At 41.4% G+C, this 59,419-nt stretch overlaps 1 long non-coding RNA gene across 1 annotated transcript; it reads right to left on the minus strand.

Annotated features, from left to right (window-relative positions):
* Positions 1 to 28,217: 28,217 nt before the first annotated feature.
* On the minus strand, positions 28,218 to 34,886 carry LOC116559974. The gene is made up of 3 exons (XR_004272713.1): positions 34,766 to 34,886; positions 34,190 to 34,283; positions 28,218 to 28,584 (listed from the first exon to the last, which is right to left on the minus strand). It is a non-coding gene; the product is annotated as an uncharacterized LOC116559974 (long non-coding RNA).
* Positions 34,887 to 59,419: the final 24,533 nt, after the last annotated feature.

Below are 59,419 nucleotides of genomic sequence, written 5' to 3' on the forward strand. Positions count from 1 at the left end.
ATAGGCCTTATTCACAGGCTCTGGGCACACAGGCCCTGGACACACAGGTTCAACACATAGGCCTTACATTCCGCCCCTTAGGCTGAGTGAGTTTTCTAGTGGGGAGATGCACCCAAAGGGTGGAACCCTGTAACCAGAGGCCACAGCAATAATACAGGGAGCAACAACTCCAGGTTATGGTGGGCAACCACCTCATAGTGACGTCACACTAATGTTGCTTTATACACTAAGCTGGGTTTTTATTTCCCTACTATATTACTCTGGATTTTCTAGAGGGACAGAATTATACACACACACACACACAGACACACACACACAGACACACACATAGACACACACACACACATATAATATAACATATATATATGTGTGTATATATATTATACATTATATACGTATATAGATACTTTATTAAGTATTAACTTATAGGCCCTAGGGTTCAGTTTTCTAATTATCGCCTCAGATTGTTCTGCTTTTCATCTATTCTTGCTCCCATTCTTTGTCTCCTCCAAATAGGAATGGAGCATGGAGAGATTCGGGCAAGGACTATGAGAGGCAGGTTACCTTATTGGGCTTCCTGGAGACAAGCCGACCTAGCTGGCAGGCAGCCTCTGCTGAATGGTCCAACAGGATTGAAAGGGTGGAGCTTTTTTGTAGGTATTTCTCTTCTGCTTTTAAATGGACTTAGTGTCCTGGGATGACTTGCAATCCGTGCACATACACGTTACTGGCATCTCTTTTGAGAGCAGATAAATTATCATTCCCATCCCACCTGACTCAAGAGGAGGAAGCAGGAAGGTCTATTCCAGCATGGATGGGACAAGGGGAAGGGGCTCCAGGTGGGAGGGCTGGCTTCTAATTTCTGAAGACATGAGACCAAAATACAATTTTAACAAAAACTTTAAAGGTTAGCTACATTTACTTTTCTGAATTCTGCTCCGTTTGATTGGGGAAAGCCTTCTATGGCACTACTTTGTCTTCAGCAAAGTGGCTGTATCTACAGTTTCAGCCTTTTTATTCCTATTGTATCTCTGGTAAGGAAGACAGAGGTTTGCAACTGGCATGTAATTGAAATGAATGACAAATTACTGCCTGGCTTCCTCTCTTCCTGGACTGTAAAACTGTGAGAACTGGGAGGACCCGTGTGCCCTCCAGGCCGCTGTCCTCATTTTACAGATGAGTGGACAGAGCTCCTCAGAGCCTAAGTGACTTGTCTAAAGTCACACTGTTCATTGGTGCTAGACCCATCTCCTCTAATCTTCTCTCATAGGTATGATTTTCTGGCCATTCAATCAGCTTGACAACTTTCCTCTGAAGCCTGTCCAAATTCAACTGCCCCTCTCAGCTGTAGCTCCTGGAATTAGACACATGAACCCAGAAGGGTCTAAAGAGAGGATTGCCTTAGTATTCCTCCATTCTAGGTATGCATTCCAATACCACGCTTGCTCCAGGGGTTTATTTTCTGACAATGACCCTGCAGTCTATTTCTGACTTGCTTGAACACATTCTTCCATCTCACATGTCTCAACTCTGGCTTTTTTCCCCAAGTATAATGATGCCTTTATTGAGTCACACCATGCAAATGATAAGACCTCAGATGTTCAAACAACTTTCTTTCTGGAAACACAAAGCACGTTTCCAAGACTATCAGCTCCTTGATGCTTCTGTAAGGGAGGATAGGCTGCCAAATTCCAACTTTGTGGACAGGCTGAAGTCCAACGTTTAACTGATTTAATCTGAATCATCTAATCAAGATGGGTGAATGTTATTCTGGAGAATGCAGAGATGACTTTATCCTAGTCAGCACAGTAGGAACCAGTTAGTCCATACTTAACACCATGTCCCAGTCCTCACCCAAAACTGCCTGCAAATGCCCCTTTCTTTAGGACTGTAGGAGTTCCACCACATTCAATGTGCACATGCTTTCAACTCCATGATGGATATGACATAAAACAAGTCAAAGAGGCTTAATCATTGCCCTTGCAGAATTCTGCAATTCAGCAACTTTTAAAGCATCAGAGGTCTACTTATTTTCTAGGTCCCACCAAGCTACATTCCTATAAATAGGAATTTTGGGTCCCTTTGGGATCAGGATAAACTGCCACCTGTGCTCTCTAAGTATTTTGCGCATTATTTTCTTACTGTACATATCCCATTGCCTTGTACTTACTCACCTGTCTCTCTTGCTGTCCTTTTCCCTACTCCAGACTCTAGACCAGGAGCTCCAGGCCCCCTGGAGATAGTCTATGCATGTTTATGTACACGGAAGACCCCCTCTGCAGGTCCGTCCCCCAACCTGTGCGGGCCATGACCCTGCTTTTCCATGTGTCCCAGGAAATCACAAAAACACTCTTTGTAGGGGAGCTTGTGGGTTCTCCTGAGCAGTCAGGGTTCTGCTTTATCCTCAAGGCCATGAATTTGGTGGTTAACTCTGTCAGGGAGTAGTCAACTCCAACATTGCAGGCTGATGCCTGTCCTCACCGTCTCATATCAAAGGGTCATGAAATGGGATATTAAGCAGTGTGACCAGAATGGAACGGGAGTAAGGGACATTAGGTTGATCCCAAGGATGGAATCATTTTGGCACCTAGCAAACTGTCCTGGAGATAGGACATGTTCAGCCAGTGCTTATTGATAATTGTGATGGTGATGGCCTCATTATCTCCCTAGAAACTTTTAAAAGAGGGCTCCTGTCTGCTGCAGTTTCTCTTGACTCACAAAGTCTGAAGCCAGACTGCTGAGGACACAGCATTCTAAACACTGAGCTCTCTTGGGACAGCGCCCAGAGCGACGTTCTGGGAACACAAAATATTTATGTGATCCCTGGGGTGAGGCTACTGATGAAACCAGCTGAGGTGAAATCTCAGCAAGAGGCTGTGATTCCCCAGGCTCCTGTCCTCGTCTCTTCCAGCAGGAATAATAAATAAAGCCAGTAGCCAGCCCTCTAGAGTTCCTCCTCCAAGGGAGGGATAGCTATAAATGTTGACTAAAGCAATGACCAGCTCAGCACTGCCACAAATTCTGATGTGGGAAGATAATGTCGCTAAAATAATCCTACAAAGAGCTCACACTCATCAGGCAATTGTTATGAGTAAGGTTCATCTTGCCTTGACTGTTTTATTGAATACAATGCTATGAAGTAGGTATTTTTATGCCTGAGCTACAGATGAGGAGGGTACAAGGATTTCCAAGTGTTACACAGTTTAGTAAACGTAGAATCAGGAATTCTGACCCAGGATAGGCTTGGTGCCCAGAGACCATCATGTCTTCATTTCATGACACTCCTTCCCTGATGATTGGCAGGGGACTTTTGGAAGGATTGCACCAGAGGACTCACCAAGGCAGGAAGATGGCAAAGTAGTCAAGAGTCAAACATTTGCATGGGGAAAAAATTCAAAGGTAAAATGAATCTTTGTCCTGTAGAGATACCAGCTCCAACACAGTGACACCATACTGATGAAGCTTCTTAAACAAAAAAATTGCCTTAGGGAGGCCCACGGATGGGGTACACGGCCCTGGCAGGCCCCCCAGGAATCTGAGATACACACATGCAGCCTACGACAGAGAGTTCACTGACATCAAAGGAACAGGGAGTTTTCTGTTTCCTTTTGTTCTGTGGATTTCCAACAGTCTGCAATGTGTCCCAGCCAGAATAATTCAACAGACATAAATTGCAAAACTGAAGTTTGTGGTAAGACCCAGAGAAGATGCTTCAAACAAGAAAGTCTTACATTTTTTCCTGGAAGGCACCTCAAGAGAAACATAAAATCTTCTTAAGCCACTCAAACTAAACTCAGACTGTGAACTAGGCAATACTAGACCTCAGGGGTGAGAAAAAGTTTCGCCAACTGCAGAGTCACACACCACGGTCCCTCCCCTCCACCTTAGAACTGATCACATTCATCCTGGCCCCCACTGCAGCTTATAGATTCTTCCAAAATTATTCCAATAATACTATATCATACATATTTGTTAATACTTTTAAGCTATAAGCTATCTAAGGGCTGAGTTTGCACCTCCAATACTTAACATGGTGTCTACAAACACAGGAGGACCTCATCACTCATTTGCTATGTTAGTTCATTATTATTTTTGTTGCCCTCCATCTATTAAACCAGATAGAACAGGTTTTTTCTTCCTATGCCTGAAACCTGTATTTTAGTTGTCATGAACTAATGGGAACCTAGAAGCTGTTCTTTCAAGGCAGTCATAAAATGAGCCCAGGCTTGGAATTCAGACAATGCTTGGTTTGGGTTTGATTCCTGGCTCTACCACTCACTCAAAGATTACTTGATTTTTCTACACCTCAGCTGCTTGTTTGTAAAATGAGAATTGTAGGAATTTCAGAAAATGATTACATTGAATGATACATGTAAGGTAGAATATTATTTCAACACAACAGCCATAGTGATATTTTTATATATTTTTAAAAAATAATTTCAACATTTATTTTAGATTGAGAAGGTACATGTGCAGGTGTGTTACATTGGGTGCCTTGTGGGATTGAGGTTTGGGGCTGGATAATCCCATCACCCAGGCAGTGGGCATAGTACCAAATGGGTAGTTTTTCAGCCCATGCCCCCTCCAGTAGTACTCGGTGTCTGCTGGCCCCATTTTTATGTCTATGTATATGCAATGCTTGGCCCCCACTTAAAAGTGAAAACATGTGTTATTTGGTTTTCTGTTCCTACATTAATTCGTTTAGGTTAATGGCCTCCAGATGCACCCAAGTTCCTGCAAAGGATATGAATTCATTCTTTTTATGGCTGCATAGTATTCTATGGTATATACGCACCATATAGTGATCTTTTAAAAATGTATATCAGACCATGTCACTTGCCTGCTCACATCTCTCTGAGGCCTTAACATTTCACTCAGAATAAAAGAGACTCCTTGCATTGTCCTGAAAGGTCCTATACGATCTGGCCCCAGTTACCTCTCTCCCTTGTCCAGCCATGCTGGCCTTCTTGTTGTTCAATGAACTCCATCCACCTCTCTGATGTAGGACCTTTGTGCTGGCTGCTGCCATTGCCCGGAGGCCTTTCTCCAAGACACTCATGTGGCCAAACTCTTTGGCTGCTTCAGGTATCACCTTCTCAGTCAGGGCTACTACCACCACTTGATTAAATAATGCATCCTGAGCCCCATGCCACAGTCCTGACCTGCTGTGGTCCGATCTATTATTTTTCCATAGGACATATCCCTTTCTAATGTATTCTCTCAGTTTCCTACTTATATGTGTATTATCTGGGAGTCTCTAGTGTCACCTTCACCCGCAGATGTAGCTTTATAGGGACAAGGATTTTGGTGTGTTTTGTACATTGATGTATCTCAACGTACCTAGAATAGTGCCTGGCACACAGTATGGGCACTCAATAAACATTTGTTGAAAGAATACAGGTTGAATGAAGATAGTATAGTGCCTAGAAATGAGGGCCTCAAAAATGGCAATCATTACCACCACCACCACCACTGTCTCTTTCCTCACGATCCCTGGGACACTAGCACCCATTCATAGGGCCTTAAGGAAGATAGATGAATTCAGGTATATAACACATCTGGCACAGGGCTTGTGTGCATTAAGTACTTGGAAAATGATATTTCTGTTCCTCTTCTCTTTTGTTTCTTTCTTTGTTGCTTCTTTTTTATGGAGGCCCCTCAGGACACAGCTATAAAGCAAAACCAATTGCTCAGTCCACATGTAAGTGTCATGTAGGGACATTTACAGAGCACTTTAAAGCTGTTGATTTATTATTACTACTATTATTAGCCAAGCATCAACATAGGACTTTTGTGACTTTGCATTCTACAGATGATTCTCTATTTAAGCACACTTTCTGCTACTTTTACTACAAGCCACTAAAAAAAAGAAGAAGGAGGAGGGGGAGCAGAAAGAGGAGGAAGAGAAAACACAAATAAAACATACATATTTGCTTTTATAATGTTTGGATTTTCATTTACACTAGGGGAAAATACATGGAAAAAGAAAATCCCATTCCCAATTTATTTATGTATTTATGTATACATGTATTTATTTTGAGACGGGGTCTCTCTCTGTTGTTCAGACTGGAGTGCAGTGGTGCAATCACAGGTCACTGCAGCCTTGATCTCCTAGGCTAGGTGATCCTCCCACCTCAACCTCCCAAATAGCTGGGACTACAGGTGGGCACCACCATGCCTGGCTAATTTTTTGCATTTTTTGTAGAGACAGGGTTTTGCCATGTTGCCCACGCTTGTCTCCAACTCCTGGACTCAAGCAATCCCTTCCATCTTGGCCTCCCAAAGTGCTGAGTTTACAGGTGTGAGCCACCGTGCTCAGCCCCACTCCCAGTTTAAAGTTAAGCTTTCTCTAGAAAATTTGGAAAATACTATAAGCATAAAAATGATACTGAAGAATAAGTAAATATTTCTATGCTGATGGCTAGAAAATCGGGCTATAAATGTTTCAAACCAGCAAAAATGTTCACTTTTTGTTTTATCTTTTCTTCTCTCTTTCCTATGTCAGCCTAAAGGGAATTATTTTGGATGCTAAGCATGCAATGGTTCACAAATTCTGCCTATTGATAGTTAACATAAAACGCATTAGTGACAGCTCATTTTCTTTGCCTCTTGGAAATGCAGAGAATGTGGCTGAGATCTTGGGTAGAACAATCATCAAGATGAGTTCTCTCTGGTTGTCAAATCCAACGTTCACCTTAGGCTGGAAATGCACCCTACTGCCCTTCCTTCCTTAAAACCTCAAGCAATCAGCATATGGCTATGTTGTCCTTACACTTCCATATAGCTTGTTTCTTATTTGCTTTTTTCCAAACCAAGCAATTCTTGAATGCTCTATGGAATAGCTCCAGCAGTTGTTGACAGAATTGTCTCTATCGCCAGCCAGTCATGCTATTCTATTTCTCTGTAAAATGTTTTTTTACAAGAAGCCATGCTTATCATGCCACATTAGAAAGTCAAATGACTCTCCTATAAATTTTATACTTCTTTGATTGGAACTCATGCCCAGATACCAACTCTTTTATCATGCCAAAAATTATATATTCTGCATAAAATATAAACTCTCTTAACTTCTTACACATCACCCATTTCCAAACTTAGGGGATAGCCAGCATTGGCACAGCCATGGTGACAGCCAAGGGGTTGCTGTCAGGGGTGGTTTCCTGGGGACAACACTAGATGGAATTCATACCTATGTTTAAGTATAATCAGGGCTCAAGTGGTAAAAAAATATAAATATTAGTCACAAAGAGTAAGGTTGAAGTTAGGATTCAAAAGCCAGGCATAAGACTTACACGGAGCGATAGTGTACCAAGGAAAAAGGGTGTGGCCAGAGGGCAATTTTCAGAAAAGCTGGAGAGGGCACATGGGTGAGTGCATCAGGCTGTCCTAATGGGCAGGAGGCAGGGCACAGATAAAGGCAAGAGCCAGTGGGCAGTGTTTAAGGCTAAAAATGGACAATTTTTAGTTTTTTTTAAAAAATAAACTTATTGAATGCCATACACAAAAATCAACTCGAAATGGATTAGGGATTTAAACTTAAGCCCTGAAACTATAAAACGCATGTTCTCACTCATAGGTGGGTGTTGAACAATGAGAACACATGGACACAGGGAGGGGAGCACTACACACTGGGGTCAGTTGGGGGGAAATAGAGGAGGGACGGTGGGGGGTGGGGAGCTGGGAGAGATAGCAAGGGGAGAAATGCCAGATGTAGGTGATGGGGAGGAAGGCAGCAAATCACACTGCCACATGTGTACCTATGCAACAATTTTGCATGTTCTTCACATGTACCTCAAAACCTAAAGTGCAATAAAATAAATAAATGGGAAAAAAAAAAAACTCCTAGAAGAAAACATTGGGGATAAGTTTCATGACACTGGTCTGAGCAACGATTTCTTGGATGCATCATTACTAAAAACAGTATGGAAGTACCTTACAAAAATAAAAATAGAACCACCATATAAGCCAGCAATTCCACTTCTGGGTATACATCTACAATAATTAAATTCAGGATTTTTAAGAGACATTTGCACTTCTATGTTCATTGCAGCATTATTCACAACAGCAAAGATATGGAAGCAACCTAAACATCAGTCAATGAATAAATGAATTGATAAGGAAAATGTAGTATGTACACAAAATGAGATATTATTCAGCTTTACAAAAGGAGAAAATATTGCCATACAAGACAACACGGATGAGCCTGGAGAACATTATGCTAAGTGAAACAAGGCAGGCATAGAAAGAAAAATACATCGTGATTCCACCTATATGAAGTATCTAAAATAGTCAAACGCATGCAAACAGAGAGTAAAATGATGGTTTTCAGGGGCTGGGGGGAAATAGAAAAGGGGAATTGCTATGTATCAAATATAAAGTTTCAGTTGTGCAAGATGATTAAGTTCTAGAGATCGGCTATACAACATTGTGACTCTGGTTAACAATACTGTATTTTTCACTTAAAATTTTGTTAAGAGGGTAGATGATTAACAATACTGTATTTTTCACTTAAAATTTTGTTAAGAAGGTAGATCTTGTGTTAAATGTTCTTACCACAATGAAGAAAAAAAAGATTTTTCTCATTGCATGCGCATGATCTTTATAAATATTTAGAAAATACTTTAAGCATAACAAAGAAAATAAAAATTACTTATAATTTACCAAGAATTTCAATCATTAGAGAAAGCCACAGAAATCATTAGAAGAATTACATGCCTTTAGAGAGCAGCAGCAGCATGATGAACCTCATGATTTATTATGTAGTTATTACATGATGAACACAGATTTAGTGGCTTTAAATGTAATTAGCTTATTTAATCCTCAAAACACTCCTCTGAGGTAGAAACTATTGTCAACCCTATTTTGCTCATGAGGAAATTCAGGCACTGAAGCGTTAGGTAATGTTACAATGTTGCACAGCTAATAAATGACAGAGTCAGGAATTAAGATGATGTGTTTAACTCTAGTGTGCCCACTTCATGTAATTTAATTTTAGAATAGATGACACATTCATATATCTCATAAGCCAAAATACAATTTAAAAAGGTACAACATAAAAGGGTGGCCTCCTACCTCCAGCTCCATGTACCCCATACCTCCAATGTTATAGGTAACCACTTCTATTAATTTTCTGAGTAACTTTCAAGGGTTTCCTATATAAATGCAACCAAATGCAAATATATTCTCTACTTTGTTTTGTTTTAAACAATCAACTTCATTTTTTTAGGAGCAGTTTTGGGTTCACAGGAAAACTGAGTGGAAAATAAAGAGGGACTCCTGTGTATCTCCTGTCCCACTCCACACACAGAGCCTCCCCCACTACCAACATCCCTGCCAGAATGACACATACATGTTATATTTGACACATCACTATCTCCCAGAGTCCACAGGTGATACTAGAGTTTATTCTCAGTGTTGAATATTCTGTGGGTTTTGACAAATGTATAATGACATGTATCCATCATTACAGTATCATATTGAACAGTTTCCCTGCCCTAAAATTTCTCTGTGTTCTGTCTGTTCATCCCTCTGTCCCCTAACCCTTGGAAACCACTGATTTTAGTTACTGTCTCTATAGTTTTACCTTTTCCAGAGTATTATAGAGCTGTTTTTATACGGTGTGTAGCCATTTCAGATTGGCTTCTTTCACTTAGTAATTTGCACTGAAGTTTCCTCCATGTCTTACATGGTGTCTTAAGACCGTTTATGTTGCTATAAATGAATGTCTGAGGCTGCATTATTTATAAAGAAAAAGAGGTTTATTTGGCTTATGGTTATGCAGGCCATACAAGAAGCATGGCCCCAGCAGCTGCTTCTGGTTAGGACTTTAGGATGCTTCCACTCACAGTAAAAGGCAAGAGGACATGCAGAGATCAAATGGCCAGAGAAAAAGCAAGAGAGAGCAAGGGGAACAGGAGACGGGAGGCTCTTTATAACAACCAGTTTTCAAGGAAACCAGTAGAGTGAGAACTCAGTCATCCTACCTTCCATCCAGGTAGGGCATTAATCTATTCATTAAGTGTCTGCCCCCATGACAGAAACTCCTCCCATTAGGTTCTACCTCCAACACTGGGAATCAAATTTCAATATGACCTTGGAGCAAGAGGCAAATACCCAGTCATAGCACATACCTTGACAGCTCATGTCTCTTTAGTGCTGAATAATATTCTGTTCTCTGAATGTACTAGACTTTATTTATCCATTAATCTACAAAAGGACATTTTGGTTGCTTCCAAGCTTTGGTAATTATTAATAAAGCTGCCATAAACATCTGTGTGCAGGGTTTTGTGTGAACATTAATTTTTAACTCATATGAGTAAATACTGAAGAGTATCGTTGCTGGATCATATGGTAAGTGTATGCTTAGTTTTGTAAAAACCTGCCAACCTTCACATCTGTAATCTCAGCACTTTGGGAGGCCGAAGTGGGTGGATCATGAGGTCAAGAGATCAAGACCATGTTGGCCAACATGGTGAAACCCCATCTCTACTAAAAATACAAAAAAATTAACTGGGCGTGGTGGTGCGCGCCTGTAGACTCAGCTACTTGGGAGGCTGAGGCAGGAGAATTGCTTGAACCCGGGAGGCAGAGGTTGCAGTGAGCCAAGGTTGTGCCACTGCACTCCAGCCTGGTGCCTGGTGACAGAGTGAGACTCTGTCTCAATTAAAAAAAAAAAAAAAAAAAACCTGCCGACCTGTCTTCTAAAGTGTTGTGTCATTTTACATTCCCACCAGAAATGAAGAGTTGAGAGTTTCTGTTGCTCACATTCTTGGCAGCATTTAGTGTCACTAGTGTTTTGGCTTTGACCATTCTCATAGGTGTGTAGTGGTATCTCATTATTGTTCGAATTTGCATTCGCTAATGACACAGGATTTCAAACATCTTTTCCTACACATATCTGCCACTTGTATATTTTCTTTGGTGAAATGTCTTTTCTGATCTTTTGCTGTTCGTTTTCCTTTTTGTTGGGTTTCAAGAGTTCTTTGTATGTTTTATTTTTTTTTAATTTTTAATTTTGTGGGTACATAGTAGGTGTATATATTTATGGGATACATGAGATATTTGGATGTAGGCATACAATGTGTAATAACCAGAGGTAAATTGGGTATCCATAACCTCAGGCATTTATCTTTTCTTCATGTTACAAAAAATCCAATTATTCTCTTAGTTCTTTTTAAATGTACAATAACTTATTATTGACTGTAGTCACTCTGTTGTGCTATCAAATACTAGATCTTATTCATTCTATCTACTTTTCTGTACTCATTAACCATCCCCATTTCCCACCCCCCAACCCCACTATCCTCCTCAGGCTCTGGCAACCATTACTCTGCTCTATCTCCATGAATTCAGTTGTTTTGATTTTTAGCTCCCACGAATAAGTGAGAACATGTGAAGTTTTTCTGTGCCTGTCACTTAGCATAATGACCTCCAGTTTTATTCATGCTGTTGCAAGTGAGAGTATCTCATTCTTTTTTATGGCTGAAGAGTACTCCATTGTATATATGTACCACATTTTCTTTATTTATTTGTCTGTTGATGAACACTTAGGTTGATTCCAAATCTCAGCTATTGTGAACAGTGCTGTAATGAACGTGGGAGTGTAGATATCTCTTCAATATACCAATTGCTTTTCTTTTGGAAATATACCTAGCAGTGGGATTGCTGGACCATATGGTAGCTCTATTTTTAGTTTTTTAAGGAACCTCAGAAGTGTTCCTTATAGTGGTTGTACTAACTTATATTCCTACCAACAGTGTACAAGGGTTCCCTTTTCTTTGCATTCTTCCCAGCATTTGTTTTTGCCTCTCTTTTGGATATAAGCCATTTTAACTGGAGTGAGATGATATCTCATTGTAGTTTTGATTTGTATTACTCTGATAGTGATATTAAGCACCTTTTAATATGCCTGTTTGTCATTTATATGTTTTCTTTTGAGAAATGTCTATTCAAATATTTTGCCCATTTTTAAATCAGATTAGATATTTTCCTGTAGAGTTATTTAAGTTCCTTATATATTCTGGTTATTAATCCCTTGTCAGGTGGCTAGTTTGCCAATATTTTCTTCCATTTTGTGGGTTGTCTCTTCACTTTTTTGACTGTTTCCTTTGCTGTGCAGAAGATTTATAACTTGATGTGATTCCATTTGTCCATTTTCTGCTCTGGTTGCCTGTGCTTTTTGGGTATGGCTCAAGACGTTTTTGCCCAGACCACTGTCCTGGCGATTTCCCCCAGTGTTTTCTCATAGTAGTTTCATAGTTTCAGGTCTTAGATTTAAGTCTGTAAACCATTTTGATTTGATTGGTATACATGGTGAGAGATAGGAGTCTTGATTCATTCTTCTGCGTATGGATATCCAGTGTTCCCAGCATTTATTGAAGAGACTGCCTTTTCCATAGTGCATGTTTTTGGCACCTTTGTAAAAAATGAGTTCACTGTAGGTATGTGGATTTGTTTCTGGGTTCTCTATCCCATTGGTCTATTTGTCTGTTTTTTTTTTTTCCCTAGTACTATGCTTTGGTTGCTATAGCTTTGATGTATAATTTGAAGTCAGATAATGTGATTCCTCCAGTTTTGTTTTTTTGCTTGGAATAGCTTTGCTATTCTGGGTTTTTTATGGTTCCATATAAAGTTTAGGATTGTTTTTTCTATATCTGTAAAGAATGTCATTGGCATTTTTATAGGGATTGCATTGAAGCTCTAGATTGCTTTAGGTAGTATGGACATTTCAATAATATTTATTCTTCCAATCCATGAACATGGAATATCTTTCCACTCTGTATATTTTAAATAACAGTCCTTCCTCTCATAAATCTTTTGCAAATATTTTTATTACACCCTGTGGATTGTCTTATGCTCTTGAATATTCTTTACTTTTACTTTTTTTATATAAGTGGTAGCACTTGTTATACATTTTTCTGGATATTATTTTTCACTTAATGTTATATGTTAGAGATCCTTTCATCTGAGTCTGTAAATAATTTTTCATTATTTTTCAGCTGCATACTAGTCCATTGTGTGACTATATTTTAATTTATCTAACCAGTTCCTTACAGAGGAACACTGAGATGCTTCCAGTTGTTTGAGAGAACACACAATGCTGCAATGAATAATGATGTATGCACAACATTTGGTATGACTGCAGGTATGTCTGGAGGAGAGAGCTATATTTCACCACCATGCTGTGCTATGGCACATTGGGAAGTGGCTGCTTATTTACTGCATGCCTAATAGCAAGTGGATTGCAAATGCTCTATAACCAAGTTTCACTCTCTGTAGCCAGAGGATTATCTGATTTTCAGACTTCTTGGGGATCCCAAGAGAAGAGCTTCAGGCTCTGCTCTGAAGATACACTGACTTCCTGGTTCCTTCTCATTTCTGAGCTTTTCCACAGGCTGTGCTACTTGTCTCTTACTCTTCCCCTGGCTAACTCCTGCTTATCTCAGCCTAAATTACCACCTTCTCAGGAAAGACTCCCCTGTATCTCCCAAGTGGCATTGCATCCCTCTGTTACTCAGTCTCATGACTCCCAAACCTTGCTTTCGTAGGACCTACATCAATCATAATTCACGTTTACTTATATAGTTCTTGTCTTCCATTGCCCCATGACAGCAGTGACAATGTGTGCCATATTCTACTTATTCCACTGTATCCCTGGCATCTAACCCAGTGGCTTACAGGTGGTAAGTCATTGATAAACATTTGTAGAAAGTCAGATTCACTGGGCAACTGTCTGTTTGTCCTTCAGATCAATTCCACCTTTCAGAAAAATGTTTTAAGCTTTTTAAGTCTTGCTTGTATTAAGCCATGTTTGAGAAAAATCAAACACTTTGATTATCTCTGGATTAGGTGATATAATACTTCCAAAGAGATAACCTAAACACTAGCATCTGGCATTGAGAGTAACAGCTTATATGTTTCCCATGTCCCTTAGATGGGCTGCTAACTGAAATGGTACTCAGGCACTAGTCAGCCTTGGTTTCCAAAGATGCTTTGCATGCCAGACTCTCGTCCAAGTCACAGCCCAATTCTAAAAATTGGCATCACCACTTTATATTCTTGGGTTATGACTGGTAATCTGAAGGGATGAAGTAAGGGAGGTGAATGTGCATGTTACAGCTTTATGGTGGTAGAAATGATTAGGAGAAAAACAAGTGGAATTTTACCTTTAAATAACTATGCTATTCCTGGGGGAGGGAGGAGAGGCACATATTCACCTCCTGAGCAAATCCTGATCCTCTGATAAACAACAGCTGAATGAAAAATTGTAACCATTCATGACAAGCAACGCCTGGTGAGCTATGCATAATGCACAAAGGAAATCTAAGAACAAAAGGGATAATCTTTGTAGTTATAAAAGTTCATATTTCTGAACATTGGAAAAAAGAAATCACAAAAGGTGTGGTCCAATCTCCTGTGCATATTTTCTACGTAAACGGATTTATTCTGATTTTGGTCCAATGACATTTTCTTTTTATAAATCCTTTACTTTCACTAAGGGTATTCCAGAAGGGGTCAATAATTTGGTTTAATTACTTCTCCAGGGGAATGGGGAGAAGCTTAGATAAATACAATTGGTTTGAGAGCAAACACACATATATTGACACCTTACCTCCTCTCCCACAGAGGCCTTAAATGACATGCTATAAGAGCAAAAATCAGAGATTTGTTATATTCTGCCTCTTAATAAGAATGTTTATTTCAAAGATAAAAAAGCACTTACTATTAGAGCTTCCCAGGGTCAGGGAACTTCGTGTAAAATAAAGGATTTAGTATTGATAAACAGCGTGCTTTCTCCTAGCAAGATAATGTTTGAGAATGTATGAGGCTTCCTTAGCCCTGAATATTCATTTGTTCCCCATCACAGATCTATAGAGCATATATTACATGACAGTAAATTAGATTTCTGTTACTTATTTGTATATAGGTAATAACAGTTGTAGCTCAACCAATGGATCAACAGCTGTTGAGTGTCCTCTGTGTGTCAGGTACAGGCGGAGGCAATATGGATGTGATAGAGAGTGTAGATTCTGGGGGAAGCCAGATGTGTGCCCCATCCTAACTGTGGGGCCTTGTGCCATTTACATGACCTCTCAGAGATTTTGTGTTTTCACATGAAACAAGAGGTACAAAGTGTTTACCACCTTACCTGGCTAGGCATATAATTAGCACATGGCTAATTATAAACAACGGCTCAACTCTCAATATTGTTATTATAGGCACTGAAGAGAAGTCACAGTCCCTGTCCTCCAAATTCCTAAAACCCAGTGGCAAAACAAGACTTGGGCAAGTGCTAGGAGAACTAAAAGTGTAAGGCATTGCATGATTCTTGGTGCAGGTGATCTGAACGAGGCAGTGGCATATCTTGCCACAAAATCTGAAAATTTTTGTATGCAGAAGCAGATGGAAGAAAATCATACTTTCCTGTAATATTGCCTTTTCTTCATCTTTTAGAATTACTACAAATGTTGCCTCCTCTGGAAAGTTGGGGGAAAGGTGCACCTAACCTCCTCCTTTACCTCTGCAATGAGCAGAGGACACCCTTTTGTCTAGTTAATTCCAGCTTTCTACCATGCAATTTGAGCCCACACGTGAAATGTCCCCTGTTAGATGTACTGGGTGTTATAAAAATAAGTAAAATAGATAGATGTAGGAAGCGAGTATGTTCATAAACCAAGATAGGATGGTATGCCAATTCTAGTCGTCTAGAAAGCAAAAGCCAAGACGAGAAGTGCAAGAGATGTACTGGGGGCAATGACTTTGGAAGATAAAGGCAAGAGGCAGCAGGAGTGGGCAGAGAAATATGCTTTCAGACTGTGATGCAGGTCTAATAGGCTATGAAAGGAGAGGGGAAGGAAAGAGGACTGGAAAGGAAGAGCTTCAGGCTGTAGTACAGCTCTAAGAAAATCTCAGCCAGCACTTTAGGGTATCTCAATTGACAGAAACCACCAGGCTCTGGAGTCTCCACCATGTTCAGTCATTGGCTGGGGCTTCCTAGGTAGCAAGGGCATGGATTCAATGTCGCAGGGATTCCAAACTTACCACATCTGGACGCTGTCAGTTAAGTGCATCCTTTCCAGCTGATTCTGCTTAAAGGGAGATCTGAGGGTGCTACTCCATAGTTGCCACAGATGTTCTACAAAATCGGACAAAGAAGAAGAAAGAGCTCTTAGAAATTAGAAGAGTGATTACTGAAATTAGACATTCAATGGAAGGATTGAAAATTAAAGTGGAGAAGTCTCTCAGAATACAGGATAATAAATCAAAGAGATAGAAATATGAAATATACAAAATATAAAAGACATTAGAGGAGTAATCCATGAAAGTCAGTATCCTATTAATAAAATTTTCAGAAAAAAAAAGACACAAGAAAAATTTCTAGAACTGAAAACCAGGTGGAGTGTTTAGTGCAATGTATAAAAAAGGGCCTACACTTAGATACATCCTCATAAAATTACAAAACACTAAAAAGAAACTTTCAGAGAGATAAGACAGTTCACTTGAATAAGAATCAGACTGTCATCAGACTTCTGAAGACTAACAGTGGGTGCTAGTAAACAAAAGATGTCTCTACTAAAAATAAAAATATGTTAGTTGGGCATGGTGGTGCATGCCTAAAGTGGCAGCTACTGGGGAGGCTGAGTTGGGAGGATCCCTCAAACCTGAGAGGTTGAGGCTGCAGTGAACCATGATCATGCCACTGCACTGAGCTTCATCAGGAGGGTAAGACCCCATCTATTAAAACAAAACAAAACAAGACAAAAAAATGGAGTGCTTTAGGCTCCCCGGAGAAAATTATTTTCATACTGAAATTTTACCTGGCCAATAATGTAAGATTAAAGCATGCAAACACTCAGAAAATGTGTTGCAAGCAACTTGTCTTAGGCACTACAGTAATCTCCATTGTCATTGAAAGAAAAAAGAAAAAGGAAGATCTGAAATTCAAGAATCCATGAATTCAAACTGGTTACACAATGATGAGAATCTTCAGGATGACATCTGCACCAGATCTAGAGAACTTCGGTTTAGACTAAAACCAGAAGCAGAGGGGACCAGCAAGGAAGTGTGAATGGAGTGAAATGTATGATCAAAACTGGCCATCATTGAGGAGAGAATAAAAACCTGGGCTGGGTGCAGTGGCTCACGCCTGTAATCCCAGCACATTGGAAGGCAGAGGCAGAAGGATTGCTTGAGGCCAGGAGTTTGAGATCAGACTGGGCAACACAGGAAGACTGCACCTCAAGAAAAAAACAAAAACGTCTGAAATGACCCTCTTCTCTCAAATAAGAGAGGGGCAAAAAGGACTTCAGAAAAAATAAAAATCCTATCATAAAAGTATGGTACAATGACAGGCAAACAAAAACGTCCTATCTATTTAGGCAAGTGAAATAGAGGGGAAAAGGAAAATCTATTTGATTTTAATGCTAGAAATCTTTTTTTTTTTTTTAAATAACGCAAGAATCCTGACCTTGAAACAATAGAAAATCAAAAGTAATCCTTATACAATGCTTGGCCAAGCAGTAAACTACTTTTACATTGTGATACTAAAGTGAAGATTATTCATGTTCAGATTTAGAGTCAATCTACAGGTAAAGCAGGAATTTTAGTGAAATTTTCAGACATAATTTAATTTTTAATAAGTATCTGACAATGTAAAATCATATAGAGCTGACAGAAGATGAAATATGAGAGAGGAGAGAAATGTGGAGGATAAATGAAGCCACTTTCCAACTTGGAAAAATACAGGGAAACAAATGATTGTAATCATATTATTTAACGTTATGAAACTAATGGAAAAGTTAAAAATAATATGAAATATTGGGAAGAGGATGAGAAGGAAGAGACTGTGAAATAAATTTCATTTCTCATGAGTTAATTGATAATAACTGTAAATGAAACATCAGGACACAGAGTTATAATTATATTAACTACGTTTATGAAAATAACTAGCCAAAAAATTAAATATGGAAACAATCAGAAGAAACGACCGTATGTCAAGGACTGAATGAGAAAATATCAGTTTTCCTGAGTTCTACTACATTATTTTATTTTCGCCAAGTATGAGTATTGTTTTGATAAAAATTAAAGTTAAAAACAACAGAAATCCTTTTAATCTTACGTTGCTTAAGGCAATAGTGGTTGCCATGGCAATTTTAGACCATGTCAACTGCCTAAGATGGTGCATGGCACATGGACTGTCAATTAACATTTGCCTAGCCCTTGATAGCAGACTATTTTATACTATATCCTAGAGAAGCTAATTTTGAACTTTTAGATTCTCTGTCCCTTTAGTGAGGTCAGAATGTCGTGTGAGTCATCTGTTTGATTATTCTCTTGTTGCACCCCTCCTTTCTTTCTCTCTCCCTCTCTCTCTCACACATACACACACACACACACTATGCCATATGCCAGAATAGATGAGAAAATTGGTCCATTTCTTAAGGAAACACGAAAGTGGTGGTCATCGTTTTAAATTGCCTGTCATTATTTCATGCTCAAAATAAAAATGTGCGGACACTGGCATATTGTGAGCATTAAGTCTGCAGTGACATAAGAATGAGGAGGCTCTTCCAAAGCTACTGATCTGAACATTGTCCAGTTTCTTGAGCTTGTTCCTTTTCCTAGCCTTCCCTTCAGGCTTTATGGGGTTCCAGAAAAAAATATTGTTTTTATCTCACTTTTGGATAAATAATCAGTTTGGTTAGGAAAATGACTGCCTTTGTTAACATTACCATCACGGCACACAAGGACAGTTTTTCTCTTATTCAGAAGCAGCTTACTTTGCTCCTGGCCTCTTTCTACAGCATAAATGGTTGCATCCAGGAAAATCTAGAGTATAACTTCCCTTTGGGGCATTCCTGTCACTTGAAGCAATAACTAACCCAGTGCCAGACATCCTTTCTGTAAACCTTGACTTAGACAAGTTTTCAGAAGCCAGAGCAAAAATCCTTTGCCACACCCTGTACCAAGATCAGAGTAGTGACCCTTTTCTTTTAGTCTGCTGTCAAGGGATCGGTACATGTTTACTGAGTGTCCATGTGCCATGAACCCTGTTAGGCAATTTGCCTCTTATTTCTACAAGAATCCTAAGAGGCAAGGACTACTACAGCCATTTTTCAAGCATGAAAACTAAGATTTGTAGAATTCATATAGGTAGTAAGCAATGAAACTAGGATGTAAACCTGTCTGCTGGTTACAAATCCTGTCCGGAGAAAGGCCCTCCAGTCTACGGTTAAGTCTTATGGTTTGGGTTTAATCACCGGTCTTCTGCTCTGTATTACTCAATATAAAAGATCTTTGCCTTGGCATACACTTTATCAAATGTACTATTCTGCTCTGCCTATATCATCTTGTTTTATCCCTATAGGCTCATACTCAAAATTTTTTTCTTTTTAGTAGAACTGACTAAAATTAACCTCACAGGTTTAGCGTCTCTACTGTTTGCACACTGGCACTAATCTCCTCTGTCTTTTTCTAGCATTTTCCTATCATTATAGCATTACAAAACCTCAGCCAGAGTCTGCTTTCACCCACAGGGAAAGCAATTCTTGGGAAGGGAAGAACTAATTTCAAACAATCATAGCTGCTAAGTAATTTAAAGTATTTTGATGCCACATGGATTATCTTAAATTTATCTATATTGGATAAAATTCCCAGCACACTTTTTATAAATAAGATGAAATTTTAGAACACATCCAAAATATCGAAGTTTTAATTTTTTAAATAATTAGGCAGGAAACAAAATGGCAAATTATAAACACAACATGTTGTTTTTATAGCACTTTCATACTCACTTTTATGAATATTTTAAGGGTAGAATCTTATTTGCAATTTTAAATAATATACATTCCAAAATATAGTGTAGTAACAGTCATATATAACGTCCAGTGAATAGATGCAGTAACTGAGGCATCCTATTAAGGGATTAAAGATTCAGTGGCAGCAGAAAATGTGTAGTTGGGTGGATTTCATGTGAGTGAATATGACTAGGCTGAAGTCTGCCATTTAATAAGGAGAAAATAGCAAGCAACATATGTTGTAGGCATACCTCGTAGATACTGCAGTTTTGGTTCCAGATCATCACAATAAAGTGAATATTGCAAGCCACACTTTTTTTTTTTTTTTTTTGGTTTCCCAGTGCATATAAAAGTTTGCCCGGGCATGGTAGCTCATGTCTGTAACCCCAGCACTTTGGGAGGCCGAGGTGGGTGGATCACCTGAGGTCTTGAGTTCGAGACCAGCTTGACCAACATGGTGAAACCCTACCTCTACTAAAAATACAAAAATTCGCTGTGTCTGGTGGCACATGCCTGCAATACCAGCTACTTGGGGGGTTGAGGCAGTAGAATCACTTGAACCGAGAAGGCGGAGGTTGCAGTTAGCTGAGATGGTGCTACTGAACTCCAACCTGAGTGACAAAGCGAGATTCCGTCTCAAAAAAAAAAAAAAGCTATGTTTTTACTATACTATAGCCTTCACTAAAAAGACAAGAGTCTATAAAGTAGGTGCTTGTCTTAGGCTACTCAACATCCAAACCGTCTTCCAATTTGAGATCTCTATTGTGTATCCCTTAGCAAGAGGCAGGATCCTGACACTCACTCTAATAATAAAGAGATCAAACATTCTTTCTCCCTACCTCTGAAAGCTGTGACTCAGTCAATCAGACTGAACCTCATCAATGTGACTCACCTCCCCACTATTTCAGATATTAAGGTTGTGACGTAAAGCTGCAAAAGTAGTGATTAAACACAAAAATGCTGGAGTGAAAAATCCAATGACAGCGGGAAATGTTCAATTATGGCACTTACAGACATATTTGAAACAAGTATCCATCTGCAGTAGCATCTTAACTAGACCATTTTTGGGGCATGAACTTGGTTGTATTCCCAGCTATGTAGAAACCTTTGGGTATTGCCTGTTTTATATTCCTACCTCTGAAGCTTTCTAATAATCCTGTAAACTACTCTATGTCCTTCTATAAATTCCTTCTTGGTTAAGTTTGTTTGGCAGACCAGTAGTTGTTATTCAAAATCTTTTCATTCCTTCTTCCCAAATATGCGGCCACACAGTTACGAACCACATTTCCTGGTCTCTTTGCAGCTATATATGAATAACTGTGTAAAAAACTTAAGATATGAGCAAAAGTAAGACGTGTAACTCCTCATTTAATTTTAACTTAAAAAGAAGTTGTGGGACTGGGCGTAGCGGCTCACACCTGTAATCCTGACACTTTGAGAGGTCTAGGTGGGCAGATTGTTTGAACCTAGAAGGTGGAGACCAGACTGGGCAACATGATGAAACTCTGTCTCTACAAAAAATACAAAAATCAGCCAGGCATGATGGCGCATGCGTGTAGTTCCAACTACGTGGGAGGCTGAGGTGGAAGGATCACTTGTACCCAGGAAGTTGAGGCTACAGTGAGTTATAATCCCACCACTGTACTCCAGCCTGGGTAACAGAGCCAGACCCTATCTCCAAAAAAAAAAAAAAAAAAAGGTAGATTTTGGCATTTCCGTCTTTACTAAAGTTTGAAATGCCCATATGGCCTCCACTATACAGGCAAGACTATTGCCTTAGGAGATGACAGCATAAACAAAACGAAATGTACATGCAAAAGCTTCCTCTGAATCATGCATAGGACAAAACACAAAGATTTAAGGGACTGGGAATGCCGGAGTAGATTCAGACTGGGAACCTATACACCTACCCTTTAGTGATATTCCCCAAGAGGGTCCATATATCACCAAACCCACCCAATACATTGGTGAGGGTTGCATTGCCGACATCTTTGAACAGCACTCTAGTGGCTGCACTCTGCAATCTAGGGGTAGCCAGTGGTGGGGTAAGGAATGCCAAAATTGTCTTGGGTTCCATAATATCAGGATCCTGGGATAGCATAAAATCAAATAACAGCATTTAACCAGCAGAGACAAGTGAATATGGCTACCATAATAGGCAGCAGGTGTACGGGGAATAACTGAAGATTTTGAACCATAGTGGTTAATTGATTACAGGGTCCCTAAACTGAAATTCATGGACAGCAACTAAATCCCAGTTTGATCTGTTTGACTAAAACCTTTCAGTTCTATTGAAAAAAGCCCTTACTTGAACAAAGATGACTCTCCCATTTCCCAGATATGAATCAATTCACAAATCCCAGAGCACTCTGAATGACAGGCAATCGAGAAATCTTTATTAAAGTGCCTCTGTGACTGTCCCCAAGCAGTCCCCAACAACATTCATGAATGTATACCAGGGCAACCGAACAATACTTCTTGGGGAGGAGGGATTTTTGGAACCTGGCTCTGAACATTTATTCCTGAGGACCCAGAATGCCGCTGCCATCCACTGGTCAGAGTGAGGCTCATCGGGGTTAAAGTAAAAAGTGAGCCTCAGACAGATGCATCTCAGCAGTAACTGCAGACAGTCATTATGGTTGTCTACCTAGTTCCGGAGTGTAGAGTTAGAATATATTTTATGACATGGATCTGGGGAGAGTGATAAGAAGTTCAGGGATTGTGAGAAGTCACACACTCTGGCAACAGCAGAGTTGAGTCCAGCGGCTATGCGCCAAGCGCCTACCAGGCGTGGATCTCGCGGCGATGGAGTCTCTTCCCATAGCTGCTCTTGCCTGTGCACCCTGCTTCTCAGTCTCCTTTACTTGCTGCTTTCTTTCCAAGACTGCTTCTCTGCCTTTCCCTTCTATTCTGTATACTACTCAGGATTCTTCTCATCAAAACCCTTTCTGTTTTGCTTAGCCAGATTTAGCTTCTGAGTTTTGCAACCACAAACCCTGATTAGTACAGACTGCATATAAAATAAAACAAAGTGGATATAAGAGAAATTGAGAAGTGGAAAGAAAAGTTTCTGAAGACATGTTTTTATCTCTTGGTTCATGTTTTACCCAAAGCATTCCTGTTAATAAGTCAATAAGTACTATTTAAATACTTGACGTACCCAGAATTAGGATTCTTTCATATGATACAGAAATAAATATGAATTACACATCCTCCTCTTTCTGGTTTCTTTAAAGAATTAGTAGATGAGGAATTATTAATGGCTAGCCTAATTCCTCTAATAAGAGTGTGGGTCAGAGGTATATCAGTAAAAATGGGTGGAGTTAAAAGACTGAGTGAACCTGAATGTTTTTGACAATCTGACTGGAGAAAATAAAACTCAGAACAAACAAGACATTACTCTATGGTCACAGAAGAAAAACATAAGAGAGAGGAAAGAAAGAAGGCAACACCCATCCTTCCTGTGGAGTCAGGCAGGATTCGTTGTCTCTGTGGCAAAAGGATTAAAGAGCTTGCCCCTGTATTATATATATTTCCAAGAATTCTGAGAAAGAAGAAAAAAGATCAGCAAAGAGAAGAGAAAATATGCCACCCTGAAAGCTATACACACAGGTGCATGCATACACACACACACCACATTCTCCCCCCTGCTGCACCCCCCCCCCACCGGCCACACACACGCTAGTCGAGATGCTCCACTTTTCATTTCTCTAATATTCCTAGATGATGGACCCACGTGTGAACTGTTCAGTGATTTGCCACTATTTTGTATGCTCTACAACATCTTGGCTTTTCTTGAACAGGTATTCTCCCTTTATTTGGCATTCACTGCTCTTTGATTAAGCACTAAAGGGTAGCCTTACCCTATCCTTAAGAATAGGCTCATGGGAAGATATTCTTTTCTACTCTCAGCCTGATATGGCCCTTCCTTTTCTCATTCAGGAAATTGACCTTTCTCTGTCAGGAATTTATTCTCAACAGCAATAAAGAGCTTTAATGCTAGACTGAACAGCACTAAATATCTAGGAATATTAGCAGAAATGAAGGGGTGCATCCGTACTGGTAAGTGTGTTTATTTGTGTGTGTGTGATATGCAGTGTGTATGTATATGTGCATGTATGTGTGTGTGTGATGTGGTGTGTGTGTATGTGTGCATGTATGGGTGTGTGATGTGGTATGTATGCGTGCATGTGTGTGTGTGTGATGTGGTGTGTATGTACATGTGCATGTGTGTGTGTGATGTGGTGTGTATGTATGTGTGCATGCGTGTGTGATGTGGTATGTATGCATGCATATGTGTGTGTGTGATCTTCATGGAATAATAACCCACTTCTGAAATTCTAGTCAAGTTAACGCTGGCTTAGAGCTGATTCCATTACATAAGGATAACCAGAATCTGTGTTGCCCAGATGTAGCCTATGGATTTTTCTTTTTTCATTACAATACAGGTATTGATCGACTTACCACCTATGCAACTTAACGACCATTCGACTTTACGACCACAATCGCTAGCCATGACTGCTCCGTGTCTGGCAGCGCAAACGTTGCCCAGCTGGGCGTACAACAGTGCAGACCAGCTTCCGGCAGCACTACCATCTCCGCGTGCACCATTTCAACTGTACATATAGCCTACTCAACTTACGACCAAATCGTGTTACGACCGGTCCACGGTCCCAACCATGGTCGTAAGTCGACCACTAACTGTAGTCTGTTAAACTAGTATCAAGATTTTATGAAACATGGTTTTTGTGTAGTGCCTATTCAATGTTCAGCATTGGAGGAGAAAGCAAGACTTAAAAAGAAACAGGCCAGGCATGGTGGCTCACGCCTGTAATCCCAGCACTTTGGGAGGCCAAGGCAGGTGGATCATCTGAGGTCAGGAATTCATGACCAGCCTAGCCAACATGGTGAAACCCTGTTTCTACTAAGAATACAAAAATTAGCCAGGCCTGGTGGCAGGTGCCTGTAATCCCAGCTACTTGGAAGGCTGAGGCAGGAGAATCGCTTGAACCTGGAAGGTGGAGGTTGCAGTGAGCTGAGACCATGCCACTGAACTCCAACCTGGGTGATAGAGTCAGACTTCACCTCAAAAAAGAAGAAAAGAGTGTTATGGGAGATTCAGTAAAGCACACAATATGTCTTAGCCCAGATTTCAATACCTGCAAGAATCTAACTTGAAGAAGGTGTGCTCTGTTACAAGCCTTGAAAAACAGGCAAGTTAATGGTGTAGAAAAGTAGTCTGAATCTAATAAAGAGCATTTAGAAAGCTCCAGAGGCCAGAGAGAGCTGTGGTCCCATGGAAGGCACTTCAACACGACTGTGGCATGAGAGGGCAATGGGGAGGGATGGGGCAGGAGAAACTGGCAGAAACCTTATATCTTGAAGGGCCTTGCAGGGCATTCCAAGGTATATGGATCTTACCCTCAAAGGACTTTGGAGGTTTGGGAGTAACGCAGACAAGTTTTACCTAAAGAAAGGTCACGTAGCTTGCACCGTGGATAATGGATGAACTGCTGGGGGTTAAACAGAAGGCAGAGCGATCCATCAGGAGATGGGAGATGACAGTGGCTTGAACTAAGGAAGTGACAGAGCAGATAGGAAAAAGTGAGAGGATTAAGTAGGAACAACCGACAAAAATTGATTACTAACTTGACATGGATGATGGGGGAGAGGTCCATGTTTCTGTTTTGGGCAAATCCTTGCATGGTGGTGGGAAGGTAGGAGATAGAGCCGGTTGAGAAAAGAAATGAGAAAGTGGAGAGTTCGGTGTGAGATATAAATTAGAGGAATCTCTGGACCATTCACATGAAAATGCCAGGAGGTCACTGGGTCTTGAGCTGGAGGGACACCATCAGGGAGAGAATACAGCGTTGGGAGTCATAGGCATACATTTGGTAACTGAAGCTACAGGAATGGACCAGCCACTTAAGGTGAGGTTTTCCAATGGAAAGAAAGCCAAATTTAGATGCCAGGCAAACACTACTTTTAAGAAAAATGTGGTGAGAAATATGTAAGTGAAAGAGAAGACAGCACGGTAAGAAGAAAATTACCATGGAGTGCCAGCCTGGCTAACAAGAGCGAAACTCTATCTCCAAAAAAAAAAAAAAAAAGACTTAAAAAGAAACAAAGAATCACATTTATTTTTCTTCTCTTGTCCTTAGACAAAGGATATTTCAATTTCTCTGTTTTCGAGTGTCTTCCTATGTTGGGGGAAAGAAACAAACAGCTGATTCCATAGCTGATGACCGAACCCTTTTCAAGGGCAGTTGCCAGAGGACCCTGACTTTGGAAGCAGCTGTTCCTCATTCTCCGGGAAATTTACCAGCACCAATGGGAGGTGGGGAATGGAGAACCTTCCAACCCCAGGGACTTAAATCACTCACATTTCTCCTTAGTAAATCAATGAGTAGTTTAGAATCGATTCTTATTCTATAGATTTTCTCCTCTTTTCAAGTCTTCACATGGCCTGGGGGAGGAGAAAGACCTCCACAAAACCAAATACACAAACCGCAGAAATGTGCGGCTTTCACTTTTGAATAATATATTCCAAAAAAGACTTTATCTCTTACCAAACTGTTGTTTCTCAAAACCACCCAAGTGATATCAATTATAAACTTCTGAAATTGTCCTGGGTAGGATTTTCCTGCACTCAGGATTGGATTGACTCCCTAGAGCACATTTGATGCTCAGGATGCCAGGAACTGGGTTTCTTTCTAAATGTTGAGCTAGGGTTGGGAATCCCAGGGTGAGCAAGACAACTAGGACTTCTCCCTGTTTCCACCCGCTCCAGAACAGACACCAATCTTGGATATTCATCTGAAATACCTCCAGATAACACAATACTTACAGCCCCTGCTCCAAAATGGTTGGAATTCCCCAGAACACCAGGAGGCTGGCCGTGCCGGGAGCCTTATTTCACAGACCCTTCTATGTGTGCTCCAGGCTCAGTCACAGAGCCTGAGTGATAGGCTTCTCAAAACAGGTGGGGCTGCTGGTCAACCTCCCACAGCCTGGGCAGTCCATTAGCAGAGTGGTTAAATAGAGAAAGCCTGGGTTTGGTGTTCAACCATATTCTTCTCCTGGGACTCCTTATCCCATCAGAGACTCCCAGGTGTTCAGAGGCACCTGCTTTTCTGACCATTGAGGCTCCCTCTCCATCCACCCTATACTCCAAATTAACCCTTCTTCCACACACCACACTAATTTCTCTTTAAAACATGCCTTCCTTGATCAGCAATTTTGAGCCAAATATTGACCAACTTAATGCATTATCCTTTTGTCAGAGAATTTTCATTTTAATGAAGGGAATGTTTTACAAATCAGAATAAAAAGACTAAGATTAAATCTAGGTTGTTCCAAATACCAATAGTATTGGGGCCAAGAGGGAAATGGCAAGAAGATAGACCAATTCTGAATATGTGAAAGGCCTTTCTAGGAACGTGAGATGTTCAGAAAATGGGAAGCAGTGCTTTGAGAAGCGATAAGATACCCATCACTCTACCACGGGTATTTTTGTTTTGGTGAACTTTTGACTGGTTGAATTCTACAATTGTGATTCACAGTATCAGAAGCACATGCCAAGCAAACTACTAGGATGCCTTTCAGAGGTCCTTAAAAATGGTACAGGTATTCACTTGATCTGAAGAAGAGGGAATGACATGGAGATTTCTAAAATTTATTCTTTTATTGAAAAAGTCTTAGTGTCAGGGACTGCCTGGTACTAGATGATACAATAATGAATAACTGAAACACATCCCTGCCCTCAAAGGGCTTACAGTCCAATGAAGGACAGAGACAGCAATAGGCAACTGCAATATAATTCAAGTAGAGGGTTTTTAGGATGTTGGTGGAACCTAGGCTGGAAACCTACCACAGCTGCAGCCACAGCCACAGACTCAGTGGTGGGGGAGTGAGTCAGGGAAACTTTTCTTTAGGAGGCAAGGTCTAAGGTCAGTCTGAGAGACTAGCTGGAGGAGTTATTCTGGGGAAAAGAATATGCCCTAAACAAAAGACAGGTTATATATGTTTACTAATAGTTACTATATTTGTGACCAGAAGGGTTTTTTCCTCATGTCTGGTGGAAAGGAAGAGAGATCTTCTATATTAAGGGATGAGAGGCAATTTATGTTAAATAAGAGACATTTATTTGTCTTCTAGAGACTACTTGAAAAATACCAAAGGCTTCAGCTTAATTCCACCACATCTTCCAGGTAGAACCTCCACGTGTGTGGATCTACCGGGACCTTCCCAGATGTAGCAAGGAATATGTTCCACTGAGTCGGGAGGACAGAGGATAGAAAAGAAGGAGAAAGAGGGAAGGAAGCTACAGGAGAAAGGGTCTCCCAGGCTTCAGCAGAAGCTGAATCCACATGACCAAATGGCAACCCAAAGGGGAAAACCTGAAGGAAAAATGTGGGTGTATTCAGGACCAGCCATTAAGAGGGCTTTTCTATTTCTGGTGATGTATTGTCCTTACATGGCCACAGGGGGCACAACAGTGTTCTCCTTATCTATTGCTGTGCCATCTGTCACCCCAAGACCTAGTGGCTCAGGACAACAATTACCGTTATGGTCTCTCACGTGTTGGGGATGGACTGCGCTCAGCCAGGCAGCTCTTGCCAAAGTCTCTTACGCAGTTGCTGTCAGATGATGGCTGGGTGAGAGTCGTCTTCACTCACTTGTTTGGCAGTTGAGGCTGGCTGTCAGCTGAGATCTTAGCACGGTCTGTTGGTTGGAACACTTACTTGTGGCCTCTTAATGTGATCTGGGTTTCCTCACATATTGGTGCCTGCATAACAGAAATGAACTTTATGAGGTCCAGGTGGAAAGTGTATCACTTTTTATGATCTACTTTGGCAGTTAGCATCACTTTCACCATAGTCACAGGCCCTCCAGATTCAGGAGGGGTGAGAAAATGAACACCTGTGTGTGTGTATTTACTTGTGTATACTTAAGTTGTACAACATGATGCTTTATACGCATATCCATGGTGAAATGATTACTGCAGCCAGCAAGGTAGCATATCCATTATCTCTCGTAGTCACTCTGAATCTGTATACTGCTTTGGGGAGAATGCACATTTTAACAATATTAATTCTTCCAATCAATGAACACGGATTTTCCCATTTATCTGTGTCATCTTCAATTCTTTTATCAACGTTTTATAGTTTTCAGTATACAGATCTTTCACTTCTTTGGTTAAATTTATTCATATGTATTTTATTCTTTTTTATTTTACTGTGAGATTGTCTCCTCGATCATTTTTTTCAGATAGGTCGTTAGTGTAAAGAAATGAAACTGATTTTTGTATGTTGATTTTGTATCCTGCAACTTGACTGGACTCATTGATTAATTTTAAAAGTTTTTTTTTTTTTTTAAGTTTTGGGATACATGTGCAGAACATGCAGGTTTGTTACACAGGTATACATGTGTCATGGTGTCTTGCTGCACCTGTCAACCCATCATCTGGTTTTAAGCCCTGCATGCATTAGGTATTTGTCCTAATGCTCTCCCTCCCCTTGCCCCATGCCTCCCCGACAGGGCCTGGTGAGTGATGTTCCCTTCCCTGTGTCCATGTGTTCTCATTGTTCAACTCCCACTTATAAGTGAGAATATGCAGTGTTTGGTTTTCTGTTCCTGTGTTACTTTGCTGAAAATGATGGTTTCCAGCTTCATCCATGTCCCTGCAAAGGACGTGAACTCATTCTTTTTTATGGCTGCATAGTTTTTTATAACAGGAGAAAAAGATGGACTATACATTTTTATGGAAGCAATTTCAATATCTTGTAGGAAGTGCATGCAGGATGAAATGTATTGTGCCAATGTCTTTGGAAAATATAATCTGCCACACAGAGGGATTATATTTGGATGGAAATTACATTACAAATTGCAGCAGAATTGCAGCACAAACCATGGTATTAACTGCTACCTGCCTGTCAGTAGGGCAGGTGTGCCTGGGATAGTATTTTTTTTTTTTTGGACTCTGACCCTCTTCTTTTGTCAACCAGGGGCTTTCCATCTTCTGTCTTCCTGTTGCTGCTTTTCAATTCTACCTTAGTCTATGGTAGAGTCACTTCTGGAAACCAGACTGATAAGAGGTAATATGGAGTAGTTTGAGGAGCACTGTATTTTTAGATAGAAAGACCTGGGTTTGTTTCCTGGGAGGACCATTTTCCAGCTCTGTGGCTTTGGGCAATCTACTAAACTCCTGAGCTTCAGTTTCTCTCTTTGAGAAGTTGGGGAAATAATAGTACCTTCCCGATAGGGCCATTGTGCATAGTAAATAAGACATAATGCAAGGAGAACAGCTGGAACAGTGCAAGCACCTTATAAATATTCCTTTTATTAGCTGACACATTAGCTGATAGATACTCTTAATGTCCTTTGAAATGTTTACATTTCAGTCTCTTACAGCAATGGTCTCCAAAATTTTAAATCATGCACTTTGGTCAGAAAAATGTTTCATCCATGCACCTTCAATATGTGAATATTTTACATACGTAATTTTTATGCATATGGTATAGTACCGTCTAATTCACATAACATACTCCCAAGTACCTATTAAACAGGATTAGTTAAAATACATAGAAATTCTCATATTGTATCCCATGCCATGGTAAATCTGGTATTCCTCTTCACTTTGATGAGCATGTCTTAAAAGCAGATCAGTTTTAGAGGAGTATCTATAACCATATTCCTGTGTCTGTAAGTAGCTGGAGACAGATATAAAGAGAGAGAATGAAAGAGAGAGATAGCCAGAGAGAGGAAAGGCAGAGGGAGGAAGAGGAGGAATAGGGAGAGAAAGAGGTGAAGGAGAAAACTTTTGGTTTTCACTTTATATGGTTCTGTAATGCTTAGATGTTTTAGTATAATAAACATGTATTACTCTTAACATTAAAAAAATTACAATGCAGGAGTTTAGTTTGACCTCAGTCACTGCATATCTTAATACGCTATTTCTTTCCCATTGAAATTGTTCCAAATATATACGCCATGTGGAAGTCTTGGGAAGGGTAATTCTTCCCTGAACTTCACCTGGACTAAGAGAGCAACTGCTCTCTGTAACATCTTACCCTTCCCGACACTTTGGAGGTAGGAATTTATAGACCTCTGTGGTTTGAGGAAGGAAAAAGAATTTCTTTTGCACAGAGTTTTCCCTGGAAGACTCTCTTGTTTACTGAAATGCTCTTTCCTCTACAGCTGTGTCTGTCTCTCCCTGGAAAATTCTCCACCGTGAAGGAAACTCCTTTCCCTGAGTGCGTACTTGGCCAAGCTGGTGGGTTTTGTTTGTTTTTTTTTTTTTTGTTATTTTTTTTAATGCACATAGAACATGACCTATACCTATACCTGCACTGTAGTTATTGGAAAATACGGTATGATGTGTCTGAGTAACGTTACTGGCAAGATGAAGAAGTGTTCATATAACCTACATACACTGCCAGACTAGCATTTTATCCTAAGTGTGATGATGACCACTATGTTTATTTATAAAGTCCTGCTCAAATAATGGAAAAATGATGGTTTCTTCATGGCTACACCCTTTGAGTCAGTGCTATCACCACTGTGATGGGATAAAATTACTTTTAGTTCATGGTCGTGAAGGAATAAATCCATGTGATTCCTCCCTTTCTTAAAAGGATAACTTACATCCTGTATTTCCATGTACATGTGGTACCTCTTTGTTTTTATTAGTTGTTGATGTACACATTCTACAGTGTAACTTAATATTAACAGATAGGACTTGCTTTAGGCTTTGCAGCTCAAAAATACCTCCCCATAACTTCTACTTATAGATTAATTTGAGTTAGGATGGCTATTTTAAAATACAAATGCCATGCTGGGTGGTAGGTCCCATTTACCTTTTAGTAGAAATTATTTAGTTAAATAATATGCAGGCTATAGTCTATCGGCTCCATAGATCTATTTTTCACCCTTCTCCACCTGCTTCATGCCCTAGGATACTGGCTTTCTTTGGCTACATCTGCCTTGTACAGGTTTGGCCAATTGGCAGCACTGGAAGGAGGTTAAAGGGTAGGAGGAGAGAGACTCGGGTATCTATTCCCCTGGTCACTTCCCTGCTGGGCTATGGCTTGGCACTGACTGTGTTCCTCTACCTAAGGCCACAGCTATCACCTGGCCCTGCTAACTGCTTCCCCCAATCCCTGATCCCTCCTGCTGTCCATGTCCTTCGGGTGCTTTATTATCCTTTGTTGATTTCCTTTCTCCTGCCCACATCTTTGCAATTGTCTCTTTGCCAAATGTTCTCCAATCATCTTTTTTGAGTGTGTCATTTGTTTCCTGATAGAACCCAGACGAATAGAATAATACCTTTACAAATGGCCTCAGGAAACAGAACCCTAAAATGGTATTGGGATCATATTATGTGGTAGGCAGAATAATGGCCTTCCGAAGATGCCTGTGTCCTAATCCCTGGAGCCTGTGAATAGATTATGTCACATGGCAAAGGGGAATAAAGTTTGCAAATAGCATTAAGGTTTCTAATCAGCTGACCTAAAGATAGCGATTATCTTGGTTAACCAGGTTTGGATTACCCAATGCAATCAAAAGAGTCCTTAAAAGTGGAAGAGGGAGGCAGGAGAGTCAGTGCCAGAGTGACATGATGTAGGAAAGACTGAATGGCCATTAGTGGCTTTGAAGATGGAAGAGCCACAGAAAGCAGGAGCCTCTAAAGATGGGAAAGGCATCAAAGCAGATTATCCCCTATGGTCTCTAGAAAGAATGCAGTCTTTTAGACACCTTGATTTTAGCACAGGGGGACCTATATCCAGACTTTTGACCTGCACAGCTGAAGGAAAATAAATGTGAGTTGTTTTAATCCAATAAATTTGTACTAATTTGTTACAGCAGCAATAGAAAACAGATACAAGTTGCTAACATATTTAATGAGAACATGGAGGCTTCTTGACATAAGGAAATGAGATATGGATAATCCATGGTATGTTATTCAAATCATTCCTAGTAACAGAGATTAGGATGCAATGCAAGAAGAGGGCAAGTTGTGGAAAGATCAATTAGTGAGGGTCCTTAGTTTCTACAGTGACAATGGTAATTATCAAGATTGTGCTGTTTCTGTGAGTCCTAGATAATGTACACAGATGAAAGGAAAATCTAACAGCTTCATAGGTCCATTCAGGGCACAAGAATAATATTAGAAAACTGGCCGGGTGCGGTGGTTCGCACCTGTAATGCCGGCTCTTTGGGAGGCCAAGGTGGGTGGATTGCCTGAAGTCAGGATTTGGAGACCAGTCTAGCCAACATGCTAAAACTCTGTCTCTACTAAAATACAAAAAAATTAGCCGGGCCTGGTAGCATGCGCCTGTAATCCCAGTTACTTGGGAGGCTGAGGCAGGGGAATTGCTTGAACAGGGAGATGGAGGTTGCAGTGAGCTGAGATCGCACCAACAGTCCAGCTTGGGTAACAGAGTGAGACTCTGTCTCAAAAAAAAAAAAAAAAAAAGAAAGAAAGAAAACCTTAATGGCATCTTTAAAAGAGCTGTTTACCAACGATCTTGAAACAAATCTGAGTGAGGACCAGTCCAGCATCTGAGAACTGCATCAATGTCTGTTTTGTTACGGAGCAAAGAGTAGAAACTTGAGACATAGGATGGGAATATTTAGGGGAACACAGGCAAGACTAAGACCTTTGAACTCCCAAATTGTCTCAAAACTTTCCTGCAAATACAGAACCTCATCCAGCAGAGGGGCTGGAGAGCATGGGCTGGAGATGACCTGTGCTGGGGACACACGTTTTTCACTCAGATAAGAGGATAGGGAAGTGTGTCTCCAGGTTGAATATCTACCTTTCTGCAACCTGCTTTTGTCCTTAGACATTGACCTGTATGGACAGCATCAGCCAGACTTCTTTGTCTTTAGCTTACGGTTAGGTTTGGCCAATTCACGGCACTGGCAGGAAAATAGAGGGTGAACTGAGAGGGCACAAACAGGGTATTTATCCACCTGGCTCCCACCTTGCTGAATCTCTGTTGACTGTGTCTGCCACAGCCACTGATTTAGAAACAGCTACAGAGGCCAGCCTTGTTGGACAGCCCGTTCCACAGCTTGCTGCTCTTTGTAGCCCTGGGGCCCTTCACCCATCCCTTGTTCATCTCCATCACCCTGCCCTTGCTTTTCTAATGAGCCTTGCATTAAACTCTCCTCAAACACCTCTTTTTTTTTTTTTTTGCCAGAACCGTGACTGATATCATCATCATCATCATCACAGCGGACATTTATTGAGCACTTATGTGCCAGACACATGCCCAAACACCATCCATAAATTAGCTTATTTTATCCTCACCATAACTCTGTGAGATAGATGACTATTTTTACTCCATTTTACAGATCAAAAAAATTAAAATTGGCACGCAGCTTACCCAAACTCATCCAGCCAGTTAGTGCCGAATTGAACCCAGTCTCTAGAGTTAGAGGAAGCCTAGTAGCATCAGGATCGTAGATAGGTTTTGAAGTCTGGAGAGACTCAGGTACAAATATCAGATGTTGACATGAGCCAAGACACTTAATTCCTCTGAGCTTAGGTTTCTTGATTCCTAAGATGGGAGCTACATTCCTTCTGTCAGTTAAAAGTTCTTTGTAACAGAGGCAATACTGCCCAATCAAAATTACAGGAATCCAGAGAGTTCTAAAGGATCCAGGTAGCAGGCACTAATGAAAACATTCTTTGAGCTCTCTAGGTTGTCAAATCCACAATTTTCTATTCATTCCCATTCATTAGAAATTCTAATTCACAATTAGAATTTCCTGAAGTGCCTAACTGACGTTGGTCACTCGGGTTATTTGTCCACACATTTTATCAGGTAGGATAGGGCACCAAGTCTGCATTCAGTATGGTGGGTGAGTCTCCCTCAGAAAACTAGTGTTATTCTAGATGGAAAAGAGGTAAGCACTGCTGTGAATGCAACAAGTAAATAAATACACAGTATAAAACTTACTTTCATGCTTCCTGCAAAAAGATAATCCAGGCAAATGCTTGGCACAGGGTTCAGATTTTCTCTTCCTTCCTGCCAGACTGTTAGGAGAATAAGATTTGGGTTGTAACGGGAGGAACAGTGATAGAAAGCATTTATGCTCCGCTGGCTGTACTGCTGATAGTTTCTCACAGGAACTATTAGGTGTCTATTCTCCTGTTACACCCAGTTAAAGCCTCCAGTCTTTACCCCGTAATGCCATGCTTATATGGACTTCTCCCTACTGTCCGTAGGCTTCTTCCAAGGCATGTCAGTGTACTGCCTCTCCCTCATCTGATCCATTTTTTTTTTCTTTAAGATTCTTTTCCTCCCCAGCATTTTATTTGGAAAATTTTCAAACAGGAAAATTTTAAGAATTAGACAGTGAACACCCATAAACATACCATCTAGATTTTACTATTAATATTTTAGTTTATTTGCTTTTTTGCATTTCCATCTGTCCATCTAGCCAGCTATGTATGCATTTAAGCTCCTGTTTGACAACATTGTTTTAATGAGTTTACAAAGATTTTTTAGAAAGAACTCAAATCTCATATATCAATGTTAGCAAAGAACCAACTGAAAGGAGTCAGCAACTCTTAGGGGATGGACAAGTTTCCTTAGTTAATGCTGTGAATAGAAGTCTTTAAAGCATTTATTTATCACAAAAAGTAACCATCTGTTCTTGATGATGGCTCCTATCATTTCTAACTATGTTTTTAAAAGAGATTTTTCTGAGAGCTGCTTTGGAATGATAGAGAAGAGTTCTTAGGAAAAATTCACTGGCTGAAGTGACCCCAAACCAGAGGAGTATCTGGATGGAGCATGTCTAGATAATAATAAAAACGGGTTTTGAAAAAAATGCCCAAAATATGTTCCAAAATCACCAGAGATTTTTACATCTGATCATCAAATCCTAAAGGAGTCTGGGATCCTAGCATGCGAAACTTCCAATCTTGAGAATCAGATAAGCATCTCGACTCCTGGAGATGATTTAAATACTAAGATAATTTTCACATCCCAAGTTGCATTAGATTCTCATGGGACTAGGTTTTACTATGAGATTTGTGGTTCTTGTTTGAGCACCTAAATTCAAGATTTAAGCATTAGAGTTCTTGCTGATTTGCTTACTTTTGAAAGAAAGTTTTGAGTAAGTGCAAAGGGGATAAAGTGGAAGAAACACACCACATCCATTTTAGAAACATAAACACAAGTCAGTTTACATTCACCTCTAAAATATGGAGCATCTATTGTTGGTGCCATCTGTTTATGCTGTGGGATGTGGACATGGGACTTCATTGCATGCATTTTATCTTGATGGATGAGTAGGAATGGAAGGGTGTGTTTGGGGAGTACCATAGGGAAGGTGGAATTAACAGGTGGCCAGGGAAAGCTTGCTAAAACAAAACAAAACAAAAACAGAAAAAGGAGATTGAGGAATATCCCACTAGTAGGGGAGAGAAGGTCTGATCTGTATTGCAAAGAGGACTGGAATGCAAACATAATCCCAGGACATGTCAAAGAAAAGGAAGTGATATGATTTGGCTATGTCCCCACCCAAATCTCATCTTTAACTGTAGCTCCCACAATTCCCTCACATCATGGGAGGGACCTAGTGGAAGGTAGTTTCACCATGGGGGCAGGTCTTTTTCATGCTGATCTCATGATAGTGAATAGGTCTCATGAAATCTGATAATTTTATACAGGGGAGTTCCCCTGCACATGCTCTGTTGTCTGCCACCATGTAAGATGTGCCTTCACTCTTCTTTTGCCTTCTGCCATGATTGTGAGGCCTCCCCAGTCATGTGGAACTGTGAGTCCATTAAACCTCTTTCCTTTATAAATTACCCAGTCTTGGGTATGTCTTTTTTAGCAGCTTGAGAACAGACTAATACAGGAAGTAAAGATGAAAAGTAGGTAACAGTATCGGAGAGAAGCATGGAAATTCCTAAATAAATGAATACAGATCAAATGGAGAAGAGATATTTGTGAATTCAGCTGGAAAATCCTCAAGTAACCAGGCATAATGTGATAAGGCCTGGCCTGGGGTCTGGGATATGATGAAATAGGGATGGGTACTAGAGATTTTTGGTCTGCTGGTTATCTACCTACACGTTTTTAACCCTTCTCCTCAGCTCTTCCAAGTAGTGCCCCACATTATTGTTCAAGTATTCACCTTGCCCTCATGCTTCATGTTATATACCTGGGAAGAAGCTGTTCTCACCCAAAGCTCTATAGATGGGTTCTGATTTGCTTCAGCTGATCAACACCCAGTGCCTAGCCATGGTCATTGATTTAGAGATGGCTATGTGACCTTTACTGAAATGATTTACAAGAAAAGTATCTCTCCTGGATGGTTTTCTCTGTGGGTGTAAAGCCTGAAACAGCTGAGCCACATTGACATGATCGGGGAGACAGCCTTAGGATGAAAGGCAGAAAAATCCGCTCATTGAGGACAATACTGAGCCACTAGATCAAACTTTTCTGAAGTTCAAACAACTCCAGAACTTATCAAATCTGACCTCATCATTAAGTAGCTAGAAACTGGTCATAATGTTGTTGTAGCCCAGAAGGTATTACTAGCATAGTTAATAGTGGAAATTTTACTCCCATATTAGAAAATAATCTCCAACCGTATTATTCAGCACACAGAAAATGCTCAATTAAAATGGGCCGGGCATGGTGGCTCACGCCTGTAATCCCAGCACTTTGGGAAGCTGAGGTGGGTAGATCATGAGGTCAGGAGTTCAAGACCAGCCTGGCCAAGATTGTGAAACCCCATCTCTACTCTACTAAAAACTACAACAAGTAGCTGGCTGCAGTGGCAGACGCCTGTAATCCCTGCTACTCAGGAGGCTGAGGCAGGAGAATTGCTTGAACCCAGGAGGCAGAGGTTACAGTGAGCTGAGATTGCACCACTGTACTCCAGCCTGGGCAACAGAGTGAGACTCTGTCTAATATATGTGTGTGTGTGTGTGCATATGTGTGTGTGTGTGTCTGCATATATATATATATATATATATACACACACATACATATATATATATTTTTTTTTTCATGATCTCTGGATATACTCCACTTCTTCCTTCTTCTATATCTTTGTTGAGGCTGCCCTTCCTGTCTGGAATGTTCTCCTTGGTGACTGTGTCTACCTGGACAACAAAGCTTATCTTTGAAGACTCAGCTCGAGTTTTCTTTGAAGTCTTTCCTGGCTGCTACTGTAAGTAAGAATCATCTTTTATTTTTTGTAAGAGATGGCATCTCACTTTGTGGCCCAGACTGGAATGTAGTAGCATGAGCATAGGCCACTGCAGTCTCAAACTCTTGGGCACAACTGATCTTCCCACCTCAGCCACCTAAGTAGCTAGGACTACAGGCATGTGCCACCAGGCCCAGCTAATTTTAATCATCTTTTTTTTGTAGATACAGGGTCTCACTTTGTTGCCTAGGTTGGTCTCAAACTCCTGGCTTCAAATGATTCTCCCACCCTGGCCTCCCAATGTGCTGGGATTACAGGTGTGAGCCACTGTACCCAACCAGAAGAATCATTTCTCATTTATCACTCCCCCCACATCTGTACAGTCTTCTGCTATGGCATATACCTATTGTGCTTTCGGGTTTAGTCTATCATTCCTTCTATGCTGAAGATGAGAGAAGATGCCACATTCACCCTGTGTTGTATTTATATTTGTATTGCCAATTGGTTCCATGTTAAGCTCTGCCAAAGGAAGTGCTAGAATGAGGCTGCAAGACTGGAGGAGAAAGAAGAGACATGCTTCTTTTTGGCTTCTGTCTACCTTCTGTTCCCAGAGCATCACTTTAGCAATGCTTCTTTGCCTTCCTGCATCAGAAGCTGAATCAGATCTGCAATTTCTCCACCCATTACAGAACCAGCATCGTTATGCATCCCCCACCCCTAGACAGACACCAGCATGGGCCAGCACCCTCTCCTCAGAGCTGCTTCCCGTCAGTGTTACCTCCATGAAATGGCAGTTTTCTTATTACATTTTTAGTTACAGAGTTAACTATATCTAGCTAACTATTCTTTATATTACATTTATTCTGTTAAAATAATATTTTTGTGGTTTCCATCTTTTGACTGAACTCTGAGACATTTGTTGAACCAAAAGGGAAATTCTTTAGCATGGGGATGTCAAATTCCGATTTCTATGAAAACACAAATGGATTTTCAAAAATCCAACAGACACAGAGCCATCAAATAAAAACTTACCTCCAAAATATTCACTGAATTTGTAACATCTTAGCAGGTAATGTTATTCAGGACAACTTTATCCTCTAGTTCTAAAATATGAAATCTTTGCTTTAGAGAACGCCTGGCTAATTTATGTCAGTCACTTTCTGCAGGGCCTAGGCTAGCTCTGTGTGACTAGTCCCACCCTGGACCGACCGCATCTTATGTTTCATTCCAGTCCTGTTGTTACTGAGTCCACTGTCCTGAGCATCAGATTATATTCTCCACAGATCTGTCCTTTCCTCCCTGAGACTGAGAGCAGCAGCATTTCCACCATTTCTGTGAATCCCCCAAAGTTCAGTAAATATTATACAAATGAACAATGAAGGAGTGAAGTGAAAAAATAGACAAGGAGAAACCCCATTTGCTTTGAGTCACCACTGTTTATTCTGTGGAAGACCTTGGACACAGTAGCACTTGATAAATATAATACAGCTGATTGAGCAACTCACCAGCATAATGTATGATCCCAGTTTCTCATGAGGACTCCTATTTTTCTACTGTTATTTGGATCTAGATCTCTTCTAAGTAACATCATTTTAATTTGCATTCATGGTGACAGAGACAGTCATAACAGAAGGAGCACGAGTATAGAGTCAGGGAAGCCTAGGTTTAAATTCTGAATCTGCCACCCACTGCCTGAATATCCTTGGGCAAATTAGCCTCTCAGAGCCTCAGTATCCCTATTTGTAAATTGGAGTTATACTGACAATAAACATGACTGAGCACTATGTGTCGGACATGTTCTAATTGTCATACATGTGCTCACTAGTTTAATCCTCACAAAAACACTGCAAGATATTTACTACTATTATTCTCAGTTTGCAGGTAAGGAGATCACTCTCAGAGGGGTTAAATGACTTGCCCAAGATCACCCAGAGAGGAATACTTAGGGTCAGGATACAGACCGAGGCGGTCAGGCCCCAGAGCCCAGCTTTGTAACCATATGCTCTATGGCGTCTTTTCTTGTGTAGTGTCCATAACAAGTCTGCTGGAGCTGCCATAACAAAATACCATAGACTGTGTGGCTTAAACAACAGAAGTTTCTTACAGTTCTGGAGGCTGGACGTCCAAAGTCAAGATGCCAGCATCATTGGGTTCTAGTGGGAGCTCTCTTCCTGGCTTGCAGATTGCTGCCTTCTTGCTGTTCTCACATGGTGGAAAGAGAGAGAGCAGGTGCACAAACTCTCTGGTATCTCTTCTTGTAAGGACACTATTCTCATCATGTGGAACACCCCTCAACCCCATCATGACTTCATCTAAACCTGATTACCGGCTAAAGGCTCCATTTCCAAATACCATCACAATGGAGGTTAGGGCTTCGACATATGAATTTGGTAGGGACACATTTCAGTCTATGGCATGTGGCTACTAGGAATCTCATTCAGTGAGCTAATAAATGCTGAGGGCATGGTCTGTATAAAACCTGCATAAGGCTGGCATGGTGGCTCATTCCTGTAATCCCCGCACTTTGGGAGGCCAAGGCGCACGGACCACTTGAGGTCAGGAGTTTGAGACCAGCTTGGCCAATATGGTGAAACCCCATCTCTACTAAAAATATAATATAATATTATACACACACACACACACACACACACACACACACACACACACACATATATATAGCTGGGCTACTACTATAGAAACTACTCAGAGGCTGAGGCAGGAGAACCACTTGAACCTAGGAGGCAGAGGTTACAGTGAGCTGAGATCATTCCACTACGCTCCTGGGCAACAGAGTGAGACCCTGCCTCAAACAAGCAAATACACTCACACACACACACCCTACAGAAATGGCAGCTATTCTAGAACCCTACAAGGGAATTCAGAAAGACCTTGGATTCAGTAGCTTAGGTTCGAATTTGATTTACCATTGAAATGACCTGGCTGAGCAGACTGTTATTTTTGTGTTGAACAATTTGGCATAAGCCTCTGGCCTCGAATAGCAGCAGAACATTTTCCTGCCATCCCTAGTGGTCAACTTGGTGAAAGGTATTTGGTTCTGTAATGTTTGTTCTGTTGCTAAGGAAAAGGTGATGTAGCCAGATAAAAAGGTGTGAGAAGAAAGTGGAGCTGTGGAAAGGAGGCTCCCTGGCACACTACCTAAAAGAGGACCGTTTACTTTGCTCTATTTTTCTTCCCAGTACCTATCACTACCTCATATATTTATTTACGTATCGCCTATTCTCCCACAAAAATATAGGCTTACAAGGGCCAGGACTTTATCTATTTGGTTCCCTGCTGTATGATCTTTTCCTGAAACTGTATTCTGCTCAGAGTGAGTCTTCAGTATTTGCTAAACAACGGACAATGTCTTCAACATCGGTTTTTCAGAAAATTCGGAAAGATTCTCCATGTGCTATTGCTCACACCCATTTCTGACTAGAACTGAGCATGTCATCTTAAACTGTAATGCAGAGAAAGCGGGTCCAGGGAAGTGTGGAATCAGGGCTCACATTTCCTTGAGCTCTTGAGAATGAGTGCTGTTGTAGAAATGGCAGCCAGGCAGGAACTCTCAGAGGAGACATTTGAGGACAGATCGGAATGAAGGGATGGGGGTAAGAGTATTGGCATTACCACCTTCGATGGGGCCCAACTTTGGAAATTCCTGTCAGAATTTAGTACCAGGAAAAAAGTTGTCTCTCTCAAAAAATAATAAGAAACTAAACAACTCTGTGTTATACATTTTTTTTGGCAGCTTGAAAGCTTAGAACCAAACTTTATGCTCTTTAACAGTAGTAATACTGGCCTAGCACATAGTTTTAGAATATTGATTTCTTTCTCTCTTTGAAAAAATCTATGTGTATTTTAACAAATTCATTATACATATTTCTTCTATTGAAAATCATCTCAAATTTAGAAAGTGGGATATAAATTTAAATAACTGAAAAAAAAGAAATAAAGAGCAGTCTTAAAGAAATAAAGAACAGTCCCCAGGTGCAGCAGGTCAGGCTGGTGGCCCTGGAAGGATGTCTTCCCTTCCCAGTCCGCTGCATGGCTTGCATTCCTGCCCCTTGCAACCCTACTCTGATCCTGTTTCTTGCCCTGGATTGACAGGGAGTGGTCTCATTCAGCACATTCATCTCCTTCCACCTCTTTTGCTGTCTTATGTGCCAACCACACATCCAAAAATCTGATCCTTTGCTCTGCTATTTAGTCTCCTTCAGGCCTCCTCACTGCCCAGCAGAGAAAAAGAAAGTCATTGAGATAGATAATTCTCCAGCGACATCTCATGTCATGTCCCTCTCCAAATTTATGCCATCATTGTACTAAGCTTCCTGAGGTCCTCAGCCTATCATATTGTTTTATACTTCTGTAATTTTTTTTCAATTTGGTTGGCTTGGAAGGTTTTCCTAATTCTTATCTATCTTGAAAACTCCTCTTTATCCTTCTGATGTTTTCAGTTTAAACAATGTGATTCTGTTTATAAAAAGGTATTGGATGCCTACTACATGCTGTAATTGTGTCCTGGGGTTATAAGGCTGCCCAGTTTAGCTCTCTGTGAGCTTCTCTTAATTGAATACTTTCTCCCTATATCTTACTTTACATACCCCATATATTCCTCTATTATTTTGCTTCAGTCCACAACATTGGGCAAGGTCTTGGTTAGGTTTACAGTTTATTTCCTCTGCTTAGTGCTGAGCTCATAAAAAGCAGGAGACATCATTCATTCATCTCTTCAGGGTGCTGTTGAGATATGTGTGTGTGATATGTATATATACATAGTCTTAAAAAATTGAATAAAGACATGATAAGCAGAAAGAGTTACCAAAAAGGGGTCATAGTACATGCTAACTAAATATTTGTTTCATGGAAGAGAAAATGAGGTTCAGAAATATCCAGTAACTGGGTAAAGAAGAGGATAAAGTGGTGGTTGAGAGGCATGAGGGAGCTATACATGAGTGAGAATCACACGTGGTTTGGATGAAGACACAGTGACTGAATCTTTGAATGTGTGTACTCAGGTTGATTCAATAAATATTTCTTGAATATCAACTATAAACAGGGAATCTGACCTATGTGCTGAGGTTTGAGTTACGCAGTTACCAGCTGCAAGTTCACCTTTTTGAGCCTCCACTTTCTGAATGAAAATTAAAAAACACCCAATTCACAAGTGTTTATGAGTTTGAAATGTGACACTTCCTTCCTCTAGAGTACATAGGAATGACGCTATCAGTTCTAATGGCCAAATAAGATACCAATACTATGCTCCAGATTTATCGTCAAATCAAAATAAAAAGCCACATTAACTTTTCAAGTAAATATAAAAAATATTTACCAAATTCTCAACTGTTTAAGTTGAAATGATCAATATCTAACTATTTCTGACTTATTAAAGTGATGGCATCTTTGATGGCCCAATAGTTCAGCTGGTCACAGGACATTCAGAGACAAATTCCTTAGATGTCCTCTGTCTGTTTGGATCTCCTTCCCCTCGGCCAGCTTGTTCATTTCACCTGGCTCACAGTGCATGATCTGCTTACTTCCAAAAAGGACCTGAGGAGGCTTCACTCCTGTAGCAACAGAGCTATGAAGTTCATTTGGCAATTCATCATGTACTGCCTCGTTGCAAATATTCTGTTGCCTTGAACTGTTAGGTAAATCTTGAATTGGTTTCTGCATTTTTGTAGGCCAAAAGTTTTTAATAGGGATAGACCTACCAGGCCACCCTTCAGGGAGAATGGACAAAGTACTCATCATGTGCTGCAGGACACCGACTTAAGAGGCCTGGTGTGGAGAGTGAAGAGCAATGGGCTGTCACCAGCAGGTGGTGGGCCCGAGGAAGAAAAAGGCTTGTTCTATTCAGCTTCAAGATGGAAAGAAACAGCATCCACAGAGAGAATTTTGAACAAGAGGGTGGGAGATCCCTTGATCTAAAAAGAAATCTGAAGCATGTGGCTGTGCCTCATCACCACTGAGAAGAAAACACAGCGGTGTTCGAGAAGCAGAACCTCAGATGGGTGTAAACCGCACTTTCTAGACACTGAGCTGCCCAAGAAGACATGGCAATTCTAAAAGGTTGAAAACAACTGGGCTGGAGAATGCTCTACTTCCTTCCCTTGTCTTCCTTCTTTTGTTGTTTGTTTCTAGTCGGTTGATTTCTAGGGGCAGAGCTCGTATTCAGTGTGTTCGTGTATGCTCTACAAGGTCTAGCCCAGTGGTAAAATCACTACAGTTACGTAAGATGGGTCTGGCCAGGCACAGTGGCTCATGCCTGTAATCCCAGCCCTTTGAGAAGCCGAGGTGGCCAGATCATTTGAAGTCAGGGGTTCGAGACCAGCCTGACCCACATGGTGAAACCCCGTCTCTACTAAAAATACAAAAGATTAGCTGGGCGTGGTGGCCCATTCCTGTATTCCCAGTTACTCAAGAAGCTGAGGCAGGAGAATTGCTTGAACTTGGGAGGTGGAGGTTGCAGTGAGCCGAGATTGCACCACTGCACTGCAGACTGGGCAACAGAGTGAGACTCTGTCTCAAAAAAAAAAAAAAAAAAAAAAAAAAAGATCTGTAGAGGTGATGAAGTGCTCATCCCAGTCCTTCACCTGACTGGGCACAATAACACAAGAAGGGCAGCACATTCTCAGAATTATGAGAGTTACGGATCATCATGTGCCTTGGGTCCCTAATGGGTTCTGCTTTTTGTTCTGTTTTTTACCATAGAGTCTCTCTCTGTCACTCAGGCTGGAGTGCAGCAGGGCACTCATGGCTCACTGAAGCCTCTTGACCCCTGGGCTCAAGTGATCCTCCTACCTTAGCATTCCCAGTAAGCTGGGACTACAGGCGTGTGCTACCATGCCTGGCTAATTTTTGCTTTTTTTTTTTTTGTGGAGGTGGGGTCTCACAATGTTGCCCAGGCTGGCCTCGAACTCCTGGCCTCAAATGATCCTCCCACCCTGGCCTCCCAAAATGCTGAGATCACAGGCATGAGCCACCATGCCTGGCTTAGGTTTGTATCTAACTTTAGTGTGTGACTTTAAGGGTGTACCTGACAAAGTTGAATATGAAAATCACCATCGTCATCATATTTGTGGAATATGCTTTTCTATACAGTACTCATAACTCACTGGACCATGCCTCATAGGTAAGATGTGTATTCTCATTCTCATTTTAACGATAACTCAGAGGTTCAGAATGATTAAGGAACTTACCCAAGGCCACACAGTTAGAAGGGGGCTGGCAACCATCGGGGTCTCTGACGTCAGGTAAGTCTCTCCCCATGAACACTCACAGAAAGCCAAGGGGATGGCAGGGCGGGGATGGAGAGAGGCTGTGGTCTGTCCCCTGGTCCAGCTGCATTTCCAGATGAGTGTTGGGCCTGGCTACTCTGCACACCCGCCCTTGCTCTCCTCATGGGGCGGGCTGTCGTCTCCCTGGGCCTGGCCCAGGTTACTGTTCTTCCTCAAAGAGGTATGAGGAGTTCAGCTTCTGCCTTCAAATCAATCCCTGCCCACCCAACACCGGCTCGGCTTTTCCAACCATCCCGCGGGTCTCAAGGGCTACAGAGCAGGGGATGAGAACTTTCGCTGGGCCCAGGAAGCTTCTGGTTGGGCGGGAACCCAAGGCTGCAAGTGACTGCACCTGCGGGGCAGGAGGAGTGGGGCCTGGAGGGCCGCAACCCGGCAGCATTCTCTCGCGGCTTCGTTCCGGTGTCTGAGCTGAGAACCTGCCTCCTAAGCCCTCCGTTTAGCTGCAAGCTGCATCCCTGCCTCCTGTGTGGCTGCTGCCGTCGCAAATGGCCCCTGGCTTAGAAATGCTACATATGCTGCTCCTAATTAATATGTGACACGGCGTCTCACAGCCCCCACGGCAGCAGTCTCGGGCTGTCTGTCCTAGACTGAAAGGCAGATGACAAGTGAGCCTTTTTGTCTTTCATATGTCTCTAGGCTGTGACATGCCCCAGCGGACAATCCAGGCAGCCACGGGTCTCTCCCTTCAGTAAGAGATGTGGCATATGCCAGGAAAATGAGATGGCTCCCTTTTCATTTCAAAAGCCTGCTTCTTGCCGAGTGTCCAGGCCTAGCTACCAGGTGGCTCACTTTGTCTGACGGGCGTACGAAGGTGAGGCATATGTCCCAAAGCTGACCCTAGAGCAGCAGCCCTTCTCGGGGAGATGACTGGTTACTAAAGATCTGTGCCTCCTGGTCTCAGCTTGACTCCCAATTTATCCTGCAGCCTTGAGCAAGCTGTCAAACCTCTCTCTGTACCTCTGCCTCCTCCAGGGTAAAATAACAGTTCTGAGGTTTGTTAACAGTCCTGGAGAAGAGTTAATAAAATGAGGTGCGATGCACAGAAATAAATATTCGTTGAAGCTGACCATGATGATGGTTTTGCAAATACAAAAGTGCTGTAAGAGAAATCTTGTGTGATTCTTCTGATGATTTCCATAAAGCTAGGCTGGGCTCCCAGATAACAGTATGGAATGATTCCACAAAAAGACTGATATTTTCAATGTATCCTTTTAGCTCACACTGCTTTATATTTAGGCAGCTCTCTAAGGGGACACCATCAAAATGCTGTTAGTCACCATGGGGAAAAAGGTGCTTGTAAGTGAGGGCATGCCACTAATCTACAGGATCGGTGTTGTGGGCTCATCAGCATGGCACACCCGGTAGGATGTCAGAGGAATGGGCTTCATCCCACTGTGGAACGCAGTGTATGAGAAGTGGACCAAGAGCTTCCCACCTTAAGAGTCTAGTAATCCGGAGGCTTAATGTCAGATTCAGATGAATTAAGGCAGAACTACGCTCTTTGAGGAGAAACACATACAAGAGGTGCAAAACTCTTTTGATCCCAAGTCTTCTTAAAGTTCAAGAAAATCTCTTCCCACTGAATTGAAATTAAGGGCTATTTAAATGCCTTATTTCCACAGCGTTCAACAATCCTTGCTTGAGTACTTGCTATGCACTGTGGGCACTCTGGCCTCAACATTGGAGACATTGCGGGTGAGAAGACACGGTGTCTGCATTCAATGAGCTATGGTCCACTCAGGAAGCCAGATAACAGATAAACAATCTTAGCACAGGGTGTCACATGGTCTGGAGAAGCAAGCCCAGGGTGCTGTCGGGGACAGAGGGGACATCTGGGTGCGGCTGGAGGAGGCCTTCTGCCTAAAGATGGCTCATCAGCTCCTTCTGGGGAAAGAGGCTGATCAGCTCCATGTGGTGAATTTCTATCTCTCTTTCCCGAGCAAGAGGAGACAGAAAGGGGAGAACTGTCTTCCGACAAGACACTTTTAACAAATCTATGGAAGAAAAAAGGTGGATGGAGGAGCGGCATCGGGGAAGCAGGTTGAAGCCGAAGCTGCCCAGATGGCCAGAAGGTGGGTGAAGAGAGAGGGAAGGAGGGAGGCTAAGACTGAGAAGTGAGGCTGAGAAAGGCTCTGACGCTGGAACTCAAGTCTAGCAGAATTGAGAGCTGGAGTAGGATAGGCCGGAGAACACAGGAGGAGTCATCTCAAAGCTTGATGGAACCACCCACCCATGCCAGTGTATTCAACACCTAAGTGTCCATGTCCAAAATAAGTCAGGGTGTCCTTCAAAGCACTAAGTGGCTCCAGAGAGCAGACCTGCACCTCTGGCACTTAGAAGTCCTTCTGAGTAGAGCACGCTTTCTACTCCATCACCTTGATGCCATGGTTTCCACAGTGAGTGATTTTGCCCCCCAGGACATTTGGGAGTGAGTAGAGAAGACATATTTGATTGTCTGAGAGGGCAACAAACCTGGGGAAGGTGCTGCTGGCGTGTGGAGCACAGAGGCCAGAGGTGCTGCTAAACATCCTACACTGCAGGCGAGAGACTCAGACAACAAACCATTATTTAGCCCCAGGAGTCAATCATGCCAAGGTTGAGAAGCTCTAACATGAAGTTCTCCAGTTTACAAATTCCACACCCACCACTCCAAACAGCACTCCACAACCTTTCCAGTGATGTCACGTTTCAGTCATCAAGGATCTGCTTAACCAAGTGCCTGACCCCGCTGGATGCTGTAAGACCGGGATCCCCAACCCCCGGGGCCACAGACTGGTATCTGTTAGGAATCGGGCTGCACAGCAGGAGGTGAGTGTGGACCAGACAGCATAACCGTCTGAGCTCTGCCTCCTCTCAGATCAGGGCGGCATTAGATTCTCACAGGAGCACGAGCCCTACTGTGAACTGTGCCTACAAGGTATCTCGGTTCATGCTCCTCATGAGAATCTAACGCCTGACAATCTGTCACTGTCTCCTACCACCCCCCAGATGGGACCTTCTAGTTGCAGGAAAACAAGCTGGGGGCTTCCACTGATTCTACATTATAGTGAGTTGTATAATTATTTCATTATATATTGCAATATAGTAACAATAGAAATAAAGTACACAATAAATGTAGGGCACTTGAATCATCCAGAAACCATCCCCACGCCCCGCTGGTCCACAGAAAAATTGTTTTCCATGAAACTGGTCTCTGGTGCCAAAAAGGTTGGGGAACACCACTGTAAGAGATACTTTATGGCAGATCCATGACATGGTCACTGGGGACATGGAGAGAGAAAGGGTGTTTCCATGTTGCTTTGAAAAACTTTGAGGCAATGCAACCAAAATTTTAAAAAGAAGAAGAAAAAGAAAGCATGTAAATTAGGAAAGAGCAAAGAAACAGCTTCACCGCATGCTGTTGGGGGGAGATGGCCATTCAGGGTTGACCGCAATACCTATGGATGGCCAACAGAGGGCAGATGGGGCAAATGAGCAGGAGAAGGGGAATTTCTACCCTCCACGGAGGCAATTCCAGTAAGAATACATGATCAGACGTCCGGAGTCAACTAGGATTAAAAGCATGAAATCTTGAAGGCAGTAGGTCACTGATTCTAAGACAATGCAGGTTTCACACAGTTGGGAGTCAAGGCCACAGAAGAACTGGGGAACCCGGGGCACCAAAGCTGAGGGGTAAGGGACCAGAGTGGGGCGTGGGCCTTGGGTGGGAGAGCCTGATCCATTGCCAGGTCCTGTGCTCACCATGCACAGAGGGAATAGGCCTCTGAAACACCTTCAGTGTTTGCCTCTTCCTCCTCTTAGCCTCCACTTTGCTGCTTATAGGCCCAGTGCCTGGTGTGACAATCAGAGAAAGCTGACGAGCCTCCCTGCAGGGCATGCAGTGATGTGGGTGCATTTGGAAGAGGTAGATCCTGCTGGTGGGAAAAGATGAAACCTGGCCTTGGTGGGTAGCAGGCTATCCTATATGTGAGTTTCTGCCAACTAGTTCCATGGGGCCCCTGCAAACCCAGCATCACAGTCTCGTGTGTTTTGATTGCATAAATATCCTTGAAAAGTCATTCTATAGGCACTTCTTGTTTTGTAAAAATAAAGTGTATAAGGGTTCTCTAGAGAGACAAAACTAATAGAATAGATGTATATATGAAGGGGAGTTTACTATGGAGTATTAACTCACACAATCACAAGGCGAAGTCCCACAATAGGCCATCTGCAAGCTGAGGAGGAAGGAAATCAGTCCAAGTCCCAAAACCTCAAAGGGAGGGAAGCCGACAGTGCAATCTTCAGTCTGTGGCCAAAGACCTGAGAGCCCCTAGCAAACCACTAGTGTAAGTCCAAGAGTCCAAAAGCTGAAGAACTTAGAGTTTGATGTTCCAGGACAGGAAGCTTCCAGCGTGGGAGAAAGATGATAGCCAGAAGACTCAGCAAGTCTGCTTTATTCTAGCCATTCTGGCAGCTGATTAGATGGTGCCCACCCACATTGAGGGTGGGGCTGTCTCTCCTAGTCCACTGACTCAAACGTTAATCTCCCTTGGCAACACGTTCACAGACACACCTAGGAACAATATTTTGCATCCTTCAATCCAATCAAGTTGACAATAGTAACCATCAAAGAACAGTTAAGACGTCTCTAGGGGAGTTTTCAGGGAAGGCCTGGAAATATTCTGGTGTCCAGTAAAGGTAAAATTCTCGTCAAAATCAACACACACGACCATCTTCCTGTGTTCATTTTTATCATCACTGATAATAGTTACTCATTATTCCAGTTTATTTCATGAATATCTGTAATAGAATCAAGTCTAAACCTCTCAGAAATCTCACTTATTAATAGTGTCTATCTAAACAAGCGAGCAATGAGGAATAGGTTTAATGTCCAAGATTTTGGGCTGGAGATGATATAACCTCTACCATGCTTATAGCATATAAAATGCTGGCCTAGTCTAGAAACCCAATAAAACTGCAACACAAAATTCAGACCACAAGTGTGGAACATTCTGATTTATTTGCTGTTTTAAAAAACCCTTTTTGCCTGATACCTATCAAAACCAGAAATAATCCTCTGAAACCAAACAAGCAGGAATAGGAACCACACATCATTTAGGAGCTGGGCTCTGTCGTAGGTACTTATTTGTTCTGCCATTTAATCCTCAGAACAGCCAACTGAGTTAGTATTATTATGCCATTTTATAGCTGGAGAAACCAGTGTTCTAATACATCACTGTAATAATCTAAAGAGTTTTTTGGTTTTATTTGTTTGTTTTTAATTAAGCGCCTTCTGTATCAGAAACTGAGCTATATTCCAGAGGAAAACAGATACAATGACAGTGTCTCCCCGTCTGTAGGTCGTAGATATGTACACTGACAATTACATACTAAATACTATAATGGAAAGGGGAATACCTGGGATCTGCCTGAGTCAGGGACAACTTCATAGTGAGGTGACTCCAGCTGATTCCTAAAAGAATAGAGATCTTCCAGTTTTCCTGTCTACTTGATGCTGTGATCTTTTACTGTTGCAAAGTGTTGTCTCCAATTTCCATGGAAACTCCCTACAGGCTAACTAGAATCCATCTTATAAATTTAAAATAGGTAGAGCTTGAAATTCTCTGATGCATGCCTATGTCTACTTCCTACTGGCACAGTTCTATGGCCTGTCAAGAACACTTTGGGGATCCTTGGGATGGGACAAGGCTGATAAAGTTACTCACTAGCTGGAGGTCACCATTCTTCTCTCATCCAGCAATGGCATTCAATTGCTAGATAAGACAAAAGTGGCTCAATTGCCCCATCTGGCCCACCTGAAACACCACATGGGGCAATTGAGCCACCTGTCTCTTCTGCCTGCCCTCAACTGCTGCTACTTTTGGGGCTAAAGTGCCCTCTGCTTTTCACTGGTGGTTCTCAAAGCAGCTCTGGCCTGCTTGCCAGAGGAGTCCCATGACTAGAGGAGTCAAGGAAAAGAGGCCCATAGTAGTGGAGAATTGTGATGGTCTGTGATTGGTAGACCCTCTCTAAGATTCTTCTGGTATTCATATTCCCTTTCAAACATCATTGAAGCTAAAAGGAAAAGTCAGGGCTGGATGTGAAGAAGCAGATTTGAGTCCTGTGTGTTACACGGTGACAAGTGCTGCCACCACAGGGCTGGCTCACCATCATGTTATTAACCAGAAGAAAATTTATTGTCACTTCATAGCTCAAAGAATATCAAAGCCTACTTCTCTCATTTCACTGAATTACTTTGTATAAAATGCTAGTTCATAATATGTGCTGTAATTTTCTTTAAAAAACTCTTTTTTTAAAGTCAAGCTTTGTCAGCTATAAGGAGTGCACAGGCAGCAGCTAGGCATTTAAGGCAGCTTGTGGGCTCCAGCTCTAAAGAAGTAAGAAAAAGCCAAAACCCCCTTGACTTGCCTGGAGACCTTACAGAATATTAACATGGAGGGTTCATAACAGGCAATATAGTTCATTTTAATTAGGATCCCGCAATCCTAGAAATTTAGAGAAGATCTATTAGGTCATCTGGCCTATCGCTTTCCCCATACCCTGTTCAATGCAGGATTGTTCCCTGGGTTCTGCTCACAAATGCATGGTTCAGTCTAAATTTAAATGACTGCAACTATGAGGTTTACATCATCCTCCTTGGGGATGACTATTACATAGTCTAATGGATTTCACCATAATTATTTTTCCCTCCAGAGATTCCACCCAAATTTCTCTTTGCTTGAGTTTATCTCATTTTTCCTCATTATATACCTTGAGGTTCAGAAAAATCACAAAAATGACAGTGAGAATGACCAAGTCTCTTTTCCTACTCTTCAGCAACGAAGATGGAAGTTGGCCCAATGGGCTTTCTCAGTTTCACATTTTGTAGTTGAGCTTCTTACTCTTGGAAGACACTCACCATTCCTCTTAAAGGAATCCACAAAATCACCAGGGTGGGGGCACTTTTGAGTTTCAGAGGTGGTCATGCATTTGACACGATTCATGCCTCCCTGCTTTGTCTGATCAACCATGTAACCAATGATACATTTGCCAAGATCTGTGATGCTCTCTGTGTCTGCAGAACAGAGGAAATCATTCTGGCTTTTGGGGGATGGTACCTAAGGCCTTACCATCATTAGCACCATTTAAGCTACCAGCCAAGCCACCCAGTCCCTATTACATGTCTCAGTGACACACCAGGAATCTTACAACTTCAAGTTGACGAGGTGAAGAGATTTGGATCCTCTTTATGTCATCGATTTCACATATGTACACACACATGTACAGAGAGACGCAGCAGCACCAGGAGAATGAAACAAAGGAGAAATAGCAGCAGGGCTGCGAAAGAAAACACACCTCGTGTACACAATCCCCTATTTATAAAGGAGAATTGAGTCCCAGGCATGGTGAGACTGTGACTCATTAGAACTCCTTAATTAAAGAGGAAAGCCTCCCTGGTGATTTTATTTCCTTGGGTTTGTTTTTGGTTGTTATTACTATAATCTGAGAAAGACGGCAATGCCCTGCTTGGAGAGAGGATCATTCTTCTGAGCAGGACATGAAGCCGGAAAAAAACTAATGAATTCAGAGCACAGCCAGGGCTGAATTGCAACTCCTCGCTGTCCCACAAGCAATCGTCCCTAAGCACAATTACCCTGAATTATTACACTAGATGGCAACTCAGGCTGAGTGAGATGGATGGGAAGGAAATGACTCCTAAAGTGTGATTAAATAATAGAAAGAGCATAGTGTACATGTGGCTGCACCTCTGTTTCCAAGGACAGGTCCATTCATCCTTTCATGCTTTCCATCTACTCTTCTGGGGCCAGACACTGTGCTAAGTAGTAGAGATAGTTGTCCTGGGCTGTTGGAAGGGAATTGCAGGCCATACATCAGCACTTCAGCAGCATGTAGTTATACTTTCATCTTTCTTTGTATTGGAAGTAAAGGAGAATTTAATCTTTTTTTTTTTTTTTTGAAATGAGTCTCACACTGTTGCCTGGGCTGGAGTGCAGTGGCACAATCTCTGCTCACTGCAATCTCTGCCTCCTGGATTCAAGTGATTCTTCTGCCTCAGCCTCCCAAGTAGCTGGGACTACAGCCGCCTGCCACCGCACCCAGCTAATTTTTTGTATTTTTAGTAGAGATGGGGTTTCACTATGTTGGCCAGGCTGGTCTCAAACTCCCGATCTCATAATCCGCTCACCTTGGTCTCCCAAAGTGCTGGGATCACAGGCATGACCCACGACACCTGGCCAATTTAGAATCTTTTAAGATGGATTACAAAGTTCTGTAAATACATACAACATGAGAGAAAATTACATAATCAAACTCTTCTCTGCCTACCATTTAACTTTATTGAATCTTAACATTTTAACATATTTGCTTTAGATTTTGTGAAATAATAAAACATTACAACATAATTGAAGCCTCCTATATGCTTGTCCTCTAAGCCACCCTACAGGTGACCATCATGCTAAATTTCATGTTTACCATTTCTATTTATGCGTTATACCACTCATCACATATGTATCTTATGTGTGAATCAAAAAATAACAGACTGTTTTATATGCTTTTAAGCTTTATACAAAGATACCCTATTATACCCATTTTTCTGAAATTTGCTTTTTAAAAATAATTTGTTGTTTCTGAGATTTACCCATGTTAATGATATATGTAATTCTAGTTCATTTCAGTTCTTATACAAGATTCATTATATGACTATAGCACACCTTACTTATCTACTCTTGATGGTCAGGTAGATAGTATCTTCTTTTTATTTTGTTCTATTACTAATAATGTTGTAGTCAACATTCTTCTATGTACCTCTCTGCAGATGTGACAGAGTTTCATGAGATTGTATGCCCAGAAGTAGAATCTCTGGCTCAGAGTGATTATAATTAGGTTCAAAGTAATGTGGAAGAATTCCCACCTATCTATATTCTTGCTTATACTTTTCAATTCTCAGTTAACTTGTTAAGTGAGTAATAGCATCTTATTGTGGTTGTAATTGTAGTTTATTAGTTACTGGTGACCTTGAGCATCTTTTCATATATTTATTGACAATTAACAACTATTAAATATTAACCTATGTTTCGCATAGTTATCTTTTTTTTCATTATTGAGTTGTTTTTTTAAAAATCCAGACTCTAGGGCTTTATCAAGTATTTGTACTTCCTATACTTTCTCCTAATCTTGGCCTCACCTTTAATCTTAGTTTATGGTGCCTTTCATTAAAAAGAAATTTTAAACATAACTTTCATGCAATCAGATTTGTCACAATTTTCCTTTATGGGTTTTTTTAAATGTGTTTTCTAAGGAATCTTTTCCTAGCCCTTAAGTCCAAGATACTTTCCTATATTTTTTTCTAAAGTATATTTTTGCTTTTCACATAATGTATTAATTTTAATGCACCTGGACTTGATTTTGTGTGTGTGATGTGTTTCAATTCTTCTCCATATGGATAACCAAGTCTATTTGTCTATTTTTCTATTCCTACACTGGTACCATCCGCCTTGATTGCTGAAACTATGTGATGGTTACTTTATGAATCATCTTGACTGGGCTAAGGAATGGCCAGATAGGTAGTAAAACATTTCTGAGTGTGTCTGTGAAGGTTTCCTGAAGAGATTAACATTTGAATCAGTAGACCAAGTAAACACGATTGCCCTCACCAATGTCAAGGGGCTTCATCCAATCTGCTGAGGGCCCGAATAGAACAAAAACATTGAGGAAGGACAACTTTGCTCCTCTGAGCTGGCACCTCCATCTTCTGCCCTTGGACATCTGCACTCTCAGGTCTTAGGCCTTCAGGTTTGGACTGGAACTACAGCACCAGATTTCCCTAGACTGTGGGACTTCTCAGCCTTCACAACTCCATAAGTCAATTCCTCATAATAAATCCCTTTCCATATATCTTGAAATATCCTATTGTTTCTGTTTCTCTGGAGAACCCTAATACAAACACCATAAAAAGTCTTGATTTCTGGTGAGATAAGTCTCCACTTTGTTCTTTTCTAAAACTGCCTTTTGTGCATTGCTCTTCCATATAAAATTTTAGATCAGCTTATCCAAAGCCATGAGAAAATCAATAAACTAGTCCCCAAACACTAGACATTTAAGCTGGCTCATGTGTGCTCTGACTGTGAGGTCTGTACTGAGGCACTAGAGAAATGCAGGCATATACTAAGTGCTTTATAAACAGTGACTCATTTAAACCTCACAACAATGCTATGAGGTAGGTATTAGTTTTTAATCTCCTTGTTCTGGTTGAAGGAACTGGGAATCGAGGGACTCAGGTAATTTGGCCAAGATCCCAGAGTGATTAAGAGGTATAGCCAGAGCACAAAGGGTTAAATCCATTGTAATCATATGCCAGGGCATACCTGGACATCCAAAACCTCAAAAACATATTTTGTACTTACTGACAAGGCAAGCAATTTAAAGTCATTATCCTCTTCATTATATCAAAGAAGAAAATAAAGCACAAACAAGGTACATGCTTTGTCTAATACCATATACAATGTTCATTGCAGAATAGAACTTACATCCCTTGATCTTCCCTGTATGAAAACTCCTTCTTCCACTCCCACCCCCACACCTGCCCACTAGCTCCTGCTCTAGACATCTGCATCTCTGGATGCTCACCAGCTCTTGCTCCTATGCCCGTCCAGATCGAGGCTGCTGTGAGCTACAAGGGCACCACTGCACTCCAGCCTGGGTGACAGAGCGAGACCCTGTCTCTAAAAAAGAAAAGAATAACTACCATGCCTACCACACAAGGGTTAATCAGGGATTGAAAGGGGCTGGTGAACACTGACATTACAAACTAAAAAATGTATACATTAAAAGCAATGCCATAGGCCAAAGGATGTAGAAGGTAAACATGAAAGTGGATATTGAGGTTAAATAGATTTGACTGTTCCCAAGAAACCAGCACATCTCTTATAACTGACAGCATTAGACTGGAAATCTGTGTATTAGCAAAATTGTTCAAAAGTCCTGGTTTGACCCCTTTTTGAGTAAGGCAGTGGACAGATTACTGGTGATCAGGAGACCACATGATAGACCAACTGCCTCTCAGTTCTACCCTTAACTAGCTGGCAAATCCCCCCCATACCCCCAACCTCACCCATTTGCCACCTCATCTGCCTATCAAACAGTGATAGTCATGCCTAACCTGCCTGCTAATGGAGAAAGCGAGAAAGAGATGCCATGTTTTTACAAAACCAGCAAAAACAGGAAATCACTAGTAATCACGTAAAGCTGACAGAGCATTTTCAATCAAGGTCATTTGGTCCTCACAATGAGTAGTGGGTAAAACCCTATCAGGTGCTAGACTCACTTTGTGTAACAATATCTATATTCCCTGCTTACTATTAGAAATGAAATTGATAGATACTACAACTTCAATATACACAATTAGTTTTTTTAAAAAAGATAATTATCTTTAATAAAAGGAACGTTATTCAATATTTTATAACATGGCTATAAGTGTGGATTCAGGAATCCAACTCAGTAATTTTACTGCCAATGCCATGATTTTTTTTTTCAGAATCCTTGAAGTTATTTTTAAATGGAAGGAAATTAAAATTAATATTTAGGAATTTCCTAATGCTACCATATTTTTTCTTCTGAGAATATAGAAAAATGCTGCTTAAAAGAAAACCCTCAGTATTCTTTTCTATCAAGACTAGTCTTGCCGTATTGGTCAGCTCTACTGTGGTAATGAATAACCTCCAATTCTCTATGGCTTACAGGAACATTTGCTGTTCACTCATGTTAGTGAAAGCTGTGGGTTGGCTGAAGTGCTGCTCCAGATTATGGCTCAGCTCCAAGCTGTAAATCAGCTGCTAGCTCCATGTGTCCTTTTCCTTCTGGGATCCAGGCTGAAGGATCACAGTGTGTGCTCTTCCCACAGCGAATGTGAAAGCACCAGAGAGGTGGCGACAACTTAGGCCGTCTCTTAAAACTTCTGCTTGAATGATCTGCACATGGTCACATGGCAAAGGTCAGAGACATGTAGCCTCTTAGAGGGAAGGGGAGGTGCACAACTGTAAAGCACACGGCAGTCTACCACAGCTGACCTCAGATTCATTGTGGTGCTACAGGCAGTCCTGCTAATAGACCTGAGCTGGCACATAGAAAAACTTGTTTGCCATCTTTCTTGAGATCAGGGGTTGCAAATTCAACCACTAATGGGAAATGGTAAGAACCATGGTTTAGAGGCCATACTTCATTTCAAGGAATAGTCACTGTAATCCCCAGAAAGGGTTATAATATGCAGATGAAAGGCCCAAGTCTTCAGATCTCTCAAGAGAAGTCAGAAAATCACGTTTAAAAGAAGAAATGAGGCTGGGCGCAGTGGGTCACACCTGTAATCCCAGCACTTTGGGAGGCGAGGCTTGAGGTCAGGAGTTTGAGACCAGCCTGGCCAACATGGTGAAACCCCATCTCTATTAAAAATTAGCTGGGCCTGGTTGTGCGTGCCTGTAGTCCCAGCTACTCAGAAGGCTGGGGCATAAGAATCATTTGAACCTGGGAGGCGGAGGTTGCTGAGCTGATATCGCACTACTGTACTCCAGCCTGGGCAACAGAGTGAAACTCTGTCTCAATAATAATAATAAGCAAAAAAGAAGAAATGACATTCACTAAAAGTAGAACTTAAGGAGAAATGCATGAAAACAAAAAAAGATCATTGATGCTAATAAAAGGAATAATTAATCTAGGTAGCATAACTGTTTCAATTCTTTGCATACAAAATAGCACATCAAATAATAAAGAAAAAAACACTACTCCTCAGGTCAAACAAAACATCTAACATCCAAATTTGGACCACAGCTTAAACGTTTTTATCCTCTGCTTTAGGGAAACACTTGAGATACAGCACACTGGGCAGTGGCATAGCTGGCCTGGTAAGCAGGGAATGAACAGATTTTTTTTTTGATGTACTTTCATCACTCAGAGAGTCAGCGCTCACCCAGCCCAGAGCCCCCAGACTTCATTAATTGACTCAGAACTCAGTCCTGGCCTCACTCACGGCCTCTAGTTCTCCTTTTCTGAGCTTGGCTCTCTGAGCTGTGGCATATCCCAAGAGAAACCTTTCAGGCTGATTGACTTAAAAATTAGAGCTCAGATGGCAAAAGAAGAGGGGAATAATAGGGAAAGAGATTGCCCTCATTTGCCTCTTTAAATTTTAATATGCAGTGTGATTTGTTAACATGGAGGCGGTCCCGAGGTACTGAGGGGCATCAATAATTCAGCAGAGGCTGTCAGGCTGCAAATAGCCCCATGGTGCCCAGCTGAGGCTTCTGGTTGTGGCATGGGCTACCCTTTCGAGCTCTAAGAGAAAGATTCAGGTTTCCACCACCCAGCCTGTTTCAGACCTGTCCTTCCTCTGCTCCCAATTCCTAACAGAACTGGAAACCATGTAGGGATCACAGAGGCTAGCAGTCCACAATGCTCAGCTGATTACAGGTTAAACAGCAAAGTTCCCGGAGGAAAACAATGGACTCAGGAGCTGCTGCCTGGGAAGGATCTTGAGTGCTGGTGCTTCCTACCTATTGATGCACCTTATGCCCAGGATTTAATAAAGGATCGTTCCCATTCCACCACCAACCCCAAACAAATGTTACTTCTTCCTGTTTGTTAGATCTCGTTTCTGTTCTTCTTCAACCAAACTCAAAACTCACCTGAACCTATTTACTTACTTTCCTGGCTGATACTGCCCTCAGCTGTGGACAGAGGGTCACAGTGGTAGAGCCTGACTAAAATTTGGTCCAGGAGAGACTCTGTCACCACTATCTTCTTCCAACCTAGGCCTGGACTTTTGGACTTCTGTGTCCATTCTTGCGTCATCCAATTTCAGCAAGAATTGTGTCAAGCTGGTTTGGCCAGAATCTCTCACCCTCACTATCCGATCATCCTCAGTATCTGACCAAAATCTTCACCACCCCCATTATCCCCAGGTTATATCCGATTACCATGGCCTGCCTGCCCTTAACAAGAATCCTGTTGGGACAGTTTAGCTAAATATCACCCTACCCTCTTAGTAGTTCACCATCCACTGACAGCCTCCACCTGCCTTGGCTCTAAATTGCTCCCTTTTCTTATATTCAGAGTTGAACCCAGTCTGTCTCCCCTGCTGGACATACTTATGTT

The sequence above is a fragment of the Sapajus apella genome, unplaced genomic scaffold (genome assembly GCF_009761245.1).
Source record: "Sapajus apella isolate SASKATOON/1434 unplaced genomic scaffold, GSC_monkey_1.0 scaffold25, whole genome shotgun sequence".
Classification (NCBI taxonomy): Eukaryota; Metazoa; Chordata; class Mammalia; order Primates; family Cebidae; genus Sapajus; species Sapajus apella.